The following is a 72,089-nucleotide window of genomic DNA, read 5'->3' as shown; positions in this document are numbered from 1 at the left end:
TCCCATCACATACCAGCCCAGCGGAACAGATTCTGGAGGCAGAGGCAGAGGTGGAAGACAAGGTCGTCGTGGTCCAAGGCATGATCCACAAGCTCCACTCACCACATTGGCCTTAACCAACGATCCACAACCTCATCCAGAGTACGACAGATAGCTTTTGTGGACTTTGGACATTAGTGCAGCATTGCATGTTACCTACAGAAAGGAAATTTTCACAGATATGCACGAAGCTGAACCTGAACTACTTGAACTTTATTCTTTCTCCAATCATCCTTGTAAGGTCATGGGAAAAGGAACTGTTTATGTTGAAGAGCTTGATGCATTCATCCCTGATGTTTATTACATACCTACAGCAACTAGTAATTTGCTTAGTCAGAGTCACTTGTCTAAAGTGTTAAAGTTCCAGGTTCACCACCTCAAAAAAGCAAGTTACATGGTTAAAAATGGAGATATTGTTGCTGAAACCATGTTAATTGGTGGTTTTTATTACATAAAACCAAAGCTTAAACTGCAAACACAGGCAAGTATACAAACTCCAAAAGAGGAGAGCACAGGCCCAGAGAGAGATGTTCCAGTGAGAGATCCTGTAGCTACTCCAAAGGCTCCTAAAGCCAATGAAAAGAAAATAAGGAAACAGGTTGCTCAGAGCAAGCCTGAGGTTCCTCACCAAAACTGTTAATGTTGAAAATTCACTAACTGGTAAACCTTTGCATTCCAGGTGTATCCACAAGTGGCATAGAAGATTGGGGCATGCCAGTTTCCACGTTCTTAGGAAAATGCCAGAGTTCGCAAAAGGTTTGGATCTAAAGGGGTATAAGGTGTTTTTGGATTGTGCTGTCTGCAAGAAGTCCAAATCCAAAGCAGCAGCCATTCCCAAATGTGCTACACACCTGTCAACATGCATTTTTAATTTGTTACACACTGACATAGGGGTCCTCTTCCACCAACAATTGGTGATAGAAAGTATTTTCTAACAATTGTAGATTGTTAGAAAATACAATTGTAGATAATCATTCTAGATATGGATTTGTATATCCTATGAGAGAGAAATCTGAGACCTTTCAGATCTTTAAAGACTTTGTAGTTTTTGTTTCTACACAATACCAAGTTCGCATCGCCAGAATCCAGAGTGATCGTGGTGCAGAATTCATGTCTCAGCGTTTCCAGGACTGGATGCATAAGAATGGAATTCTTCATCAGACATCTGCTCCATATACACCGGCTCATAACGGAGTCATAGAAAGAAGACACGGAGTTCTACAAACCATGATGCGTTGTCCCCTAGAAGATGCCACTCTCGGTAGCATATACTGGGGTGAAGCAATCAAATATGCAAATTACATTGTCAACCGTACTTGGAGCAGTGTAATAAATCAAACTCCTTTCTACATGATGTATGGCTACAAGCCTGATCTCAAGAACCTCCATATTTTTGGTTCATACGCTATGGTGAACATTCCCTTAGCTCAGTGCTTCTCAATTATTTTCTGTCATGCCCCCCCCCCTAGGAAGAAGAAAACATTTTGCGCCCCCCGCGCGACTGTAAATAGTATCATTTGTCTATAAAATTGTTATAAGTACACCTCTGCATAACACTGTATCCTTATTAACGTATAAGAGAATAAAAAAAGAAAGAAATGTGGATCAATTTACAACAAAGAATAGCTTTATTAACTATAGCAGAAAAGATTTAAAGGAGCACAGGATTTAAAGGAACACAATATTAAAAAAAACTTTAACCTGCAAAACAAAAATATATAAAATAATTTGAGCTGAGCCCCCCTTTACGGAGCCTTGCGCCCCCCCTGGGGGGCCCGCCCCACTATTTGAGAAGCACTGTCTTAGCTCAAAGAAGAAAGAGAGGTCCAGTAGCAAAGAGACTGAGATTTATGGGTATTGATGATAACTCAAAATGGAGCAAATTTATTGACTCTAAACATGTAATTGTCATTTCACAATCTGCTAATTTTGAGGAAGATATTGACTGGTCCAGGATTCATTCCAATGATCCTGGAGTTTATTTTCCTAGAGATGATGTTGCAGATGCCACGCAGTCTGATGACAATTCACAGGCAGATATTCCTTCTACCAGTTCTTCACAACCTGATGTTCCGTCTTCGCAAGCCGCAGATGCTGATGCTAGCGACGAACGTGAGGACGAGGATGACGAAGAAGAAGAAGAATGGACTGTTGTTCCGAGACGTTCCAAGAGGGTCACAAAAGGAATCCCTCCACAACGATATTCGTGGCAACTGACAAAAACACCATTGCCTTTGATTTGCAACGTTACTCTTCCTCCTGAGACATTCACACAAATCAAACAGCTTCCTGATTCAGAGCAAGACAAATGGTATGATGCAATGCAGGATGAAATGGACAGTTTAAAGAAACTTAATGTATTTACACCTGCAAAACCTCCAGCAAACAAGAAAGTCATTGGCACTCGATGGGTCTACAGAACCAAGAAGAAACCAAATGGTGAGTCTTTGTACAAAGCCAGATTTGTAGCTCAGGGCTTCACTCAACGTTATCCTGAGGACTACACAAACATTTACTCACCAACAGTCAGAACTGAGAGTGTAAAAATTGCTTTAACCATTGCAACTATTCTTGGTTTAGAAGTTTTCCAATTTGATGTGGACACAGCTTATCTACATGCAGACCTAGATGAAGAGATCTACGTGAGAAGCCCTCCAGGATTCTGAAAGCAAGAAGGGGAGACCTGGTTCCTGAACAAAAGTCTTTATGATCTGAAACAGTCAGGTTTAATGTGGTACTTATGTCTTACTGACAAACTTAATTCAATGGGCTTTATTAAGTCTGAAACTGATGAATGTGTGTTCACAAAAAAATCTAACAATGCATATGAGATAATTCTTGTTTATGTTGATGATATTGTTTACATTGGTCCAAATAAGAAAATGAGTGAGATTTTTGCTAAAAGTTTGCAGAGATACTTCACATTGAAATCTTTAGGACACATTAGCACTTATTTAGGTGTTCAGATTGAAAAAACATAGAAGGGGTTTAGTCTTTCACAAGAAGAGAAAGTTGACCACATTCTGCATCATTGCAACATGAAAGATGCTAACACAACAAAGACACCCATGCAAACAGATTTTCACAACTTAACACATGAACCAAGTCCTGAGTTCGAGGACCAAACACTTTATCGTTCAGTCATTGGGTCACTGTTATACATTAGTAGTTGGACCAGACCCGACATTGCACTTAGTGTTAATCTTTTATCACGACACGTAGGTAAGGCAACACAATTTCATTGGATATGCGTTAAGAAGTTATTAAAATATCTGAAACACACAAAACACATGAAGTTGTTGCTAGAACCAACACATACTGATTATGCAGAATGATGTTGTTATGTTATGCAGATTCTGATTGGGCGAGTGATAAGAAATCACGCAAAAGTACTTCAGGTTACATGATGTTCCTGAATGGATGTCATGTTTACTGGCAAGTGAGAAAACAGAATTTTGTTTCATGTCCATCTACTGAAGCTGAATATGCTTGTGTTTTAGATGCTTGTAATTCTCTAACGTGGTTTGATGCTTTGATCACAGATATCTGGACACGTCCGATTCGACCAATCACAGTGATGGAAGATAATGAATCAGTGGTTTATATTTCTGAGTCACTTTTTACAGGTTCTAGGTCCAGACACATTGACATTCATTATCAAAACACAAAGCAATTAGTTAAGCAAGGTTTTGTTAAATTGCAATATGTTTCTACACATGATCAGATTGCTGACATGCTCAACAAACCACTTCCAGCAGCTCAACACAAGCATCTGCGTAAGAAGATGTGCCTTATTTGATGATGTACCTGATGTTCGCTCAACTGGCAAAAGAAGGGTGTCACTGCGTTTTTTTGTTTGCCAGCTGTGCTCAAATTCTAAGACATACGGTAGACTGATCTAACTCTTATCTCTAAACTCACTGTGCATGTACACATTCCTTCATCATTATTATTTCACTTCTTTGCTTCTTTTATTCGCCTGCCAAGGTGGTAGGCAGGAACTCTGCCAAAATGTACCCGTTAGCTAGTAAGTTTGCATTTTTACTTTCTTTACAATAAAAATGTGTTTCTTAGAATATGTCTCGGGTTTATTTTGCTTAATTATCAAGTATACTTCAAGGAGAAGCCATGGTTCATCCCCTTGTTAAATACAGGGCTTAATTCACACCCTGGCATATACATTATATATTATAATGTTTATATACAAGTTTAAATTTTGAAACTCTGAAGAACCAAACAACAACTAGCTATCCCAAATAAATGAGAATTATTCAGATCTCTATAGGAAGATAAAAAGAATAAAACCTGAATGCTAACCCAGGAAAGAAAATAGCATACCTAGCATGGTACTCAAGCTCTATGGAAAATTAATTGATTTGCTCAATCTATCACTAGACACTATCATTATCATCACTATTACTAGGCCCCATCTTTCACTATACTCATTTTCTGTTTTTCAGTTGTAGGCCCTCCAGAATCATAATAAATGGCCTTATAGATTTCTTTTCAAACTTTTTGTTGTATGATTCATCCCCACGTGAAAGAGTAGAAAGAGATAATCATATGTGGACTTGATTATTTTGGTAAGCCTCTTTGTTACAACTTGACTTTGCTCCTGGGAGACAACATATTTAACAACATATTAGAAACAACAATGGAACAAAGGATGTTCCTAGGTTAGAAGATGCCCAACCCAAATTTTCCAACATGATCATATGGGTTCTGTATTCTGTACTTAACACTCATATCCACCTAGAATGGGGCTCTATCTCCCTAGGAGCCCTTCTGAGGTTCTGTTGTTCAGATACCGATTGATGGAACTCTTTTTGTCATGAAGACAAGAAGAGTTAGACTGGTTTACAAACAGAAGGAATTTGTAGTATTCTCTACTAATAATAAATACAATATTGATCAAATTTGAGACATTTTGACCTATATTGTTATTTACTATTATTATTCATGGGATTTCTATTCTGCCCATTTCACTAATAAAGTGGCTCTGGGCAGCATATTATGTAATAAATCTTAAAAAGTGCAAAAAAAATGTTAAAATTAAAGTTAAAAACCCCTGATGATGGGAAGTCTGGGGGACAGAATCTTCTCTAGCCCATTAGCCACTCCCAATGTAGCAGCATGTATCAGGGTGGCAAGCCAATGGGAGAGCCAAGTTGTTAAGCTTTTTCAGAAGGTCAGGGGTGTGGGAATAAACCTCTGATGGGACAATATTCTGGAGGACAGGGGCCACAGCAGAAAAGGTTCTTCTTTTGGACCCTCCCTTTCTGATGGAATATACCAGTGGTCCTCAAACATTTTAAACAAGGGGCCAATTCATGGTCCTCAGGCTGCTGGGGAGCGAAACTGGCTGGGTAGCCATGACTAGGTGGTCATGTAACTGGGTGGGTGTGCACAATTTAGCAGTCCATTAAACAATAAACACAAATTAAACTTTAATTTGTTATACTCCTAGGGGTGGAAAGCAGGTTATTGAAGGAATGCAGCTGCCTTTAGGGTGTGTGTGCATCTCTTTACCTCTCTGTCTGTCTGTCTGTCTGTCTGTCTCTCTCTCTCTCTCTCCTTCTCTCCCTCCCTCCCTTCCTCCTCTCTGGAGGCTGGAAAGGCCAAAAAGGGTCCATTTTTTGCCTCTTCAGCTTCCAGAACCACTCTGTCACCCCAAAAGAGGCCCAGATTTGGCTTCCTGAGGCATCCATGCATCCCATTTTTTGGCCTTCTCAGCTTTCAGAAGGTGGGTGGGCAATGTGGATAGGGCAGCATTGTGGTCCATTGCAGGCCAGATTAATGGCTTTGGCAGGCCATATCTGGTCCCCAGGCCATAGTTTGAGGACTCCTGGACTACACCCTTGAACTACACTCTTTTTGAAGAATTATTTAATTCCAATGGGGAAAAGCAATTCTTTAGCTACCTGACCCATGCCATAGAGCACTATATTACTGAACAGATTTAACCCAAATGTACAGATGCTATTTAATGCAAGATACATTATCTTATCCAGAGAATACACTAAGGGCCAATATACTATAGTTCTTAGTTACTCAAATAAAATGTATATACAATAATACAATACAATACAATAGCAGAGTTAGAAGGGACCTTGGAGGTCTTCTAGTCCAACCCCCTGCCTAGGCAGGAAACCCTGTACCATTTCAGACAAATGGCTATCCAACATCTTCTTAAAGACTTCCAGTGTTGGGGCATTCACAACTTCTGGAGGCAAACTGTTCCACTGATTAATTGTTCTAACTGTCAGGAAGTTTCTCCTCTATTCTAAGTTGCTTCTCTCCTTGATTAGTTTCCATCCATTGCTTCTTGTTCTACCCTCAGGTGCCTTGGAAAATAGTTTGACTCCCTCTTCTTTGTGGCAACCCCTAAGATATTGGAACAATGCTATCCTGTCTCCCTTAGTCCTTCTTGCTATTAAACTAGACATACCCAGTTCCTGCAACCGTTCTTCATATGTTTTAGTCTCCAGTCCCCTAATCATCTTTGTTGCTCTTCTCTGCACTCTTTCTAGAGTCTCCACATCTTTTCTACATCATGGTGACCAAAACTGAATGCAGTATTCCAAGTGTGGCTTTACCAAAGCATTATAAAGTGGTATTAACACTTCACGTGATCTTGATTCTATCCCTCTGTTGATGCAGCCTAGAACTGTGTTGGCTTTTTTGGCAGCTGCTGCACACAGCTGGCTCATATTTAAATGGGTGTCCACTAGGACTCCAAGATCCTTTTCACAATTACTACTATTGAGCAAGGTACCACCTAGACTGTACCTGTGCATTTCGTGTTTGTTGCCTAAATGTAGAACCTTACTCTTTTCACCATTGAATTTCATTTTGTTAGATAGTGCCCAATGTTCAAGTTTGTCAAGATCCTTCTCTAACTTTAGCCTATCTTCTGGAGTGTTGGCTATTCCTGCCAGCTTGGTGTCATCTGCAAATTTGATGAGTTCCCCATTTATTCCCTCATCCAAATCATTGATGAAGATGTTGAAGAGTACTGGGCCCAAAACAGAGCCTTGGGGTACTCCACTGCATACCTCCCTCCATGTAGATGCAGTTCCATTGAGGACTACACCTTGAGTGCGGTTGGTCAGCCAGTTACGAATCCATCTGGTGGTGATGCTGTCCAACCTACATTCTTCTACTTTATCTAGTAGTGGGTTATGGTCTACCTTATATGTTCTGTACACGTAGAGAAGATAAATTAAAACATTTTTTTCATAATTTATTAGGATATATTTCTTTCATTCCATTTGTCAAGTAATATATAAATGATATATTAATAAAACAAATGTCAAATATTATGAAACACAACTTGTGTGCCAATTAAATTTAGCAGGAATTTTTATAATCTATAATTATATATTTATAATAATATATTAACTTTATGATTATGCATGATGGTTAGGTACATAATATGTATGAGAAACACATCACATCATTTGTTTTCTTTTTCACACAGAAATGAATGTTCTAGATGCAAAGACAAATACTACCCCCCCAAAAAAATAATCAATTTTTGTATTCCTAAAAGTATTAGTTTCTTGAGATACAAAGAACCCTTAGGGATCAGTCTGGCTTCTCTTTCACTTTCTTTTTCTATGATTAATGTTTTTTTGTGCTTGGAGCATTTATAAGGCACCATAACACTCCCATTGTGGTAGCCAACAACTGGGACCTGAATTACACTCTCCTCGTTGCCCTCCTGCTCTGCTTCCTTTCAGGACTGCTATTCATTGGTCAACTAGGAAAGTTTACCTGTCTCCTAAGACAAACAACTTTTGGAATGGTCTTCTCAGTGGCTGTTACTTCTATCTTGGCAAAGACCATGACAGTGGTTCTGGCTTTTATGTCCACCAAACCAGGATTCAGAATGGGGAAATGGGTTGGGAAAAAATTAACTACTTCCATTGTTATTTCCTGCTCCCTGATTCAAGTAGACATTTGTACTCTGTGGTTGACATTCACTCCCCCCACAACATATGAGATCACACACACACACGTCCCTGCGACCTATCCGCTCACACAGGGAGGGCCTTCTCCTGGTGCCGTCCGCTAGGCAATGCCAGCGGGCGACACCTAGGAGTAGATCCTTCTCTGTGATGGGCCCAACCCTCTGGAATGACCTCCCCCCCGACATTAGAACCACTACTGACCTCCGCTCCTTCCGACAGAAACTGAAGACACACCTGTTCCGACTGGCTGGTTTGGCATAATTTACAACGTCTACCCCCCCTGGCATATACTTTTTACTGGCTTTTAGAGGGATAGTGTATAAATTGTATGATATTTTAAATTTATATGTTTATTTATTAGCTGTACAGTTTTGGTCTATTTTATCCTCCTCCTATGCATACATGTATTTTATTTGGTGTTTTTTAATACGGACTGTACACCGCCCCGAGTCCCTTTCGGGAGAGGGGGCGGTATATAAGTGCTAATAATAAATAAATAAATAAATAAATATGTTGATATGACCTCAGTGACTGAAGAAATTATCCTGCAATGTAATGAAGGCTCTGTGACCGTGTTTTATTGTGTCCTTGGCTATATGAGTTTCATGGCTCTTACCAGCTTCATCACAGCTTTTCTTGCCAAGAAATTGCCTGACAGTTTCAATAAAACCATGTTCATCCCCTTTAGCATGTTGATCTTTTGTAGTGTTTGGTTGTCCTTTGTTCCAGCATACCTGAACTCCAAAGGGACACACATGGTAGCTGTGGAGATCTTTTCCATCCCAGCCTCCAGTGCTGGGCTTCTGGTTTGTATTTCCCCCCAAAAAAGTTATATCATTGTGTTTAGGCCAGACCTGAACAAAAAGTAACAACTAATGAGAAGAAAATAATAATTAATCTCTTTCTTCCTAGATCAAACATTTTTAATCTATATTTTTGCATTTCTAGTAGAATATTCATGAATGGAGAAAGGTCTCCATAGTGCCTTGATCACCACTTCTGCCATGGTAGAAGTCATGAGGACTACTTCTAGCCATTTTGAGTAGGCATCCACAACTACCATAAAGGTCTGGCCATGAACTGGACCAGCAAAATCTATGTGCACCCTAGACCATGGTGCTTGAGGTTACTCCCACTCCTTAGCGTGCGCCTTTGGGGGAGCTGGTCTGGACTCCTGGCACAGTGTGCAGGTAGCCACCCATTTTTCTATCTCCCTGTCCATGTTAGGCCACCACACGTAACTCCTGGCCAAATATTTTATCCTGACAATTCCAGGATGCCCTACGTGCAATGCCTATAATACTGCAATGCGCAGTTTGGGTGGAGCCATGACCTGGTCCCCCAACAGTAAGCAACCATTTATTACAGACAGTTCATCACGTTTGCAGTAAAACCTTTTAAATTCAGACCCCACAGGTCCCTTTGGCCACCCCCTCCACACCCAGTTTAAAACCTGTCGGAATGTAGAGCCTTTTGCTGAGTGACGGACAGCGTCACAAGATGAGACAGGATCAGCCTCAAGACAGTCAATGAGGAGAACTGGTGTCTTGGGGGTAGGGTCTGCAAGCAGTTCAGGCAGTGGGCATCGACTCAAGGCATCGGCATGCCCCAGGGTAGAGCCAGGTCGATGGACAAGGCGATAACTGTAGGCCGCAAGGAAGATAGTCCATCTGGTCATTTGTGGTGTCAAAGAAGCAGGAGTAGGCCAGTCCCCAGCCAGCAAGCCCAGCAATGGTTTGTGGTCTGTAATGAGTTCAAAGTCACGGCCATAGATGGACTCATGGAACCGTTTCATGCTGGCGACTGCAGTCAGAGCCTCAAGGTCCAGTTGGCTGTAGTTCCACTTGGCAGCAGACAATGTTCGTGAGTAGTAGGCGATGGGTGGCTGAGGACGGCTCCGATGCCAAACGGGGAAGCGTCGCATGTTAGGGCAAGTGGCAGGGTCTGGCTGTATTGGACCAAAAACGTGTCCGCTGACAGCAGTTTTTTCATCGCGGCAAATGCTGCTGCTTCAGCTCTGCCCCAGGACCACTTGGTGTGTTTGCTGAGAAGCCAATGCAAAGGCTCAGCAACTATGGCTTTCTGTTTGAGAAAGATGCTGTAAAAGTTAAGGAGCCCGAGGAACGCCTGCAATTCGATCTGATTGCGAGGTGTAGGGGCATACTGGGTTGCCTTAATTTTTTTGTTGGTCGGGTGAATCCCATTCTCATTGCCAGTGTTAAATTGGGTGAATGAAGGCACACTCAGGCTTCAGAGTAACAAACAGTTCTTTATTAGCGCAAGTCAACTATGTACAATCCAGCGAAGGTTCAGTGAAGCCTCCAAAGAACAAAAAATAGCCTCAAAAGAAGGCCAAAATCAGCTGGCCAGAGCATGCATGCATTGCAACCGAAGTGACTTCCGGTTTGTCCATATGGCTGTTTTTCGCCCTCCGGAGCCTTCAGGGAAGCTTCCTGAAGACTCCAGAGGGCAAAAAACAGTCCTATGAGCAAACTGAAAGTCCATTCCCTAACTTCTGATTTGCCCGTAGGACCAGTTTTTCACATTTTGGAGGCTTCAGGGTAGCCTCCGGAGAGGGGAAAATGGCCTCAAAAGAAGGCCAAAATCAGATGGCCAGAGCACGCATGCATGCTCAAGGAGAGAAGCAACTTGTAGTTAACTAGAAACCTCCATGGACAATTAACCAGTGGGACAGCTTGCCTTCAGAAGTTGTATGAGGATTCATCACTGGAGGTTTTTAAAAAAGACTGGACCTACCTTATTCATTGCTTTCAAAAAATGTTTATCAGTCTGATATATATCATACCAGTTTTGTGTGAAGTAGAAACAAAAATATCAGGAATATAATTTATTTTTAATGTAGAAGAAGGCAAATGTTCAACATAAAGAGGCCTAATGCCTATAAGGATCGGAATATTAGAAAAGTTATCTCCAAAAAAGGAATTTCTTTAGGTTTTCTCTAGGGGATGGAACTTTGGCTTAATAATTATCTTCTTGTTTGTGCATCTAAATTGCTATTATTAAATCTGCTATTCTCAAAATACTAATGAATTTCAGTGCCCATTAGAAAGAATAAAAACAATGATGCAGCATGTTCCTTCTCTATTTCTCTTAAAATGTCAGGATCATTTTGAGCTGAAGAGAAACATAGCAAGCTTATGAGTGAAAAAGGATTCCCCACGTCTGTTCTTGGTTAAATCAAGATTCAGACATAAAGAATCCAGATGTGTTGATGGAAAAACTGCTAATGGTTTTATCCTAAGGAATGAGAGAAGTTCTTTGAGATTTGCCCTTGTAATGGGGATGGAAAATTTATTGATCTTAACGCTAGTGTTGAGTCTCCATGTGGTGTGCATAACTCACAGGTGCAGCATCTTTCATCCATATCCTCCACATCACAAGTACCTTCATCCAGGAGACCTTACGGTTGGTGGAATTTCATCTCAACTTGGTCCAGTCTCTGAAAAAATCACCTTTGAAGGTTATCCCCCAGCAGCATTGCCTGGACAGTTTGTGTAAGGAATGTAATTATTTATTTATATTTTTTCCTGCATTTATGACTGACAAAATAAATTATAGAATTTCCATCAGAAAATAATAGCTGAGGTGAAATTAAAGAGATGCTAATAATAGCATTTTTTAATCCCCCAAACAACACACACTGTAGAAAAGAATGAAGTTTTAAAAGCAAACTTCCTAAGACTGCACACCTACCAGTTTGATTCTCAGCCATTGCCACATTGCCTAGGTGATACTGTGGGGAGAAAGCTTGAGAAGGTTGATTATGCCTTTTCTTCGTTCTTCTACAAAGTCCTCCTAAATAAAATATATTAAGTTGCCTTGTATCTAATAAAATAATGGCCTCCTTCAAACACATAGCAAATTCTTCTACTCCAACTAACAATACAGGAGTGTCTACAAGCCTGGCTCTGTGCCAGAAACCTTTTTGAAAGTCACATTATATATGTAGATTCCATACATTTCCTGTTTTTATATCTGAAATTGTTTGCACAGATTTCTTGCAGAAATAAATATTGAATTATTTATGCCCATACAATTGCACTTCTCTACAGATTTATTCTACATTCTCGTAGCTGAGTTTTACCATGTCAGAAGGATAGGATTACTTGTTATAGATATAGAAGGTGCTGGCATGTTAGACTATGTTAGAATGTACAAACCTCTAGAATCCCCTTCTGATGTGTAATGCAATTCTCATTGTAGTGGAATTCCTAAGAATTACCAGCAAATCCTGACTTTGGCATTTGCAATAAAGGAGATCAATGAAAACCCACAAATCTTACCCAATCTCACCCTGGGCTTCCATATTTATGACAGCTATTGCAATGCTCAAAGGACTTATCAGGCCATCATGCTGCTTCTATCAGCAACTGAGACACTGGTCCCCAACTATTTATGTAACGTCCAGAATAAAGCCATAGCTATTATTGGAGGACTCGATGCTGAAACCTCCCTTCAAGTGGCAACTCTTTTGGATATCTATAAGATTTCACAGGTAACCAGAACATTCTTGCATGCAAAGATCATTCTACTTTTAGTGTCCCACTTTTACAATTGAGCTTTGTTTTTCAGTGTTACGTACAGTCTGTACAAGTAAACAATGTAGATGTTCATTGACTGTTAATGACTGTTAAGTAATAAACTCCCATAGGTAAAATGGGCATCCTTGCATGGAATGTGATGCTACTTATAACATGGTACTTTCACAATGCAATTTTGTTGTTCAGAGTTAAATATATTCAAATAGTAAATAGTATTCAGAGTCAAATAGTGAATAGTTCTGAACTAGAAATATAACTCGTCTCTGAAATTTGGCATCTCTGTGTTTCAGACAAGTCTAGCCATTTTTCTTCTGTATCTTGGGCGCATATTGCCCAATTATTCAATGGTTTGAAAATTATTGTATAAAGCTTGGTTTGCTGCCTCTGGATCTTAATTTGGTTTTTGTTTTAATATTTATAAATTGCAATCTGATTAAGAATAACTTCATGAAGTGAATCCCAACTGGGTAACTAAACCGTTAAACAAAAGTGGTATGCATTTTTTTTGGTTCAATTATTTTTTCAAAACCTAATCATCATCTTAGAAAGTTACATTAATAATGCCATAAATAGGTGATTCATTTAACTGGATGCTTCATAAACTATACAATTTATTTCTACATGGCTATTGACAGCTAATTTGGCATGCAGATCATCTGGAAATTACTAAATTCTTCTAGAAGCTTTCTTACTTTCTTAAACCTGGTTTAATATAAAATGTGTATCACTTCCCAGTTGAAACCATCTCTGTTCTGAAACTGAAGAAATTTCATGATGTCTTTTGTCTTCCAATTGACCTTCATTGATATGTTTCTATAAATCTTGCACACCTTTGTCCTGCATAATCACATCAAGAGTTTATTCCAGTCTTAGCCTTTAAATTATATATTCCATATGAATGATTTATCTTTTGTAACTAAAAGTCTTTGGTTATGTTTACGATGTGCAGAATATATTTTGCTGCCTTGTGCCTTATAGGGATGTCAAAGGTTTGTAATGAGTTCTTAGTGTCTGAAATGTTTTTGGGATATGGCAGAGATGCTTTTTTCCCATGGGCTGTGAAGACTGCACTGTGATTTTATATGTGGCTAGACATTTCTTTATATAGTTACATTTTCTATTCTTATATAGTGAAAGATTTTGCAACAAAATGAATTTTCATGAAGTTAGCTAATATAAAAGATCTGTAACTGAAGCTTTGTTTTGCCTTCAACAGTAGAAACTTAACGTTTTAAAATGTTACGTCAACATACAAATTACTTGTTCTTCTTGCATGTAGTCAAAACTATTGGATTTTGCATGTAGACAAGCAAGGATTATATATCCTATTTCGATATTTGAAAATATGAAGCAGCAATTACCAAGAATCTACTCCTTGGTTTTAGATAAATTCATATCAGTAATTCCTCCAGATCTGGAACATGACTGAATGCCATTCAGCAGACTTACAACACCTTCCATACTGTTAGCCTTTCCAGATCCACTATCTCAATGGAATTCTCATTTCAAGAAGGCAATGAATTTCTTTCCAGAATTCCCATCTCAGTCTGGCACTCAAGACTGTTTTCAAGGGTTGGTATAATGATTATTAATTCAATATATGTTGATCGTTTTGAACACTTGAAAATCATATCTGGATACTTCTCTTATCTTCTTTTCCTGTTCCTCTCAGCTCATTTATGGCTCTGCTCCAATAATGAATGATAAAACTCCAGGCCTTTCATTTTATCAGATGGTTCCTCCAGAAGAACTTCAGCATAAAGGGATTCTTTCACTACTGCTGCATTTTAATTGGACATGGATTGCAATCCTCATCATGGACAATGACCAGGGAGAAAAATTTCTAGAAACAATGATTCCTCTGTTGTCCAGAAATGGGATTTGTGTTTCTTTCATTCAACAACTCCCCAAAGTTACTGATTTCAATAGCATTGATGGCATGTTTCAGCAGGCAGCAAAAATCTATGATCAGGTCATGGGTGGTAATACCAATGTACTGGTTTACGATGGAGAATCCTTTGCTATGAGCTATTTGTTATGGATACAGTATGTTCCTAATATAGAAGAGGTGAGAAGTAAACCAAAAGGTATTGTGTGGATAATAACAGCACAGGTGGAGTTCAGTTTAAACCCTTTCCAGCGTGCTTGGGATATCAAAATAGTTGATGGTGTCCTTTCCTTGAGAGTGCATTCCACTCCTCTACCAGAGTTCAGATCATTTGCTGGGAAGCAAAACCCCTTCACTGCAAAGGGAGATGGATTTATCAGACAGTTCTGGCAAGAAGCCTTTGACTGTGTATTCCCAAATGTTGTTATGAGTGATGATGTGCCTGAGAATATTTGCAGTGGTACAGAGGATTTGGAAAGCCTTCCTGGGACTCTTTTTGAAATGGACATGACTGGCCACAGTTACAGTGTCTACAATGCGGTTCATGCCATAGCTCATGCTTTACATGCTCTTACATCCTCTAGAAATACTGAGAGATCAATGGTGGGTAGAGTAGAAAGAAACATTCATCATCAAGACTTCTGGCAGGTAATAGCCTCATCAGGAAAAGTGCTGTGAGTAAGCATGATAGCAGCCTTGAATCTGTATTTAGACTTTTTCCCATGTTGTAGAATTGAAAAAAAAACATACTTCAATGCAAATGTTGTGTTTCTTTAATAATTGATTTTCTCTGCCTTAATTATTCTTTACTACACGCCTACCATCCATTGATTTTTATTGTATCTCCTCCTACATTAGACAACTTTTAACATTAGAAAGTTTATTTTGCATCCCCCATGAATCTCACATGGAAATATATCTGTTTTTCTATATCTTTATAATCATAAAAGTTGGAACCAATCTAATTTGTTTTTTCTATTCTTTCATTAAACAAGAGATTGTGGGAAAGGTGCAAAACAATTCTCTTAACTTTATGATCACGATGATCTATGTGCTCCTATTTAGAATTTCCATGCATTAACAGATAAATGATACTGTGGTAATGCTGACCAGGTACCTAGGGCTCTAAGAATCTGGATGGAGAGTACTGAGAGACTTTAGGTTTGACCCTTTAAGACTAGCTTCTAGTTTCCTTCCAGATGCAATTCAAAGTGTTGGTCATCAGTTTAAAGCCCTGTGTGGAACAGGGCCAGGTTATCTGAAGGGCCACCCTTTCCCTGAGTATATCTATTCATCCTACCAGGTCACATAGGGTAGGAACATTCCAGTGGTGGGATTCAAATTCTTTTACTACTGGTTCTGTGGGCGTGGCTTGGTGGGCATGGCATGGCATGGCTAAGTAAGCGTGGTGGGGGAAAGTTACTGCAAAATCCCTATTCAATCTCCCTGGGACTCAGGAGGCAGAGAATAGATGGGGGTGGGGCCAGTCAGAGGTGATATTTACTGGTTCTCTGAACTACTCAAAATTTCCATTACCGGTTCTCCAGAACTGGTCAGAACCTGCTGAATACCACCTCTGGAACATTCCTACTGTAGTTCCTGCCCCTAAATATTACCATCTTATGGAAGCTAGGAAGCATGCCTTTTCCATGGAGTCCCTGTCTTTTGGAACATTTTCTGCCCTGACATTTGAAAGGTCTCTGTCCTACTTGCCTTGTTTTAAATAAACAAATTATTTTAATTTATATCCTTGACGGCATCTTCTTTTTAATTGCAATACAGTGAGAAGGAAGTAAAGCATGACTAAATATCTACATTTAGTTCTCTATTGGCATGGAATCTGTAATCCCAAATTCTTGCATTTTTATTTTCAATTTAGTTCCAATATTTTTTGAGAAGTGTGGCTTTTAACAATAATGCTGGGGAACAGATCTCCTTTGATCAGAATGGAATTGTAGCAGCTGGCTTTGATATTATCAATATGATAGCTTTCCCGAACAAGTCATTTCTTCAAGTGAAAGTTGGAAATGTGGACCATTCAGCCACTCCAGATAAAATATTAACCATCAATGATGAGATGATAACATGGCACAGCTGGTTTAACCAGGTAGGGTTTAATTAATGTCCGTATTTCTGAATCAACTGGCTTTCTCTAATTTGATATGTAATTTTATCATATTGGACAAAATGAATTTTTTATATAAAGTTAATTCCACATAAGCAACTTCTAGACCTATATTGAATTATGTATAAAATTGACCATTAACTTTTCTAGGTGAAAGTAAGTGAGGCATCATGTTTCCATATATAATAGTATTGTAATTTAATGTAATGTAATGATAACATATTATTAAATAATAATATTATAAGAATTTATGAGTGCATTTGTTTAATTGCATTATGTGTAAAATTGACCATTAACTTTTTTAGGTGAAAGTTAGTGAGGCATCATGTTTTCATGATATAATAATATTGTAATTTAATGTAATGTAATGATAACAGTACTATTATATAATAATATTGTAAGAATTTGTGACTGCATTTATTTAATCTAAACACAATTATATTTAACTGAGCTTTATATTGCTGTTTTTGCAATATAAGTATTTTCTGAACCATTATTTCTACCCCTAAACTGGAAAAATGTCCATGCCATATTTGGATCATTTCAAATATGGACACACTTGACCAAAAGCTTCCAGATATATAAGTTTTGTCTTTAATCGCCAGGTGATACCTGTTTCTGTCTGCAGTGAGAGCTGCTATCCTGGGTTCAGCAAAAAAGTGAAAGAGGGGGAGCCATTTTGCTGTTATGACTGCATCCCATGCCCAGAAGGGAGGGTTTCAACCAAGAATGGTAAGAGATATTCATCTATTCCTCATTTTTTTCTATCCATAAAACAATTAATTACATGTTGATTAAATTCAAGATGCTCTAAAATGTGGGGAAGTTTTCTGAACGTGAAAATTAATCACTTATTCTCTCTGGAAGAGTCAAGTATAAATTGACTATTAGATGATGATGATGATGATGATGATGATGATGATGATGATGATGATGATGATGATGATGATGATGATTGATGATGATGATGATGATGATGATGATGATGATGGATGATGATGATGATGATGATGATGATGATGATGATGATAGATAGATGATAGATAGATAGATAGATAGATAGATAGATAGATAGATGATAGATAGATGATAGATAGATTGGACAACCATTTGTCTGAAATGATATAAAGTTTCCTGCCTGAGCAGTGGGTTGGATAGAAGACCTACAAGGTCCCTTAAATTCTGTTATTCTATTCTAAATTACATTAACAAATCTCCATTCACATCCTGTATTAGGGAAGAAGCTTTTTGGCTGAAATTATATTAATGTTTCATAGGTTAACACCACCTTTTTCTTGACCGATTTTCTGTTTTTCAGTTGTATGCCCTCCGAATCATAAAAAATGGCCTTTTAGATTTCATAGACAAAGAATTGTTTTTTCCTGACATACATATCTTCTATTTCTATAAAACAGCATGGGCAAAAGTGTGTGTGTACATGCTTATATAGACTTACTTTCTTTCAATATTCTATCAATTATCTATCTGCTCTGGTCTTTTGCCATTTATTGATAATTGCAAAAGTTTATATTAATTTTCAAATCTACATTCCTTGTTGCATGATAGCAAAAATTCAGCAGAACCTAAGTTTTTTAGCCCAAAACATGGCATCATCTGCAAACAAACATTTTCACACATTCATGTCTTAATATTCTCCAGAAAGCATTTCACGTGTCTAAGGAAGATTAGCGGCATTAAATATAAAAATCAACCCAATAGCAGTTACGCACCAGAACCCATTACATTACTGAAGGGTAAAGTACCTGGCTCAGCACTATAGTGCACCCACATCTGTACTTACCGTATCTTTCATAGGATAAGACGCACCTTTTACCTCAAAAAAGATCCTGAAAATCTGGGTGAGTCTTACACACTGAATACAGCATTTTTTTGCTTCCCGAACCCCACCCTCTTCACCAAAATGGCCGTGCGTAGCTTGTAGGAAACTTTTAGAGAGCTCGTGAGGGCTGGGGAGGGCAGAAATTAGCAAAAAACAGCCCATTTCTTGCTCAATTTTAACCCCCCCCCCCCGACTCCAAGAGCACTCTGTAAGATTCCTAAAGGCTATTCATGCCTGGGGTGGGGGCATTTTTGGGAGGATTGGAGAGTGCAAAAAAAAAATTTTTTAATTTTCCTCTTCAAAACCTTGCTGCGTCTTATAGTCCAGTCCGTCTTACACTCCGAAAAATACGGTATAAGGATGTTCCTAGGTTAGAAGCTATCCAATCCAAATGTTCAAAGTTCCTTATGTTGCCCTCAATTCTCTTATCCACCTGGAATTAGTCTCTATCTCTTTAGAAACCTATCTGAACATTTGTCACTTCAGTTATTAGTTGAGGGAATTTCTTTAGGGAACATATTTGTTCACATTACCTTGAGTAAAAATTATCTGTATGATAATAATATATACTGTAACAATAATGCAAATGCAGAACATAAATGAGGATAACATATCAATCCTTTTTTTAGATGCAAGTGAATGTTCTAGTTGCAAAGACAAATTCTATCCAAACAAGAAACATGATTTGTGTATTCCAAAAACTATTAGTTTCTTGACTTATGAAGAACCATTGGGAATCAGTTTAGCCTGTCTTGCTTTTTCTTTTTCTTTTTCTACTGTTCTTGTGCTTGGAGTATTTATGAGACACCACAACACTCCCATCGTCATAGCCAACAACCGGGATCTCTCCTATACACTCCTCATTGCCCTCCTACTCTGCTTCCTTTCGGCACTGCTCTTCATTGGCCAGCCAGGAAGATTTACCTGTCTACTCCGACAAGCTGTTTTTGGTATTGTCTTTTCAGTGGCTGTTTCTTCTGTCTTGGCAAAAACCATCACAGTGGTTCTGGCTTTTATGGCCACCAAACCAGGATCCAGGATGAGTAAGTGGGTGGGGAAAAAAATATCTAATTCTATCATTGTTTCCTGCTCCCTGATTCAAACAAGCATCTGTATTTTGTGGCTGGCAAGAGCTCCCCCCTTCCCAGATGTTGATATGATCACGGTTATTGAAGAAATTATCCTGCAATGTAATGAAGGCTCTGTGACCATGTTTTATTGTGTTCTTGGCTACATGGCTTTCCTGGCTCTTATCAGTTTCATCACAGCTTTTCTTGCCAGGAAATTACCTGACAGTTTTAATGAAGCCAAATTTATCACCTTCAGCATGTTGGTCTTTTGTAGTGTTTGGCTGACCTTTGTCCCAGCGTACCTGAGTTCCAAAGGGAAATACATGGTAGCTGTGGAGATCTTTTCCATCTTTGCTTCAGGTGCTGGGCTACTGGGCTGCATCTTTTTCCCCAAATGTTATATCATTGTGTTTAGGCCAGACTTGAACAACAAGGAGCAACTGATGAGAAAAAAGGGTGATTAATAATCACTCTCTGTCATCGGCAATCAAAAAAAATTAATCTAGATTTTTGCATTTCTAAACAATTTAGAATATTCATGGAAATATCCATCTGAGATCCTGATTTATATAATTTTTCTAAGATTTAACTAGGGGAAAGTATGTATCTTAATTCTTTATTTCCGTTGTTGAGACATTAACCTGGCTTTTAAAGACATTTGGGTTAGCAGATCTCCAGGGGAAATATGGTGAGTTAAAGATGAACAATGACCACAGCAAAAACCAAGGGACTTGTGGTTATTCAGTTCCTTGGAATCTTTTCAGATGAAGAGAGGAAGGGTGAATGCCTACATGTGCTACAGATAACTGTTCCTCACAAGTAGACCACAGGACCTGGCTGCTTAAGGATCCCAACACCCACAAAGACAACCATGTACAGCCACAGGTGCTGCCAGCACTGAGCCCTCCCCTCATTAAATTTGACCAATTGCAGTTTAATTAAGGGTAGCTTTCAGTGATGAATTCAAATTAGAAGTATGTTATGCAACCCGCTGAGCTAAATTAAAATAGATGGGTACTATACGCATCCTTTCTACATATTTTCTTTTGTACACATCAACTGACTCTAAACTGGTCTAAGAAACTCCTTAAGAATGAGTCACTGACAATAGCTGCCATGGCATTCAACCCTGTGTATGAGCTATTATGTCTTCTAGTTGGGTAAATTCCATACTACTGAGTCTTCCCTCTTTACCTTTCCAGGAAATCTGTGCTCTTCCTGGGTATAAGTGTTCCTGGTTATATAGATTTGTGTACATACTGCTTGAAATTACAGCAGGGTAAAAATAGAGTTCTGTAAACAATCCTCACAGTTAAGCATTCCTACAGCCACATGAATGCCAGTTAAGCACATGAATGCCAGTCACAACTAGCTTACAACAAGCAGAATTTGTTGTAAGCCAGCAGCAAAATTCTAAGTCACAAGCATATTATTTTTCCCACTTAGCATCTGTGTCACTCCGCTTAACAATAGAAGGAAAAGTAAGATCATATGTCTGTTGCAGTCTCATGATTTTCCAGTTGGTGACAAAGTTTCCTATCCCAATTGAATGGCTAATTGGAAATTACATGTATATTCAAAGGATTTAGGGCAGGGGTGTCAAACTCGATTTCATTGAGGACCATATCAGGGTTGTGTTTGATCTCAAGGGGGGTGGGGCAAAGGTGGACGTGGCCAGTGTGGGCATGAACAGCTCAACCTCACTCAAGTTTGCCATGCCTGTGGTAGCCCCATGCTCATCTAGCAAAAAAGACTCCCAAGCTCCATTTTTGGCTGCAACGGCTTCCTGCAACCTTGTGGCAGTGAAAACAGAGCTCTGGAAGGGCCCTTACATAAAGGTTTTCCTTTATATGAAAACTTTTATATGAAAATATTTGTTTTATTATATAAAATCAAAGTTCCATGACTTTTGCCAGTTGTTTGTCTATTCGTTCCCACCCACCCACCCCAAGGGCTTTTGTTTTAGCTGTAGTTTAATCTCTAAACTTCTCTGAATTAATATGTTTTTCTTTCCAAAATTGTCTGGGCTTTTTACACATCCATCAAATATAACATTTCCTTATATGTTGTTCACACATTCAACAAAGACTCAAAGCATCTTTATAAATTTCTTTAGTGTCAAATAAAATGGATCTTTAAATAAAATTTCTCTTTAAAGATAGAACAAAATATACATTTGAGCCACAAAAGCCGTCTGGAGAATGAAGCAATTGAAGGAAGCAGCTGCGGTGCGGTGAGGTTGCTTCTCTCTTCATGCCCTATTTTGCACGAAGAATTAGTTATAAAATAACTTTAAAATAACTTTCGGAGTATTCTGGAGGCGCGGCTGGAGGGAGGGGGGTCCCCCCCCCTTGGACAAGCGGCTAGGAATAATTTTGCTCTCAGCCCCCGGGGAAGGAGGAGGGGGGAGAGCCAACGAATGAAGCCTCACCCAGGCTGAGATGATTTTCTTTTCAACTTAATTTTACTTTCTACTGTGATTTGTGGACTTTTGGAACTTTTTTAAAACTTTGTTATGCCTCTGTGCCCAAAACTGGCAGGGCAAGATGGCACACTTCCGTTGTCTTTATGAATTGTGAAACCTGACTCCACCTTTAAAATTCAGGCTTCCGGTCTTTGTCTCCGTGTCTCCCAGAGGAATCTCTTGTGGATTGGTATTTTTTGAACTTTCTAGGGGAAACCTTTCATCTATTGCCAGACTTATTAGAGAGATTCTCTTCTGCCTGGTTCTTCTGCTCCCGGACCTCACCTGGCTACCCTTCTTTTCTAACTGTTTATCTTATATATGGACTGAACTTCTAATGTTATAAAGGATGGCATCCAAAAGACCACCTCCTGGGAAACCTGGCTTTGCCATGTCTGCTCCAACATCTGTAACATCCAGTCCAGCCACACAGTCAAAGATAACAGAACTGATGCAACCTAAGACTATAGAGATGGACTTTCAACAAATGCTTCAACAAATTTTACAGGGCCAGGAGGAAATCAAGAAACAGCTAAGGGAAATGAAAGATGAAATTAAAGAAAATCAAGCCCAAATTTATAAGAACTCACAGAGACTGGATCTTGTGGAAGGGGGGGTGGAGGAGGTGAGGGGGGGGTGGAAGCTGTGCAGAAAGGGAACAAAGATCTTGACATCCAACAGATGAAATTAGAATTTGAGAGAATGTCCTATTATCTTAGATTTCAAAATGTTATAGAAGAAGATGGGGAAAATATAAGGGACATCATGACAAACATTCTGGCTGACTACACACATAAAGAAAAACAACAGATGGGGTGGGATATAGACCTGGTTTATAGAGTGAACTCAGCTTATGCTAGAACACACAATGTACCCAGGGAGGTTCACATTAAATTACTTAGAAAAAGCACAAGAGATGAAATTCTGGGTGTACAAAGGGGGCAAGCATTGACATATCATGATATGGAGATAACCATTCTGAAGCAGATCCCTAAGAAGATCAGAGAAAAAAGGAAGAATTATTCGCAATTAGCGAATAAATTATACCAGAAAGGGGTGTGGTTTAGATGGTTGATGCCTGAAGGTATGCTGATATTCTGGGAGGAGACAAGAATTAGAATCAATTCACCCATAGAGGCACAGGCCTTTATGGAAAAAAATAAAACACTCCTAGAGAAACCACCAGACACCACAACGGACACGCAGGACACGGGCGGGGCCAGAGCTCTGCCAGTGGAGGGAGATGGGGCAATAGCAAGAAGACTCAGATCACAAAAATAAACAAGAAAATCATATTATTATAAATTGACCGAAAGTGAAAATGGAATTATATTTGGATTTTATACTGTAATGTTTAATTTGATTGAATTTAATAATAGAACTAATATGCTGATTGTAATCAATTATATACTAATGCATTATATATAAATGTATACTATGGGTATGGAGGGAGGGGGACCTCACACATTTTGCAACTGCCAAAATTTGTATACCTGTCCATTTACCCTTTTCCCTATAAATCTTGAAAAACCAATAAAATTTTATTACAAGATAGAACAAAATATACATTTGAGCCACATATTTTATTATTTATTTATTTTATTTTTAAAATCTGTATGCCACCCATCTCCTCGGTAAGGCAATTCTGGACATGTTACAAATCATAAAATGGTTAATTAAAATAATTTAAAATGTAAGGTTATGCAAATTATTTTTTAAAAAAAAAACTATGCAAAAACCAGGAACCAAAACACAGATGGTACAGGGATAGATCTTATCCCCTCAACCTCCTCCAATGGTCAAAGTTTCCCTCACAGGCCCTAGCCAACTGGCAAAACCAAAATTTTGGTCTTCTGGAAGTCCAAAAGAATAATATAAACTTCCAGCCACTTTCTTGGCTCCAAAGCCTGATATCCAGAGCCAAAACCTGATTAGATATAGAAGGGGATATCTTATCTTAGAAATGTGCCCTTCTGGGTTTTGACTGTGGGAATAGCCTCAACTCCAATGCCAACATGGGGATGTATATATGCTGGACTGCATTGACTCGAGAGTGGGATGGAGAAAATGATTTACAATTGTTAACCTTTCTCTGTGGGCAGCACCAGTCTGTGTTATGGGGGGGGGGGGGGGAGTACATCCTTAGATCCATTGAGGAAATCCTTAGGTCTCTCTAGTGAGACTGGCCTCCTGTTTATCATCTATTTGAAGCTACTGGCTGATAGAATGGGCTTTCGCTTCATCAGTCTGTTGAAGGTATCAAACTGGGTCCTACTCTTTGGAACATCTTGTCCCTGGGGTGAAATCTCTCTCACCTTCTAAGGGCCTGAGGATCTGGCTTGAGACCCCAATGGGGAAGTATCATGCTGTAGGATGTTGGTGGACCATTAGCAGATCCTACCTGCCATTATGTGTGTGTGTGTGTGTGTGTGTGTGTGTGTGCAAACATGCACATGCACACACCCATACACACACCATTTTGTTTTATTTTTTAAACTTGCACCTCTATAACTGTCTGGTTTGGCTCTGCAACCAAACAAGACAGATACAGACTTCAACGGATAATTAGAACTACAGAAAAAACAATTGCTACCAACCTGCCTTCCAGTGATGTGTGGTGAGGTTTATGGCTGGTGAGGCATTGACACAGTGGTGGGTTTCAAAAAATTCTAGAGCCTCTTCTGTAGGTGTCGCCTGCTTTGTGGGAGTGGCTTGCTGGCCATGTAACCAGGTGGGAGTGGCTTTCCGGTCATGTGACTGGGTGGGGTGGAAAATGTGGTGAAACTCACTTAACAACACTCTTGCTTAGCAACCAAAATTTTGGGCTTCTTTCTTTCTCTTCCTTCCTTTCTTCCTTCCTTCCTTCTTTCTTTCTTTCTTTCTTTCCTTCTTTCCTTTTTTTCTTTCCTTCCTTCCTTCCTTCCTTCCTTCTTTCCTTCTTGTGTCTCTCTCCCCAACTTATTTTCTTTCTCTTCCTTCCTTCCTTCTTTCTTATCTCTCTCTCTCCAACTTTCTTTCTTATTCTTTCATTCTCTCTCTCTCACTCTCACACACACACACACACACACACACAGAGAGAGAGAGAGAGAGAGAGAGAGAGAGAGAGAGAGAGAGAGAGAGAGAGAGAGACCATTCCCCTCATGTCTGCCAGACTGCCACTGAGAGCTCTCAAAGAGAAGGAAGGACTCCTGCCTAGGGAAGGGGTTGGACTAGATAAATCTTATCTGTCCAGGGTCTAAATGGATGAATCCACTCATCCCACTGGCCAATCAAGCCAGTCACATGGACAATAGCTTAGAGTTACATCCAAGAGATTGCAGGGAGGAATTTATTTCTCTTCTTCTTCATTCTATCTGCAATCATCTGGGATCTCCTAATCTTGGATATGAGAACGCTTTGGAAACGCTTTGGTGGGTGCTGAGAGAAGGAAGGAATGAAGGAGGCTGCAGGGCAGACTCATTTGCTTGGCTAGGCTATCTCGTTTTGTGAGGCAGATGGAGAACGAAAGGAGATAGCCGAGGCAAATGAGCCTGCCCTGCAGCCTCCTTCATTCACACACGTTCGGTCAATGGGGGGGGGCTTTTGAAGGCATGCAAGAAAGCCCCCCCACCCAAACGTGTGAATGAAGGAGGCTGCAGGTCAGACTCATTTGCCTCAGTTAGGCAATGTCCTTTTGTAAGGCAGATGGAGAAGGCAACATTGGTAGCGGCGCATTGCTGGGCAGTGGTGAGGGAGGGGGAGGGCACAGCACTGCCGCCCTTGCCCTTGGGGCTCTTCTTATGGGACATGCTAGCGGGCACTGCTTTAGGGCGCTCTGGCCACCAGCTCTTCTGCACGCAGCCCAGCTCCCAGCATTAGCCGCTCAGGAAGGAGGGGAATGGGACCATGTGTGCAGGAGGCTCCTAAGCGCTAGCCTCAGATCAGTGCAAGCCGTGGTCCCATTCCCCTCCTTCCTGAGCCAACATGAAGGGAACCGCAGCTCGCGCTGATCTGAGGCTAGCGCTGAGGAGCCTCCTGCACACACGGTCCCATTCCCCTCCTTCCTGAGCGGCTCGCACTGATCTGAGGCTAGTGCTGATGAGTCTCCTGCACACGCTTGCACGCTTGCAAAGATCAAAATTGTCACAGTCCTCACTCTTTAGAGGCTTTTTTCAGCCTCACCTCAGCATTCGCCTTTTCCCTTTTACATTTGGTTTCTTTTCATGAGAGCGGTGAGGCTCTGCCTCCTCTGACTGCATGTCACTGCTGCCTTCCATTGAGGACCTGTATACTGCATGGGTCAAAAAGAGGGCTATGAAAATATTTACAGACTCCTCTCATCCTGGACATAAATTGTTTCAACTTCTATCCTCAAAACGACATTATAGGGCACTGCACACCAGTGTTTTCCCGAATGCCATTACCCTGCTAAACAACTAATTCCCACAACAGTCAAACTATTTATTAATATGGTATTACTATTATTCTTCTCATCCTTCCTAGTACCTATCTCTTTCCACTTACGACTATAAACATGTTGCTTGTATCTTTACAGTTTATATTGTTTTATTTGTTTTCTAGTATGATTTGATTGCTTATAAGTAACATATGACTATGACTATCTTATGATTTTTGGTGAATGTATTCTATTTTATTTATGTACACTGACAGCATATGCACCAAAGACAAATTCCTTGTGTGTCCGATCACACTTGGCCAATAAAGAATTCTGTTCTATTCTATTCTATTCTATTCTATTCTATTCTATTCTATTCTATTCTATTCTATTCTATGCTGCCCACAGTTAAATAAATGAAACACTAAGCAAATGATGCTTCTTAGATACTTGGTCAATGCCTGGAAGCTTTAAGAGTCTTAACTGGGGTGGGGGGGACAACTGCAATTCACCCCTTGCAAAATACAGTATCTGCGCTTTTATGTCACCCTTGGGGTTAGGAAATGTGACATTACTAAACATGGACAGAATAGACAAAACTAACTTGTGGCTCTTAATGCACTCATGTCCTAACAGATATCTGAACAGGCAAATGAAAAATATTCCACTGGAAAGAAGGACTAAAGGGATGGGGGGTGGGGTGAGAAGGAACTCTGTTTACATTCGGTGACAATAAATTGAGTGAAAAGCTGCAAAAATGTATCCTTGGGCCTCCCTGTATATGAAACTTTTATCAGCATTAGAAAGACTGATGATCTCTGCAGTATTCTTTCCCCATTCTCTCCACTGTGGTGCACTGCAATGAAGCATATGAATCCCCACAATACCCATAAAAGTCAGATTCTTCCTGAGGTTTACAAAGTCCATTCGGATATATTTATAGATATTTTATATGCAGTAATGTGTCCTCAACTGTACTAGCTGAAAAGGTCATTGTCAATAGACTAAAAAAGATTCGTTTTTAGTGAATGTCCTTGGCAGATCCTTGTTCGCTTGCCCTAATTGCATGTCAGTGAATGAAATTTAAAGTAATTGGGGTTTTTTTAATGGCTAAAAATCAATCTAAGTTATCAAACTGATAACCCACATTTTATGTTTAAACTAGTCACTGCATCAGGAAAATAATTTCTGATGGTAGAATTTAAGGCAAATCTTTAGCTTAAAGGGTTCTATCAGAACATTCAAAATGTCTACTTTTGGGGGGTCTGTCTGCATCTCCACAAATATTTGGAGATCACTTTTGAAAAAATTAAGCAATTATTTGGACTGAATGGTTTAGAAATCTGTGCCTTTTATTCATTTTTAAGCAGAAAATTTATACTATTATAGATAATACGTGGTCCCCTATTTATGTAAAGTTTAGGTTTAGTCATTCTAACTTTTTTGATATTCCAAGACTTACTCATATTATCAGCAAGCCAATTTCAAATACCACATCAAAAAAAACTCTTAAATGCCTTACCCACAAATCGTGGCATCATCATTTTGTTCGCAATCACCGTCAAACAATAAGTCAACTTTGAAAACATGATTTCTTCAGATCTTCCCTAGAAAACTGAACTCAGACAATAATAATAATAATAATAAATATTTATTTCTTAGCCGCACCCTCTCCCGAAGGACTCGGGGCGGCGTACAATAAAACATAGGAAATAAATATATAAACAAACATACATATAACAAAAACGTATACCAAGACATATACATATACAAGGAGGAGGTGAGCTGATGAATAAAAAACAATTAAAAACACAATGTTTAAAAACCCCTAAATAATTTAATACAATTAAAATACCCCAAATAAAAAACCCGTCAGGAGCGATATAGTTGGATCAAAGTTGAGCCAGGCCAGCTACTTGAAATAGGTGGGTCTTGAGCTTTACACGAAAGGAGCGGAGGTCAGAGGTATTCCTAATATCCGGGTGGAGGTCATTCCACAGGGCTGGGCCCGCCACAGAGAAGGCTCTACTCCTAGGCACCGCCCCCCGGCACTGCCTGGTGCTCGGCACCTGGAGGAGACCCTCTCTGTGCGAGCGGATTGGTCGCAGGGATGTATGGGGCAGAATATGATCCCGCAAGTAACTAGGTCCTGAGCCATGGAGCGCTTTGAAGATCGTTATCAAAACCTTGAAACGCACCCGATAGACCACAGGAAGCCAGTGCAGCTCGCGCAGGAACGGTGTCACATGGGAGTACCTAGTACTCCCCATAATTACCCGCGCGGCTGCGTTCTGGACCAACTGTAGCCTCCGGGTGCATTTCAAGGGAAGCCCCATGTAGAGAGTGTTACAGTAGTCCAAGCGAGACGTCACCAGCGCATGAGTGACCATGCATAAGGCGTCCCGGTCCAGTAGGGGGCGCAATTGGCGCACCAGGCAAACCTGGTGGAACGCCCCCCTTGCCACGGCTGTCACATGGCCATCCATGGACAGCCGGGCATCCAGGAGGACGCCCAAATTGCGCGCCCGCTCCACGGGGGCGAGTTGGATGCCCCCGATGGCCAATGATGGAATTAATTGGCTGAACCGGGGAGCTGGTACCCACAGCCACTCCGTCTTGGAGGGGTTGAGTTTGAGTCGGTTGCCATCCATCCAGACCCCTACGGCTTCCACACACCGGGACATCACTTCAACGGCCTCGTTGGGGTGGTTCAGGGTGGAAAAGTACAGCTGAGTATCATCAGCGTACAGATGATATCCCACCCCGAAACCACGAATGATCTCACCCAGCGGCTTCATATATGTGTTGAACAGGAGTGGCGAGAGGACCGACCCCTGTGGCACCCCACAAATAAGGGGGCGTAGGGTCGACCTCTCCTCCCCTGCCAACCCACGCTGCGTCCGGCCAGAAAGGTAGGAGCCGAACCACCGCAAAACGGTGCCCCGGACCCCCAACCCCTCCAGCCGGCGCAGCAGGATACCATGGTCGATGGTATCAAAAGCCACCGAGAGGTCTAATAGGACCAGGATAGAGGAGCAACCTCTATCTCTGGCCCTCCAGAGATCATCCACCAACGCGACCAAGGCCGTCTCCGTGCTGTGACCGGGGCAGAAGCCGGACTGGCGCGGGTCTAGATAATCATTTTCCTCCAGATGTCGTGGAAACTGGTAAGCCACCACACTCTCTACAACCTTCGCCAAAAAGGGAAGGTTGGAGACAGGACGATAATTGGCCAGCTCCAGAGGGTCCAGGGAAGGCTTCTTGAGCAAGGGTCTCACCACCGCCTCTTTCAAGGCGGCCGGGAGAGACCCCTCGCTCAATGAAGCGTTCACTAGGCCCAGGAGCCAGTCTCGTGTAACCTCCCAGGATGCCAGTACAAGCCAGGAGGGGCACGGGTCCAATAAACATGTGGTGGGTCGCAGTCGTCCACGCATTCTGTCCAAATCCTCGATGGCAACCAAGTCAAACTCCTCCCAGGTCGATTCCTCAAGACTCGCCACAGACGTCTCCATTGAACCACTGACAGGGACCCAATCCTTCCGGATTTGAGCGATTTTATCCTGCAGATATTTCCCAAATTCCTCTGCTCTGCCCTGTAAAGGGGCCTCCCGCGGCCTCTGAAACAAGAGGGAGCGGGACACCCAAAACAGGGCGGCAGGGCGGCAGGGCGGTTCTCTGCGGATGCAATGAGAGTGGCACAATATTGGCGTTTGGCCACTCTCAATGCCACAAGGTACGTCCTTAAATGGGCTCGTGCCTGTGTTCGATCAAATTCGGAATGGGAGGATCTCCAACGACTCTCTAGGCGTCTCTTGCGGCATTTCATCACCCTTAGCTCCTCGGTAAACCAAGGGGCCAGGGTGGATCGTTGCCGCCGGAGAGGCCGCAAAGGCGCCACCTGGTTCAAGGCCCCGGTAGTCACATTATTCCACGCGACCACCAGGGCCTCTACCCGGGGGCGGGTCAGGGTTACATAGATACCTTCTGGTTTATTCACCTAAATTACTATTATTAATTCTGTGGTTTCTTAAAATCCCACTGAATCTCAGTATCCATTAGAAAGAATAATAAAAAGACAAATGCAGGCTATTCCTACTCTTTCTCTTAAATTATTAATACCATTTAGAGCTGCAAAAAAAATTGGCAGGGGTGTTAAAGATTCCCAAGTCTGATCTAGTATATAACAGGAATAAGACTTAGTCAGGATGTGTTGATTTCAAAAACACCTATGGCTTTATTCTAGGAATAAGAAGGGTTCTTTGAGATTTGGAAATGTAATAAGGGGTTTCTTTGACATTTTGCCCTTGTAATGGGGAGAGAATTTTTATTGGTCTTTATGCTGGTGCTAAGTCCTCATGTGGTGTGCATGACTCATAGATGCAGCATCTTTCATCCATATCTTCCATATCACAAGTATCCTAATCCAGGAGACATAATGGTTGGTGGAATTTCATCTGAAGTTGGTCCAGTCTTTGAAAGAGTCACCTTTGAAGTTCATTCCCCACCAGTATTGCCAGGGCAGTTCGTGTAAGGAATGTAGTTATTTTTTGTTCATATTGTCCTGTCTTTTTGATTGCTAAAATAAATAATATTTCCATCCAAAAATAATAGCTGATTGTCTAGGGGAAATTAAGGAGATGCTAAGAACAGAATTCTTTTATCACCCAGGCAACATATAATGTGGGGAAAACCCAAAATAGATAAAGCAAATTTCTTACAACTGAGTATCTACAGGTGGACTTCTACTTCTAGTGATTTCTACACAGCCTGGGCAATACTGTGGAACATGGAATGCTGATTTAGAGCACTTTTGCATTTTTCTATATACATTAAGTTGCTTTATCTATATAAATAAAAATGTAATGTTTGTTTGTTCAAAATCTCAAGTCTCTGAAAGTTCTTCACCGATTTGCTTTGAAATTTTGACACAATGTTGCATTCAAATACATGCATGTTTTTATATACGTATATTATATAGATGTCACACCTGTGACAGGTAAAAACATGCTTTTTTGTAAAAACATGCTTTTTTGAAAACCAGCGCCATCTTCTGGACATAAAAGCAACACACGCTATACTAAATATTTCACAATTCCATTTCAATGTTTCCAATTGCATTGTTATATTGATTTTTCATACATTTCCATTAATTTTCATTTTGATTTAATTATTTCGTGTGACGTTGTGTTGGAATTCAGCTGTGTCATTTATCATGTTTTTCCTTTGTTTTTCAGTTCGTGTTTTTGCTTTTTTAATGTTTGCAATTTTATATTTTTTTGTTACAACTTTCTTTCTTTTTCAGTGCAATCGTTCTTTCTTTGGGAACTCTGCACAGACGCAGAGAAGGCTTCAGATAGAGCCTTTGGGGGATGTGCGTCTGCACTGAGATCCCAAGGAAAGAACGATTGCTAGGAAAAGGGGGGTTGGAGAAATCTTCTTCTTAGATGCACCAGGAGGAACTGGTAAAACGTTCCTAATTACATTGATTCTGGCAGCAATTCAATCCCAAAGTGACATAGCCTTAGCTCTTGTGTCGTCAGGAATAGCTGCAACATTGCTACCAGGTGGAAGAACTGCTCATTCTGCTTTGAAATTGCCATTGAACATGCAATTCATTGAAACTCCCACGTGCAACATTTCCAAAGCATGGGAACAGTATTGCAGAAATGCAAACGTATTGTTTGGGATGAATGCACAATGGCGCACAAAAAAAATCGCTTGAGGCTCTTGATCGATCATTGCAAGATTTGCGAGGAAACATCAGACCATTTGGGAACACATTAATATTGTTTGCGGGAGATTTCAGGCAAACATTACCTGTAATTCCTCGATTGACACCAGGAGACAAAATAAATGCTTGCCTGAAATACTCTACTTTGTGGCGACATGTAAAGATATTAAAATTAACTACAAATATGCGTGTCCAGCTGCAAAACGATCGATCAGCTGAGATATTCTCACATCAATTGCTGGAAATTGGGAACGGAAAAGTGCCGGTTGATCTGACCTCAGGACAAATTTCATTGCCTCATAACTTCTGCAATTTAGTGACATCAAAAGAAGAATTGGTTGAAAAAGTATTTCCCCATATTCAAACCAATTATAAGAATCACGATTGGCTGAGTGAACGAGCTATTCTTGTGGCCAAAAACAAAGACGTCTACGAACTTAACAATATTATTCAGTCTAACATTCAAAGTGAGGCAGTCACATACAAGTCCGTCGACACTATTGTGGGAGCAGATGAAGCAGTTAATTATCCAACAGAATTTTTGAATTCACTCGATCTACCAGGGATGCCATCGCACATACTGCAATTGAAAATTGGCGTGCCAATTATCATGCTGCGAAATATCAACCAGCCAAAACTTTGCAACGGCATGCTGCTTGCAATAAAAAAATTAATGACGAACGTCGTAGAAGCAACAATCTTGACAGGACCTTTCAAAGGTGAAGATGTCCTCATTCCTCGCATTCCTATGATTCCAACTGATATGCTATTTCAATTTAAGAGATTGCAATTTCCAATTCGATTGGCGTTTGCAATCACCATCAATAAAGCTCAGGGCCAATCTTTAGAATTGGGTGGTTTAGATCTAGACACGGATTGTTTCTCAGATGGACAATTATATGTTGCATGCTCTAGAGTTGGCAAACCAGACAATCTCTATATCTGCACACACAGTGGAACAAGAAAAAATATTCTATACCCACAAGCATTGTGAAATTAAACATATTAGAAACTTGCGCTTTCTCTTTTCTTTCTTTTCCATTTAACCAGACTGGGCCACAGCAACGCGTGGCCGGGTACAGCTAGTATCTAATAAAAAACACAACTTCTTCAAACACACTTCAGGAATTTCTAACAATACAGGGGTGTCTGCAAGCTTGGCTCTGTGCCAGATGACTGTCTTTCCTTTTGAAAGCCACATTATACATGTGGATTCCAGACATTCCCTGTGTTTTAGGTCTTAAATTATTTCCACAGTTTTACTGCCAAAATGTATATGTTTTGACAATGAATGTTGAATTCCTTATCATATATTCTTGATACTTATCTGCCTATTGATTCTACAATCCAATAGCTGTTAGTTTTCTGTATTCAAAACATGGAATTAATTGATGGGACTGGCCTGTTATACTGTAACTATTGATTAAAATGTAAATGCTGGTAGAATATCATTCTCATGTGTAATGCAATTCTCACTGTAGTGGAATTCCTAAAAATTACCAACACATCCTGGCTTTGGCATTTGCAGTAAAGGGAATCAATGAAAACACACAAATCTTACCTAATCTCACCCTGGGCTTCTACATTTATGACACCTATGACAATGCTCAAAGGACTTATCAGTCCATAATGCTACTTCTATCAGCAACTGATACACTGGTCCCCAACTATCTATGTAACATTTAGAATAAAGTCATAGCTGTTATTGGAGGACTAGATGCTGAAATTCTACTTTATTCTAAAGATCTCTCCATGTAGCAACTCTTTTGGATATCTATAAGATTCCACAGATAGGTTGGACATCCTTGCGTGCAAATGTCATTCTACTTTCAGTGTCCTGCTTTTACATCGGAGCATGGGTTTTTTAATGTTATGTATATTCCGATAAACGTATTTTCAAATAAATAATTGAGATGTTCATTTTTCATGACTGGATCCCAACTGGGTAGTTTATTAAATTAGTGATTTAATCATCATAGATTAGAGTAAAATGCTGTTCAAATTGTTATGGCTCATCAATTTCTTTTTTAAAAGCCAAGCATTTTCTTAGTAATTGCATGAACTATGCCATCATATTACATTATTAGTTGGTTCATTTATCTGGATGCATCATTGTTCAAAAACAGTATACTTGGAATTTGTTTACCTGCTTTTAATATTAAGCATGTTGTGTGAATTGGAATGTGATCCAATTTAAATCAATCTCAAAACTTAATGCTCAATAAATTAAGACTCACTGTTATTAAAGGAACCAATCTGCAAGTGATTAGTATGATTTGTAATCTGTTGGAATTAAATACCAACAGAAATTCAGCCACAGATCTTGTTTCCTTTAAACTAGATGAACCTAGCTCTGCATATAAAAAGGTTTTTGTAGGATTAATTGCTTTGGGGGGAAAATCAATGTTTTTAATATTTGTGAAATATAATTGCACAGTAATAAATAGTTATTTCCAACTAGATAGAAAATATCCAAAATACTGTCAAAATATTGGTGGACTTGACTCCCAAATCTCCCTTCATAAGAGACAATGCCACGGATGCCAAGATTACTTTCTCTTTTCCCAACTCATGATTGCACTTAATTAATCTTCAAACAATTATATTTAACTAAGCTTTACACTGCTGCCCTTACAGTGCAAAACCATTTTCTAAATTATTATTGCTATCCCTACATTGGGCAGGTGCCCTTTCACCATTTCAAATGTATTATGTTTGGTTATGTGGCTAGACATTTCTTCATAGTTACATTTTGTGTTCTTATATTGCAAAATATGTTTTTTTTAAAAAAGAATTTATTGAAATCTGCAAATATTAATAGTCTATGACTCTTCCTGAAGTAATTTTTGTTTCACTTGAACTGTTAGAACCATTTACATTTTTAGATCAATGTGCAAATTATATTGTCCATTTGTGTATAAAGGCAAAACTACTAATAATATCCATGCAAGTAGACAATAAGGATTATATTTACTCATTCAATATTTTGATAATATGAAAAAGCAATTGCGCATCACCTATGAATCTGCTGCTTGATTTTAGATGAATTCGTATGAGTAATTCCTCCAGAGATGGAGCACCATTGAAATGTAATTTAACAAACTTCCAAAACTTTCCAGACTATTATATCTTCCAGAACTAGAAATTCCTGGAATAAAAATTCAGGGAATTCTCATCTCAATGAGGCAGATGGTTTAAGAGGCTGGTAGAAAGATAGTCCTCAGCTTTTGCCTGTACATTTAATGACTCTTCAAATTACAGTGGCTTAAAAAAAAGTGACTTGAAATCTGTAACTTCATGTATGATCATAACATCACCCTTATGGTCATGTGATTTCAATTTTGGCACTTGGCAATTGACTTCCATTTACAATCATTTACAACATCCTGTGGTCAGATGCTAACAATTTGCAACCTTTTTTTGCCAATTTCTATTTTTAATAACACCCCCCCCCCCAAAAAAAAGCATTGGGAAGCTGGATTCAGTTCATAACTGTGAAGATTTGTTTAATAGCCTAATGAAAAAATATTGCAAAATCAAGATCAATAAAACCTATGATTAAAATAATTTACACCGGAAATTCCAGCCTTAATTATGGTTGCTAATTGGTGATACCTATAAGATTTTCAATATATATGTTTAAGGTAAAGGTAAAAGTTCCCCTCACAGATATGTGCTATTTGTTCCCGGCTCTAGGGGGCTCCGTTTCAAAGCCTATTCTTTTTACTTGCACTTTAACATGCTTTCAAACTGCTAGGTTGGCAGAAGCTGGAACAAGTAATGGGAGCTAATGTAACATGCTATTACACAGCTATGTGTTTATATGTTTATAAATTATATGTTTACTGCTATGAAAATGTTATCTAGATATTTCCGTTATGTCCTTTTCCTATTTTTCTCCAGCTCATTTATGGTTCTGCTCCAATAACGAATGACAAAACCCCAGGCCTTCCCTTTTATCAGATGATTCCTCCAAAAGAACTTCAGCATAACGGAATTGTCTCTCTGCTCCTGCATTTTAACTGGACATGGATAGGGATCCTTATTATGGACAACGATCAGGGAGAAAAATTTGTAGAAAGTACAATTCCACTTTTTTTAAAAAAAGTGTTTGTGTTTCTTTCATTGAAAAATTTCACAAAGTAACTTATTTCAGTACACTTGATAGCATGGGGGGGAGACATTGCATTTGGGTCAATATTAAAGGTTGTGGGGGAAATGACATTGCCCTAGGTCTATATTACAAGCCACCCAACCAAGCAGAGGAAGTAGATGAACTTTTTGCTAGTCAGCTAACTAAGGTATGTAGGAAGCACACCACAATAGTAGTGGGGGATTTTAACTACCTTGACATCAACTGGGAAACAAACTCTGCACCAAGTGGAAGATCCAACAGGTTCCTAACAAACCTAGCAGACAACTTTGTTTCCCAAAAAGTAGAGAAGGGAACAAGGTGATCAGCCATTCTGGACTTAATTCTCACTAACAGAGAGGAAATGATAGAAGTTGTTGAAGCCACAGGAACCCTGGGGGCAAGTGACCATGCAATATTGGAATTCAACATTATTTAAACACAAGTAATAGAACAAAGTGAAAGTAGAGTCTTGGACTTTAAGAGAGCTAATTTCATAAACTTAGAGGGAGCTTGGGAAAAATTCCATGGATGAGAATCCTCAAGGGGAAAACAACTCAAGAAACTTGGGAAATTTTGAAAAATGAGATTATAAAAGTCCAGTGTACCACAATACCAATGAAGAAGAAAAATAATAGCTCCCAAAAGAAACCAGCATGGCTGCATAAAGAACTCTCTGACAAATTGAAAGACAAAAAAGATAAGTACAAAAAGTGGAAAGTGGGGGACATAACTAAGGCAGAATATCAGCAAATAGTCCGAGCATGTAAAGATGAAGTGAGGAAAGCTAAGGCTCACAATGAAGAAAGGCTTGCCGCAAAAGTAAAAAAGCTTCTTTCAACATGTTAAAAAGAAGAAAAGAGTTAAGGAAACAATGAGTCCATTGCTGGGAGAAAGTGGCAAGAAGGGAGAAAGCAGAACTATTTAACTCATGTTTGGCATCTGTCTTTACACAAAGGGATAAAACAGTCCAACCTATCAAAAACAGCACCACAAATATCAGATTAGTAACACAAGTTGAAATAGGGAAGAAAATGGTAAGTGAGCACCTGTCTACCCTAGATGAGTTCAAATCACCAGGACCGGATGGATTACACCCCAGGGTTCTGAAGGAACTGGCAGACGAGATCTCAGAACCACTGAACTATATATTTCAGAGATCCTGGAGCACCGGGAAACTGCCAGAGGACTGGAAAAGAGCTGATGTGGTTCCCGTCTTCAAAAAAGGGAAAAAAATAGATCCAGGAAACTACAGACCTATCAGCCTGACTTCAATACCAGGAAAGATTCTGGAAAAGAAAATCAAGCAACGAATTAGCAAACACCTAGAAGCAAACAAAGTAATAGCCAAAAGCCAACATGGGTTTGTCAAAAACAGATCATGCCAGACTAATCTTAGTACATTCTTTGACCAAGTGACAAAATTAGTGGACCAGAGGAATGCCATCGATATAGTTTACTTGGACTTCTGTAAGGCATTTGATAAGGTAGACCATAACCTACTACTAGATAAAGTAGAAGAATGTGTGTTGGACAGTATCACTACCAGATGGATTCGTAACTGGCTGACAAACTGCACTCAATGTGTAGTCCTCAATAGAACTGCATCTACACGGAGGGAGGTATGCAGTGAAGTACCCCAAGGCTCTGTTTTAGGCCCAGTACTCTTCAACATCTTCATCAACGATTTGGATGAGGGAATAAATGGGGAACGCATCAAATTTGCAGATGACACCAAGCTGGCAGGAATAGCCAACACTCCAGAATATAGGCTAAAGATACAGAAGGATCTTGACAAACTTGAACATTGGGCACTATCTAACAAAATGAAATTCAATGGTGAAAAGAGTAAGGTTCTACATTTAGGCAAAAAAACAAAATGCGCAGGTACAGTATAGGTGGTACCTTGCTCAACGGTAGTAACTGTGAAAGGGATCTTGGAGTCCTAGTGGGCAACCATTTGGATATGAGCCAGCAGTGTGCAGCAGCTGCCAAAAATATACTTATATACTTCTCTACGGAACTGAATTCTGACTTAATAATTACCTTCTTGTTTGTTTATCTAAATTGCTATTTTTAAATTCTGCTCTGGCTTGAAATCTCACTAAGTTTCAGGCCCCTTTAGGAAAAGAAAGACTGATGTAACATGTTGACTCTCCCTCTTTCTCTTAAAATATCAGTAACATTTAAAGTAAGAGGGAGATATGGCAGGCTTATGGATGGATAAGGATACCCAAGTCTAATCTTTGAAGAGCTTCAATTCATGGTAGACAATGTTGACCACTAATGATCATGATGTACAAATAATTAAAGCATCCTTGAAATCTGTCCTTTTGATGTGGATGGCAACTCTATTGGTCTGGCAGCTAGTGCTGTTCCCTCACATGGGGTGCAAAACTCATATATGCAGCATTCTTCATCTATATCCACCATATCACAAGTCTCATCAGCCAGGACATCTTATGGTTGGAGCCATTTCTTCTCAACTTGCTCCCATCTCCGATGAAGTCACCTTCGAAGAATACCCCCCACCAGTACTGCAGCATTTGTAAGGAACATAATTACTGCTATTGTTTTATATTTTATACATTTCTAATTTCTGAAATAATCCATCATATCACTGTCATCAAAGAATAATAGATGATTGACTGGAGTTAATATCAGTAGATGCTAACAAACATGCTCTTTTCTCAACCACAGGATGTAATTTGTGGACTTATGGGGAATAAGGAGAAGCCCATCTATGTAGCTATGCTCAATGTTTAAAGCATACTTCCCCAATCAAGGCATTGCCGCATGGATGGGCTTCCAATCTTCCCCTATTCTCCACTATTGCCATCTGATTGGAGAGTACTTTGTGCTGACACTCAGCTAAGGATTACACAGTTTGAGGAATGTTGTTCTTTCATTTTTTTTCTTCATTGTCTTCCTGAATAAGCAAGTTCATTGTTGCCTTACATCTAAACAATAAGTCCATCAAATTCTAATCCATAACACAGTCATGTGCCTGACTCAAAAGGAAAATTATTCAAAGAATGTCAGACAAAGGACCTGACTTTTTGCCAAATATCTGACTATATTTTTGGGGGGAAGACAAAAAGCATACACGATATATGTGGTTTCCAGACATTCACTATGCTCTGTGTTTGAAATTCTTTGCACAAGTTTCTTTTTGACATTTCTGTGTTATGTACATATTAATTCAGATACAGAAGAGACATTATTTATACTAACAGAGATATGAGACAAGGTGAAACTACCTACTGAATTTACTCATTTGTATAACTACTGATTAGAATATAAGAATTGGTAAAATATACTTCTGACATGCAACTCTCGTTGTAGTGGTGTTCCAAAGAATTACCAGCACATCCTGGCTTTGGCATTTGCAGTAAAGGAAATCAATGAAAACACACAAATCCTATCCAATCTCACCCTGGGCTTCCATATTTATGATAGTTATAACAATGCTCAAAAAACTTACCACACCACTATGCTACTACTATCAGCAATTGAGAGACTGGTCCCCAACTATCTATGTAACATCCAGAATGATGTCATAAGTATTATTGGAGGACTGGATGCACAAATCTCCTTTTTTGTGGCTACCATTGTAGATATCTATAAGATTCCACAGGTAAGACATCCATATAAATTTCATGCTAGTTTTACTGTCCTATTTTCTCCAAGTCATCTTTGAATCTCTGTAAAAGGTCAAAAAACGTCAGTTTGACAGCATGAATTCAAGAATAGAATTCAATTACAAGAGTTAAGTGTGAAGGGATGAGTTTATGTAGAAATAAGTCATAAAAAAAATAATAGATCCTGACAATAGTTTAAAAAGCAAGTAGAAAAATCACCCCATATTTTGTTCTTATTAAATAAATAATGTTACAAGAAAATAAACTAACATCTGAAAATCTAAATGTTACATAAGTATCTGAATTAACTCTTTGTTTCACCTTCAACAGAAGTAGAAAATTAACAATTTAAAATGTATATCAATGTACAAATTACAATGTCCATTTGTACATCTCGACAAACCTATTACTGTAGGTATTCCTGTGCACGTGAACAATGATATATGTGCTTTTTCTAAATTTTGGAAATATGGAGCACGAATTACCCATCGCCTAGCATATATTGCTTCATTTTAGACGAGGTCAGATTCTATAATATTCTATTAAAAATTCCTCCTGATTAATAGCAACACTGACATGCAATTCAACAAACTTGCAACAACTTCCATGCCATTGTGATTTCTAGAATTACAAATTCCAGGAATAGAAATTTAAAGAATTTTTCAATATGGCAAGCAAAACTCTTTTAAAGCATTGGTAGAAGATGAATAATTAAATATATGTTGATTACCATGAACACTTAAACGTGTTATCTAGATGCTGCTCTTATCTTTTTTTTCTTCTGCTTCTCTCTAGCTCATTTATGGCTCTGCTCCAATAATGAATGATAAAATCCCAGGTCTTTCCTTTTATCAGATGGTTCCTCCAGAAGATCTTCAGCATAATGGGATTGTCTCTCTGCTGCTGCATTTTAACTGGACATGGATTGGAATCGTTATTGTAGACAATGAGCACAGCGAAAAATTTCTAAAAACAGCTATTCCTCTTTTTTCCAAAAATGGTATTTGCATCTCTTTCATTGGACATTTTCTCAGAGTAACAGAGATCATTAAGATTGATGGGGTGCTTCAACAGGGGGCAAAAATGTATGATCAAATCATGGGTGGTAAAGCTAATGCATTGATATACAATGGAGAATCTATTGCCATGGCAAATTTATTATGGCTGCAGTATATTCCAAAGCTAGAAGAAGTGAAAAATAAACCAAAAGGTATTGTTTGGATTATGACTGCACAGATGGAGTTCAGTTTAATCCCCGTTCAACGTGCTTTTGATCTCAAAATAATAGATGGTGCCCTTTCCTTCACCATGCATTTCACTCCTCTACCAGAGTTCAAATCATTTGCTGAGAAACAAAATCCCTTTGGCACAAAGAAAGATGGATTTCTCAGGCAGTTCTGGCAAGAAGCCTTTGACTGTGCATTCCCAGATCCAACTCTGACTAATGAGCATGAAAATCTTTGCAATGGAAAAGAGAATTTGGGGAGCCTTCCTGGGACCTTTTTTGAAATGGAGATGACTGGCCACAGCTACAGTGTCTACAATGCCATTTATGCCATAGCTCACGCTTTACATGCTCTGTTCTCCTCTAGAAATACTGAGAGATCAATGATGGATAGAATAGGAAGGAAGATTTCTCATCAAGACTTCTGGCAGGTAATAGCCTCATTAGGCAGAATAATATGACTCTAAGGTTGATGGGAAACCTGAATCATTATTTGGGTTGACTTCCCACACAGAGTTTCTGGTGCTTTTTGAGATTGGTTGTTTTCTGGCAGGAGTTTCATTATCCAGTTAGGTAACATCATCAATGCTAAAAGGAGTGGGATCTAACAGAAAGCTATTCCCCATGAATATCTGTCTTTTCCCCCCAAAATTTTATGCTTTATTAAATATAGTTGCTCAAAACAAACTATTCATTTTCTTCACTGTGCAGTCTGGCATTTGTACTGGTAATGTTGATAGCAAGTTGAGCTGCTCTCTCCCCAATTATCATCCAGTTCTTTGATAAAACGTTATGAGCAATTTCTGTGCAAAATGACTTGTTGCTCATCTTTAGCAACTCCAGTTTATTAACATCATGAACAAGAAACTTCTGGAATCCTGAGGGCAGCATGTGTTCTGTTTTCTTATTGCTCCCGTAGCTAATGTTGGGCATCAACATCTGGCCCTTAAATCTTCTGCAAACTCTGTTGTCAATACCTCTTGGTTGGTGCCAGTTATGCTTGATTTTGACATAGCGATCAGATTGATGACTGATGATCTTCTTGGTCCTCTTTTTGAGGATCTATGTCTTTTTAATTAGCTTACTTGCGAACATCTTTAGTTTGGTAAAGATTTTTTTCCATTAAGTAATATATTGAGGGGGAGGTATCAATTCCTTTCATTCATTTCATTTTCACCAAAAATAATCTCCTCTTACTGATTATTTTAATTCATATCAGTTCCAATTTTCTCTTTAATTGAAATATTGTTAGTAAAAAAATGCATAGAATGCAAAAATCTGATTTTCTGATCTGAACATTATCACCAGGAAGACTAGCAATTTAGTCTTCCTAAACTATTACCTTTTCCTTTCAATTTAGCTCCACTACTTTCTGAGAAATGTTGCTTTTAACAATAATGCTGGGGAACAGATCTCCTTTGATCAGAATGGGATTGTAGCAGCTGGCTTTGATATTATCAACTTGATGACTTTCCCAAATAATTCATTTCTTCATGTGAAAGTTGGAAATGTGGACCATTCAGCTCCTTCAGATAAAATATTAACCATCAATGATAAGATGATTACATGGCATAGCTGGTTTAACCAGGTAGGGTTTAATTATTGTCTTTGATTCTGGATCAACAGGCTTTCTCTAATTTGATATGTAAGTTCATCATATTGGTCAAAAGGACATTATTACATAAAATTACCTCCCTGTAACTAACCAGCAGCATATTATCATATCTGAATATTTGTAAACATGACCCATTAACAGTTTTTTAGTAAAAGTGGGGCATCATTACTTCATCATATAATATAGTTATATAATAAAATATTTAAGCAATAATTTGTCTCAGCTCACGATAGACCTATGCTAAACTTATTGTGCAGTCCAGATTTTTCTTTCTTTTCTGATCTCATGATTTCACTTGTTTCTTTTAAAAACATTTATTTTTAATATATTTAGTTGAGATTTATATTATTGCTTTTACAATGTAAACCTCTTTCCCAAATTATTGTTTCTATTCCTAAACTGGAAAGATGCCCATGCTATATTTGTATCATTTCAAATGTGGACACTTGACCAAAAGCATCCATGTGCATAAGTTTCATCTTTAATTACCAGGTGATACCTGTTTCTGTCTGCAGTGAGAGCTGTTATCCTGGTTTTAACAAAAAAGTGAAGGTGGGAGAGCCGTTTTGCTGTTATGACTGCATCCCATGCCCAGAAGGGTGGGTTTCAACTGAGAATGGTAAGAGATATTCATCTACTAATTAACATATTTTCATTAAATTCAACATGGTGTGGGATGAATCATTTCTGCTTTCTGAAATATTCCGGCATCAATTTATCCTTACTTTTGATAGTAACGATGAAGAAATTAAGTTATCAGATCTTTGTTGACACCTGTAAGAGATTTCATGTTGCAAAGAAGGACGAAGAAGAATGAAACAAGGCAGAGGTTGTGGAGCCACATCCCTTCGTTAACCTTCTTTCCAACTCTATTCTCCACTGCGTATGTAGGACAATAAAAACAGTCTGCGGGACTTTAGTAAAAAAAAAATACTTCAGATGTTCCAACTTCTCACAAAACAAAAAGATCTCACAAAGTTGGAAGGTCCAAACTATTTTTTTTACTGTGATCCCACAGACTACTGGTACTTTTCTTGCCCTGCATGTGGCAGTGGAGAACGGAGCTAGAAAGTGAAGAGATTGGCGTGTGTGTGTAGAGAGAGAAAGAGCACACATCACCACCAGTCATGGATAACCTGGGTAACGAGATTAGATCAGATATCTCTCTCTCACACACACACACACACACACACATACAGAGAGAGAGAGAGAGAGAGAGAGAGAGACAGAAAACTACCATTGGTCTGTGGGACTACAGTAAAAAAAATAGTTCAGACCTTCCAACTTCTCATGAAAAAAAAAAGATCTTGCGAACCTAGAAAGTCTGGTTTTTTTAAATCATAGTCCCACAGATTACTAGTACTTTTCTTGCCCTACATGTGGCAACAGAAAACAGAGTGGTTAAGCAGGTTAGTGAAGTGATGTGGCTGCCCTTGTGGGGTGAGGATATGAGGTAGCAGTGCGCTCACTGCCTCTTGCGTTGGTCACGCCCATCCTGAATATAAATTCAGGGTAGGGCTTATTTTCAGGATTGGTCTTATTTTTGGGGAAACACAATACTGGTTTTGTTTTCTAAAGAAAACTATACAATAATGAATACATTTTGATTCAATTCAACATGATTTGAATATGGAGAACATGCTTTCCAAATCTGAAGATTAATCATTTCTGCTCTCTGGAATTGTCAATACAAACTGAGCATTAATTTTCAGTGGTGATAATGACTTAATTAAGTTATCAGATCTTCATTTATACCAGGGGTGGGTTGCTGCCAGTTTTACTACTGGTTCATAACCTGCAAGCGCACCAGATGCGAGCTGCATGCGCTATTCAATGTAAATTGTTCTTTGTACATATACAGAACAATTTACAGTGAACTGCGCACGCGCAGTCACTAAAAACCAAAATGCAGGCAGCCTAGCAGCAGCAAGGAAACCAGTTTGGGGGTGTGGCAGGCCTGGGGTCACTGCCAGTTCTGAGATCCAGGTCTGAATTCTACTTACCAGTTCAGCCAAACTGGGCCAAAGCATGAGAAACCCACCTCTGATTTACACTCTAAAAACGATCATCAAGTCACCTATGAAGCATTATTGCAATTGCATATCTATTATATTATGAACACTATTAAGCCTTTTCCCCCCTTCTTTTACTGTCCAGTTCTGCTAGGGTACAATTCCTGTCATATCCATTTAATATTTTAAAAAAGCAACTGAAGTCCAATTGCTCTGGAGAAAGTTCAAAAAGAGCTATCACAGAACTTTAGTCATTTTGCTCCTACAACTTTCAGTCAACTAATTTAGAAAACAAGCTAGAAGAAGTATACAGTGCATGACTTCTACGCTTTTTTCCATTTTTTTCTGAAAATAGTTCCAAGTCAGAAGACATGGGAAAGGAATTTTCCATATTCTGGCTTGCTTCCCCACTGCATCTTCCTTAGTGGTGAATTGAATGAGTTTATAGCCTAATCCCCAGCCCTTTTTTAAACTGGATCTTCCTTTTCACATCTTCTATCTTCACACCAAAATGAGACTCGTTTTTTGGAGTTTTCAGATATATCTTGCTCAGGACAGGAGCAAACAATCCTGAATTCTTTTATTTGGTTTTTTCTTCTCCTAATCACTTTCCATTGGATTGGAAGAATTAAAAGAAAAAATATTTTTAAAGTTTCCTTTTGTTTTGACTTACATATTGAATTTTTCAGAAGTACCTTGTACCATGAAGTGTTTTATAATCAAACAACAGCTATTTATCACAAATAAATGAAAATTATTCATACCTATATAAGAAGAGTGAAAGAATAAGACCTACCATTTTTAAACTGTTGAGAGCTCAGGAGAGAAAACACAAACTATTTCATATGGTTCCCAAGCTCTATGTAACTTAAATTTATTTAAGGAAAAACAATGTTATTTTAAAATGTATTAAAATAAATATACAATATATATCAAGTCTATTAAAGCCCCTATTTTAGGTGATATAGTCTACCTTAGCCACATTTATCATTTATTGTTTACTTGGTATCAGTAATATGTTTTCTTTTGGCATTTGTTGGCTTTGACATTTCTTCTTTCTTGTATGTCATAGCTTCAGAAGAGTAGCCATCATTAAATAAAGAAATATAAATATTAGCAAATGGGTCAGAGCACATGCACATCTATCATTGCTTCCCACTATAAACATTTTTTATCCACAGACTACTTGGAGAAAGGGGAGAGGGAGGGAGGGGGGAGGGAAAGATAGACAGACAGACAGACAGACAGACAAGTAGATAAATAGATGATAGGTAGGTAAGTAGGTAGGTAGGTAGGTAGGTAGGTAGGTAGCTAGGTAGGTGGATAATATTGTTAATTTAAACAAAGTAATTACTGTTAAATAAAATAAGACTTGCATGCCAATTAAATTTAGCAGAAATAATGGCAATTATATAAAGATTATAAAAAATCTAATCTTTCTAACTTCATAATCATAAATTAGATTTATTATTACAATATAATGAAAAGGCCATACTCAACAGATTTACACAACCTATATGAGAATAACTTCATCTTTTTTTCTTTTTCAGATAGAAATGAATGTTCCAGATGTGAAGACAAATTCTATCCAAACAAGAAACATGATTTTTGTATTCCCAAAACTATTACATTCTTGACTTATGAAGAACCATTGGGAATCAGTTTAGCCTGTCTTGCTCTTTCTTTCTTTTTGTCTACTCTTCTTGTGTTTGGAGCATTTATGAGACACCACAACACTCCCATCGTCATAGCCAACAACCGGGACCTCTCCTATACACTCCTCATTGCCCTCCTGCTCTGCTTCCTTTCGGCACTGCTCTTCATTGGCCAGCCAGGAAGATTTACCTGCCTCCTCCGACAAACAACTTTTGGTATGGTCTTCTCAGTGGCTGTTTCTTCAATCTTGGCAAAGACCATCACAGTGGTTCTGGCTTTTATGGCCACCAAACCAGGATCCAGAATGATAAAATGGGTGGGGAAAAAATTAACTAATTCCATTGTTGTTAGCTGCTCCCTGATCCAAGCAGGCATTTGTACTCTCTGGCTGTCAATTAACCCTCCATTCGCAGATGTTGATATGTTCTCAATTATTGAAGAAATTATCCTGCAATGTAATGAAGGCTCTGTGACCATGTTTTATTCTGTCCTTGGCTACATGGGTTTCCTGGCTCTTATCAGCTTCATGACAGCTTTTCTTGCCAGGAAGTTACCTGACAGTTTCAATGAAGCAAAGTTCATCACCTTCAGCATGTTGGTCTTTTGCAGTGTTTGGTTGTCCTTTCTCCCAGCATACTTGAGCTGCAAGGGGAAGTACATGGTGGCTGTGGAGATCTTTTCTATCTTAGCTTCAGGTGCTGGACTTTTGGTTTGCATCTTTTTTCCCAAATATTATATCATTGTCTTTCGGCCAGACCTGAACAACAAGGAGCAACTAATGAGAAGAAAGGAGTGATCAATATAATCTCTTTTATTCTCTTTCAAAATTTAATATAGATGCTTCATTGTTATACAATATAGAATATTCATTTAAATAGGTTTCAAAAGGTTTAATTTTAAATTCTACTCTATCATTTCTACTAATTCTGTAAGAATCAACTATAAAGTACAGCTAGCGTGCCTAAAATATAATCAAGATAGGCAATCTCATGGTGTTTTTCCTTGTCTCGGTGATAGCTAGACAGCTGTGCAATGCTTCAACAGCAACACTGTATCTCCATTCCATAAGCAGTAGTTAAAAGGAACTGGCATCTTATTCTCAATTCAAAGGGGCTGCCAATCATTATCATTCTGATAGCTATAGCTCCACCATTGCTACAACCTCAAACAGCTATGCAAATGGGCCTCTTGTCTACAATTCAGTATCATCTGGCTGTACAAATGGATCAAAATTATCCACTTGTATAAAGCAAGCTGCACTTGCAACTAAGGCAGCTGCAATATGGGACATTAACTACTGTTCTTAAGAGTTCAATATTACCCTTTATTTTTATTTTAATAAATTGTATTGATTGGTTGCTAATCATGTTTTTATTTCTGGGCTCCCTGATTGTATATCTCCTTAAAAATCCCTATCATTTGATGCTATTTGTACTGTCACTGTAGAAGACCTTAATTCATTCCTGAGATGAGGAATGGTGAATAATACATTTTTTGAAATACGTTTCCATTCTCACATGAAGATGGAAATTGACAGACATAAGTGGAATGTCAACTTTGATTACAATCATGGAAATCACTAAAAGAATAAGTAAAGCCGGGAAACAAAAATTACCACAACAAGGCATTTGTCTAGCATTGATTACCAAGCAGTGTTCCCCCTTCCATCCATGAGACATTTCACATGTCTGATGGACTTAGCAATATATTGGATAGCAGTCAAAATCAGAAAGCAACAGGACCACCAAGGGTTAACAGATAAAGAAATTGATTTTTTTTATTAGCTATGTCCTAAGAGGAGATAGGATGGCTAAGTTGGATAGAATGGCTAAAATACAAAGAACAAAAACTATGTCTCTATGGAACTCATAAAATTGAGGACATTGTCCAAGTGACACAAAAGTAGCCGCAAGTGCCCCCTCCAGCTCTAAATGATATATTACCACACTGCCCAGTCCAATTGCTGGTTGCTGGTAGAGTTCTCCCATTTTGTTATGTTGAAGGGGTTCATCACACCTTCCCCTGTTTAATTATTCTGATTTGTCCAAGATTCTATGATTACAGACAACCACAGACATACCAAACTAATCAAGGGCCCTACGGTGATGCTTCCCCAGGTGCTTGGAGAACAAGGAAGGGCCAGCTCCAGGAACTTCAGAGGGAGGAAAGGAGGAGCATCAGGAAGATAACAAGTCTTCCAAGACAGGAGTGGAAGGGATAGAGGAAGAAGTGAGGCTGGAAGCCTTGAAAAAGGCCTCAGAAGAACAAGCATCTGGCTGGAGAGGAAAGGGGTGAAATGCAGATGGTTTGGTTAGAACAGGCATGCCAAACTCATGTCATCACAGTGGTGTCACAGGACATATCACGACTTTTTCCCTTTGCTAAACTGGTCATGGGTGTGGCCAGCGTGTGACGCTGGGAATTTGATACCCCTGGGTTAGAAGTTCAAGAACAATCATAGCTGCAACCGGTCAACAGGTCTGAGGAAGAATTGCCTCCTTCAATGGATCTCAGAACATAGAGCTGAAGGGAGGGAGGTGCAATGGAAGTTAATGTAACCTCCAGAATAATCTCATAGCTCTTTTAGGAGGACTAGATGCCCAAATCTCCCTTCCTGTAGCAACTATCTTGGATATCTATAATATTCCACAGGTAAGACATCTTTCCAATGTAAATTCCATTCTACTTCCAGTTTCACAAGGCAATTTCATATTACAATGTTAAGTATATTCAGGGAGAGTGGATGAAAAATTATTCCTCTGATATTTTTAGAGTCAAATTATCAGAAATAATCCATTTAGCTTGCAAAATCTTGCAGCAATTCTTTAAAAAGTAAGCTCTTAATTCAAGAATCTTAATTTTTAACCCACTTATTCAAAAGCTATTTGGAAGAATTGACAATTCTGGAAATAAAATCTAGATATTTTGATTTTAGAATGTTTATTCCAAATACATAGTAAGGTATGCTACTAAGTAATGGGCATTTGGTTTAACAGCAAATTAATTACAAGGGAAGAGACAAATTGTCAGAAGATGAACAGCATTGTTGTTTGAGCACAGAGATACAAGAGGAATGAAAAGACGTTAACCAAACCAGTAAACCTATGCTACAAGTCAACAGAGATGGGGAAAAAAGAATATAGCCTGAAAAACAAACCATTACACTAGGAAACACTAATTAGATTTTAGGAAAAAAAGAGGAAAACTGCTCAAAAGTATTGAAGGAAAGCTGCAATACTTCAGAGATACTGAAACGCTAAAAGGCATACTAGTTCTCCGAGTCAGCTTTGAATCTCTGTGAGCATTAAAAAGGTTTCATTTGACACAGTGAATTCCAGAATATAATCCAAATACCCAGTGGCTTCCCATGCTAGTGCAGTCTCTAAAAGCTTATCTAGAAATAAAAGTCATACAAAACTTGAGTACAACCTGATACAAGAGTTTAAAAAAACATCTCTGGGAATTAGAAAAATCATATCTATACTTTGTTCTTATGAAACAAAATATATTGCAAGAAAACCTCATTAATCACTGCAAATCTAAATGGTTCATAAAATCTCTGAATTAAATTTTGTTTCACCTTCAACGGAAGCATAAACTGAATAATTAAAATGTTTTAAAAACCAATGTAAAATTCCAAATGTTTTTTTTTTCAATCTAATTTTTATTTTTTATATTCTTTATACATATGAATGGTGTGGTATCTGGGTATCATACATTTCAGTGCACATAAACATAATCTTATTACTCCTAAACATTACATTTCAAATTCCAAATGTTCCTCTATGCATTCAGACATGACTACTGTTGTATGTATACCTATATGTGAGGACAATATGCTTTTGTTTGGAACAATTTGGAAAATATGAAGCACCAATTAACCATCCCTATGAATCTACTACTTAGTTTTAGATTACGTCAGGCTCCATAATATTCTATTAGAAATTTCTCCTTGTCTGTAGCAACACTGAAATACAATTCAACAGACTTCCAACACTTTTCATGATGTTATGCTTTCTAGAACTACAAAATCCAGGAATAGAAATTCATGAATTCTCATGTCAGTGAGACAGGCAAGGCTATCTTAAAGATTGGAATAAAATGATTAATTAGTATATATTGATCACCACGAAGACTTGAAAGTGTTATGTAGTCGCTGCTCTTATCTTCTTTTTCTGTTCCTCTCTAGCTCATTTGTGGCTCTGCTCCAATTATGAATGACAAGACTCCAGGTCTTTCCTTTTATCAGAGATTCCCCCAGAAGATCTTCAGCATAATGGGATTGTCTCTCTGCTGCTGCATTTTAACTGGACATGGATTGGGATCCTTATTATGGATAATGAATGGGGAGAAAAATTTATGGAAACAATGATTCCTCTTTTTTCCAAACATAGGGTTTGTGTTTCTTTCATTCAACGATTTCACAAATTTACTGATTTCAGTAGAATTGATGGCATGCTTCAACAGGGGGCAAAAATCTATGATTATTTCATGGATGATAAAGCTAATGTATTGGTGTTCAATGGAGAATCCTTTACTATGGGCTATTTTCTATGGCTACAACATAGTCCAAGTATAGAAGAGGTGAGAAGTAAACCAAAGGGTATTGTGTGCATAATGACTGCACAGATGGAGTTCAGTTTAATCCCTCTTCAACGTGCTTGGGATATCAGAATAATTGATGGTGCACTTTCCTTCACCGTGCATTCCACTGCTCTACCAAAGTTCAGATCATTTGCTGTGGAACAAAATCCCTTAAGTGCAAAAGAAGATGGATTTATCAGACAGTTCTGGCAAGAAGCTTTTGACTGCTTATTCTCAGATACAACTCTGAGTTATGAGCATGAGAATATTTGCAATGGAAAAGAAAATTTGGCGAGCCTTCCAGGGACCTTTTTTGAAATGGAGATGACTGGCCACAGCTACAGTGTCTACAATGCTATATATGCCATAGCTCATGCTTTACATGCTCTGTTTTACATGCACTGACAGGTCAGTGATGGATAGAATAGAAAGGAAAATTCATAATCAAGATTTCTGGCAGGTAATAGATCAAGAAGATCTTCATTCTACTGGTTTTAATATATTGTTATATATATATATTATATATTATAATGTAGATCGTATATTTTGTGTATGTATATGCATTGTATATAATGAAAGGAAGGACTAGGAGTAAGATCATAGCAATATTCCAATATCTAAGGGGCTGCCACAAAAAAGACAGGGTTTCCTGCCTGATCAGGGGGTTGGACTAGGAGACCTCCAAGGACCTTTCCAACTCTGTTATTCTGTATATTCTATCTATATCTCTACTTCCTTCTCTCCTGAATCCCCTGTGGAAATATATCTGTCTATGTATGATTGTATGATTATCTGACACCAAAAGTCGAAAATGGTCCAATCATTTTTTTTTATAAGAACTATGATTAAAAGTTACAGGGGAAAATGCACAGTAGTGGAATTCATTCTGTCCATCTCTTTTGAACCAACAATATTTTGGTTTCTTCTACTAATCCTTTAACTCATGTCCCACTTCCTCTTTAATTTCATATGGATGACTTAATGACCCATTGGGTCATTCTTTTTTCCACATATTATATAGCCTTGTGCCAGCTCCTCTACCTTCACAACTCTCAATAAATCCCCAGTGAAGAGTTCTCATCCTCCCCCTCCTCAGCTGATCTGTTGAACTGCTTTCCATTTTGCTAGGGGAAAAGAGAGCTATGGGAACCAAAAATCATGAGGAAACTATATCTCCATTCCCCAATTGAGCATATCCCCAAAGGCCCCTTCCCCTTGAGAAAAAGAGGACTCACACAGCAACAACAGGAAGTCTGTAGTCAGCTGTATCTCACCAGCATTCCCAGGAGTCATGGGTCTAAGCATTCTCTACATTAACCTATCTGAGTTACCTTGGTTCAATAATAGTTGTTGTACACTTTCAATTTTTTCCCAATTGAATGTTACAAACAAACAAACACAGGGTTTTAGTAATATGTAGATATAAGAAAAATAAAATAGCCTAGAAGACATTTCAAAAGTGTGCTTTTTTTGTTTTGAAAATTACCAGCATGGAGATTGGCAATTTAGTCTTTCCAATGTCTTGTATTTTTTTTTTCAATTTAGCTCCACTATTTTCTGAGAAGTGTTACTTTTAACAATAGTGCTGGGGAACAGATTTTCTTTGACCAGAATGGGACTCTGGCGATTGGGTATGTTATCAATTTGATTGCTTTCCCAAACAAATCCTTTCTTCATGTGAAAGTTGGAAGTGTAGATCACTCAGCAACCCTAGATAAAATATTAACCATCAATGATGAGGTTATTACATGGCACAGCTGGTTTAACCAGGTAAAATTTAATTACTATTCCTGAATCTGAACTAGTACTGGTTTCTCTAATCTGATATCATTGTTTTATATTAGACATTAGTACATTTTTACTAATGTCCAACATAAAGTTATTTATATAAAGTTGTTTCTCCATAAGCAATTTTAGAGCTCATCATTTGGGCCAATTAACTATGGCATAAAAATGACTCTTTAAGAGTATTTGAGTAGAAATAGTGAGCCATCATGTCCTCTTAATGTAATCTGCCTCAGTTCCAGGCCACCATGGACTCCTTGTCAGGAAAAAAAAAATTCACCCTGAGCTAACGAGGTCTAGAATCGATGGCTTTCCAAACAGCATATCTTCAGAAGAAGCTAAAATAAAAATCCGAGAACATGTTCTAATTAAAAACAAACTTTAATACAAAAATAAGAAAATAAAACAAATCTATCTAATTGTTACATTGTGGCAAAGCAATTATCGTCCACCTTCTTGGCAGATGAACAGAAGATCAAAAGGGAAGAAGTCTCTGGAATGTGTGATGTATATGAAACGTGTTAAGAAGCCTGCACAGTAAATCATTGCTGATAAGGCCTATGACCTGCGCAGTAACTTTTCAGTTCAGCTAGCAAACGCAGTGACACTCCTGCTGCATTCATTCTTAGTCAATCTGATTTTTAAGCAATGCTTTAAGTTTTTTTCCCTATACTAATAGGGGGTCATAATTAATTGATAAAGCTACTCATTGAAAGTGCTATTAGATTTAAGATGTTTAATTTAAAAACAATGAAATGTGACTTATATCATTATGATTATATTTGAAAAATGATTTCCAAGTTATTATTTCTATTACTAAATTCAGAAGATTCCTACAACAAATTCTCATCATTTCATACATATCTGCTCATTGGCTCAAAAAGCTTTATTATACCTACTCCAGAATATAATTCTCTTCAAGCAATAAACAAAAATTGCTGTAAATATTTTTCTCTTGAATTTAATCATCTGGGAAATTATGAGAAAACTGAAAAACTGCACATATTTTTAATATTGTTTCATTCAGCAGTAATGATATCTTCAGGGTCTGAGGAAGATTAGTATCCTGCACTTTCACTTTTCTTAGCTATCATAGAACAGTAATTAATAAACAAATGCTAATAAACTAGTAAAGAAAATTCCACTAGTTAAACTAAGACCTGAATCGGGTTCTGGGTTAAACTAAGAGCTGAATCGGGTTCTGAGGTGAAACTCAGTTGCTGAGAGTTCTATAACTTCACTTCAGGAAATGTTGATAAATATTTATTATGTGTTGAATGAAATGTTTATTTGCTCAGAAATACCTTTTTCTGAGTATCTCAATGTTGGGCTGATCATGTGATATTTGTGAGATTTTGCCTCAGTGCCTGAAGGCTGCTGAGTTTGAGTGGAGTAGGACCTGGCCAAAATTCAGCCATGGCCAAACTGAGCCACTGAATTGCTGGCTCTTTCAGTGCCATGGGTTTTCCAGGTGCGTCCCCCCCCCACACCCATTATTAATGCTCAATTTGGGGGTCATCTCAGACTCATAACCTTGTCTGCTTAGAGCAAGGAGACTTAACATGGTTGTTAAATGAGTTGAGTCAGTAGTTTATGATCCTTTTAATGAAGGTTACTAAGCAAATCATTATAATTCTTAAAGGAACCCTGCTTTTGCTTTGCTTGTTGGAAGCCAATTGGGAAGATCACAAATAGGAAGGTCACGAATGATGATCATGTGATGCCAGGATACTGCAACTGTGTAAATGCATGCTGGTTGCTATGCACATAAATTTTGATCACATGATTGTACAGATGCTGCAACTTTTGTATATTTGAGGACTGGTCATAAGCCACTATTTTTAGAGCTGTTGCAACTTTGAACATTTCCTAAATAAATGGTTGTAAGTCAAGGACAACCCATAGGATGCATTTACTTTGCACTGTGTACTAATATACTCAGAAGTTAAACAGAACAGATATTTATTTTAATGCTTTTACTATAACTATTATTTGTCTTTTCAATCTCTCATAATGTCATGCTGGACAATTATAAAGAATATTAATGAAAATTCAATCAAATTTCTTCTTTTTTCAGACAGAAATGAATGTTCCAGATACAAAGACAAATACTATCCAAACAAGAAGCACAATTTTTGTATTCCCAAAACTATTCGTTTCTTGACTTATGAAGAACCATTGGGAATCAGTTTAGCCTATCTTGCTCTTTTTCTTTGTCCACTGTTGTTGTGTTTGGAGCATTTATGAGATACCACAACAGTCCCATCATCATAGCCAACAACCTGGACCTAACCTATATACTCCTCATCGCTCTGCTGCTTTGTTTCCTTTCGGCATTGCTCTTCATTGGCCAACCAAGAAAATTAAATTGTCTTCTCAGACAAAAAATGTTTGGAATTGTTTTTTCAATGGATGTTTCTTCTGTCTTGGCAAAAACCATCACAGTGGTTCTTGTTTTATGGCCACCAAACCAGGATCCAGAATGAGGAAGTGGGTGGGGAAAAATTAACTGATTCCATTGTTATTTCCTGTTCCCTGATCCAAGCAGCCATCTGTACTCTCTGGCTGGTAATAGCTCCCCCGTTCCCAGATGTTGATATGACCTCAGTAATTAAAGAAATTATCCTGCAATGTAATGAAGGCTCTGTGGCCATGTTTTACTTTGTCCTTGGCTACATGGGTTTCTTGGCTCTTATCAGCTTCACCACAGCTTTTCTTGCCTGGAAGTTACCTGACAGTTTCAATGAAGCCAAATTCATCACCTTCAGCATGTTGGTCTTTTGCAGTGTTTGGATATCCTTTATCCCAGCGTAATTCAGCTCCAAAGGGAAATACATAATGGCTGTGGAGATCTTCTCTATCTTAGCCTTAGGTGCTGGGCTTCTGGGTTGTATCTTTTTCCCCAAATGTTACATCATTGTGTTTCGGCCAGATTTGAACAACAAGGATCAACTAATCAAAAGAAAAAAGTGATTTATAACAATATGTACTTTCTTTATTAAAGGTTCATTAGATTTCTATGCTTCTATGACTGTTGATTATTAACTAAACTGTCTCTCTTAGATCCCAATGTATATAAATTAATGATACTTTCATTTGGGATTTCCTGATTATATAAATCTGCTTTAAAATCTATATTGGTAAATCAATAAAAGAAACTTCCAGACGAGAAAGAAAAAACAGTTTGGTCAACAACTAGAATATAATACAATGCAATAAAACAGTCAAGATAATACAATAAAATATGACTAAAATCTATAAAATTAAGGTGAATCACTAAGTGTATAGTCCTATAGAATTCTAATAATATATAAAATGAACAAAACCTAATATTTATTTACACTAAGCTATAAGATTATGCCTATAAACTTGCTTGCTTGCTTGTTTATTAGTTTGCTTGTTTGTTTGTTTGTTGCATTTTAATTCATCCTGACTCCTGGCAAATGCCTGGAGTTGTCCCTGCAATTCTTTTGGTGAGATTTCTGAAGTGGTTTTCCATTACCTGCTAATAAGGGCTAAGAAAGAATGCCTGGCATCACTTAGGCTGGTAGTATGCTTAAAGTGAGATTAGAACTCACTTGATGTCTTAACCACCAGACAAAACTCTCTATAAAAGGGTCTAAATTTGTAAAATCTATTGAAAGTTTGATTGTTTTAGGAATGTGAGACTCACAGTTATGCTATAACACAATAAAAATAATGCACAATTTGCAAAATTACTCAAATTATATATAAATATGCAAAGCACAGATATTGTACTCATACAATTAGTCATACAGCCATCCCCTTTCAAAATGAGCAATCAGCAATATTTCACAATAGTCCATTTCTATCAGAAAAAGAGACCACTGGAGCTATATATAGTTCTCAATGGCCTGTGTAATTTATTCTTAACTGTATTAAAACAATTTGCATGAACATTCTGGTAACAGGGTCAGTACAGAAAAAAACATCATTATAAGAACCCATCATTGTAAGATATTTCATATTTTCCTTATGAAACAGCAGTAGACAGAATATTGAGTCTACCAAGCACCTGGGGGGAAATTGGGGAGAAGATAGGCGAGGGAGCCCACTACAGTATCCCTGTGGTTGGTCATAAGAATGAATGACTGGGAGTGCTGCAATGACTGCAACTTTACATCCAGGTAATAAGTAACTTTTGTGTGGTCCATCGCAACTTCTAAAAATTGCTAAGCAACTGGTCATAAATTGAGAATTACCTGTACAAACCTGTGAAGGTCATAAATGTGAGGATTTATCACAGAGTTATTTTTTCATTCCCATTATCTGTAATGCATATAGTTTGTCAGATAATGTGACAATCCACTCTGGAAATTTGAACATCTGCCCAAAAGCAGCTATTCTAAAGTTGAGAGATAAAAGGATTGTTCCCCAACTTGTCCTTAATTCTATGCCCCTGCTCATCATCTCAGCCAGAGTTTGGACCTTACTTTCATATTGAATAGCCCAAAACCAATTTATTCTGGGTTAGGGTTGAAGCTCCATTAGTGCATCAAGTTGATACATCTTATTTTTAAAAAAATCACTGTTAGAAGAGAGAGAACTAGTAAATGAAATGAGATTCTTTCAATTCTCATCTCTTTGGACAATGTTTTTTTTCCAAGTCTTGAGAACAAAGCCTACTACATTTGAAGATGCATCAGTATCCACTGCCAAAATCCAGAAATGAACCTGCAGTACATGTTTAACTATGCAGTTGCATGTAAATATTTAGGCACTGTTAGCCAGATAGAATGCTTCAATAAGTTAAACTGAACAGAAACTGATCAAATACTTTTGCTTGATGATTAGAGGCAATTTCACTTGTGACAAACCCCTGTTATTTTCAATTGTCCTGTAGAGAAATTGAAATTATTATTATTTTTATTATTATTTATTGGATTTGTCAACCGCTCCCTCTCCCCAAGGGGACTCGGGGCGGTGTACAGACAGAATAAAAACATTATATACAACAATTACAAAACCCCATAAAACAAATTAAACACAAGTCTGTACAATAGTGCAAGAATTAATTAGTGATTTAAACCAGATTAAAATACCCCAATTTAAAATAACCGGCCAGGAAAGTCAAGGGATTAGATCATGATTGTGATTGGGCCAGGCCAGCTAATTGGATTGCCGATTATCTTGGTCTGTAATTATGTAAAGGCAAGTAATTTTCTTGCTTCTCCAAACCTCTACTGAATTTCAGTGAACAATATCAAAATTACAAAGAAAAATAAGGATGTTATTAATATAACCCACACAGTTTACAGTTAGAATGATTATGAAGGTGTATTTGTATGTTGCTCTTACTATGATTAATTGCGTTTTTCAATCCTCTGAGAAATACAGATTTGACTGATATAAGCTTGCAGACAAAACTAAGAGTATTGCAGATGAAAATAAATGGATATGAGTATTGAAAGAGGATTTGTATTTGTATTAAGGATGTTAATTTTAGTGATTTTGCTAGTGGGTTGTTTCCCAAATATGGTAGGCAGAGCTCACAATTTAAAATGCAATATCCATGATCTTCACCCTCCACTTCATAAATATCATAAGCAAGGGGATCTTATCATTGGTGGTGTACCTACTCTTTCTGGCTTGCTCCCAGTGTCAATAGACTTCAGAAAACTACCTCCTGTGGCATTGTCTGAAGAAATTCTGTAAGGATTTAAAATTTTGGATATGTTTATTTGACTTTTTTATGTCCTTGGAGGAATCAATTTTAGAGCTCCAATTAAAGACTAGAGCTGAAAACCATCCCATGCAAGATATGTCCCTAAAAGTTATATTCATCAGATTTGGCTATTTTGACTCAGGCTGCAAATCGTGTTTTTAATATTAAAGTAATATTAAAAAGGAGGGTGGAATGAAACACTCAAGGAAACATATTTCAGTGCATTTGTGTAACTTGTAACTGAATAGTCTTCAGTTTGTTCCTTTCAGTACTTCATTCTTTGACATCACAGTCTCCCATTTTGTCTGCTCCACTCATCTTGTAACTCATTTTTTGATTGCATTGAACAATTCGTATTATCAGCTGTTTCCATTATAAATAATGTCACACAAGCATTATTTTCTCTTCAGAGTCATAGGAGTGTTTCCTATGAACATAGCTACTAAGTACTGTCATACTGAAATATAATCTATTGATGTCCTCTGTGAAATCTATGAAATTAAGTCTACTTAATTTTCTGGCCATTTTAGAATTTTTTAAAAGAATAAGATAGTTGGAAGGGACCTTGGGGTCTTCTAGTCCACCCCCTGCTCAGGCAGGAAACCCTATGCCATTTCAGACAAATGGATGTCCAGCCTCTTCTTTAAAATGCCCAGTGTTATAGCATTCACAACTTCTGGAAGCAAGACTTCTGGTGGATTACTGATGCCAGATAGCAAAGTTGTCAAGAGTCTTTTTTTAAAAACTGCCTATTTCTCCATTTATAGCTTCCTGGCTACTCATATTTTCTTACCTAAATACACCTTGAAGTGAAGAGTTTCTTCATATCTTCCCTTGAGATTGAATGAAATTATAGGAAATCAAGAATGCTCAATAGATAAGATGCTCTGTTCATTCATCCTGTTAGCCCCACTATATTTAAAGCAGAAATAAGAGCTTCCCACAACCATAAGAAAATCTTACTAATTTTCTTCTCCTTTGAAGAACAAAACATTGTCTAGCAACTACATTGGCATTTTTTTAAAAACCCACATAATTTTGTGAGAAAGAAATTGCATTTGATGAAAATATGTTATGGTTTTATATGGAATCACTATAAGCTGCAATTATTCATGGGAACTATTCTCCAGATCCTGAGACTAAGGCTCTATCTAAAGATCACTTATCTTGACCATGCATATGCATTACATGCCCTCTTTTGATTTTGAGGAGATGGTAGCTATAATTCTAATATTGTTTCTTTACTCATTGCCTCAGAAAAGATAACAACATTGTAATAATATCCAAATCTCACTGACAATCATAGAAACAAGTAATACAAACAACTTAATATATATGGTATGCATAGGACTTTCCTGTAAATGCTAGTCATCTTTCTGATATCAAATACAACTCCTGTTATAGCCTGATACCTAAGAATTACCAGCACATCCTGGCCTTGGTATTTGCAGTAAAGGAGATCAATGAAAACCCACAGATTTTATCCAATTTCACCTTGGGGTTCCATATCTATGACAGCTATGACAATGCCCAGAGGACTTATCAGGCCACCATGCTATTTCTATCATCAGAAGGGAGGTTGATTCCCAACTATACATGTGACAACCAACACAACCTGGTAGCAGTTATTGGGGGTCTTGATTCCACTGTGTCTCGTTATATAGCAACTATTTTGGATATCTACAAAATTCCACAGGTAGGATAATTATTCATTTTTTCATACCACTGTTTTATAACATAACCATGTATATTTTCAAATTGTCTCATTTTATTTGTATTATATCAGAAGTAACAATGCACAATTAATTCTTAACTGATGTCAGAGTTCATGGCATCAATAGAATCACAAGGAATATCTTTGAGGTATTTTTTTAAGCCTTCTGCTATTTAATATACACAGACTAACATCCCATTCTAACCTATCAGAGGTATAACACAAATCATTTAAATGTTTTAAAATCTTTATCCAATGGAATTTATAACCATTGGATTTTTTGGGTTGGCAAGAATTCAACATATCATCCTATATTCTCTAGAACTTGCTTTAAGAAATTCAACATTGTGGTCTTAATCATTCTTATCCAGTACTACCTACATACTTTCTTTTGTGACTTACGGCATTTCAGCCTCTGTACATAAACTTCATGTGCTCTATTTAATATCTACCTCAAACCCCTGACAGTGAAAGGAATTCATTTTCCCACACTAGATATTCAAAATAATTAAAGCATTTAATTTTAAAATTGTGTCTGTATTCTAGATGAAAATTATATCAGCAACTTTTTCTTCTCTACCAAATAATTTGGTGAAGCCCATTTATATTCTATTTTTTCAGAAACAGGAAACTGTAATTCAGGTTTTCCCAAAGGTACTTTTTCAAGAGGCAGGTGGATGTTACTGTTTTTCTTTGAAAACATTTTGCTTTTTATTCAAGAACTTCAGCCACCTAAATTCCACTGAAAGTTAAAAGACAATATCCTGGTGTTTACTAGGAAAAAATTATTAATAACATCTCTTGTTATGTACATTAATTTTAGGAAGAGTAGTGCAGAATTTCTGACATGATTGATTAGGGTATATAGATTTATTGTTTTCTTTACACTTGTTATTTCTCCTTAGCTCACCTATGGCTCTGCTCCAGTCATGAATGACAAAACTCCAGGCCTTTTCTTTTACCAGACCACTCCTCAAGAATCTCTCCAGTACCCAGGAATTCTCTCTTTGCTGCTGCATTTCAAGTGGTTTTGGGTTGGAGTCATTGCTATTGATAATGATAATGGAGAAAGATTTTTGCAAGCAATATCACTGATTTTTTCTCAGAGTGATATCTGCTTGGCCTTCATAGAAAGGGTATTTATTTATTTCCTTCACATCAGTTACATGCTGCAACAGGGAACAAAAATATATGATAAACTGATGGGCAGCAGAGCCAATGTAGTAATACTTCATGGAGAATCCTATTCTATGGCACTTTATGGTTGGCTTCCATATTTTTATGAATCACAGACGGAAAGGGTTAAAGGTAAAGTATGGATAGCAACAACTCAATTAGAGTTTCTATCACTTGCTTTCCAAAGAAATTGGGAAGCAGAAGTGTTCCACGGGGCATTATCATTCAAAATTCACTCTAATGATATATCAGGATTCAGGTGGTTTCTTGAAAGGGTAAGTCCTCACAACTCAAAAGATGGCTTCATTGGTGACTTTTGGCAACAAGTTTTCTCTTGTGTACTCCCAAACTCCATGAAAGAAGATGTGAGTATTTGCACTGGGAAAGAGAAGTTGGAAACCCTTCCTGGAGCATTTTTTGAAATGGCCATGACTACCCCCAGCTACAGCATCTACAATGCTGTTCAAGCAATGGCCCATGCAATCCATGACATGACTTTATCTAACATCAAATTCAGAGCAAAGAGGGATGCTCAAGGACAGAAGTTGCAAAGTCAAGAACACTGGCAGGTAATGTTCCAAAAGTCTTCATAGAACAGTGAACTAGGTTTTTTTTTTTAGTTTACTTTATTGTCATTGCACCTCGCACAATGAAATTAAACGCCATCTTCAGTGAACATCATACATAAGAAAATTATAAAAATAAAACACAAACACATATCCTTCACATTCTATACTGTTGAATTGAAAACCCCTGATACTGCATTAATATTGCACTATACAGTAGAATTCAATATAGTTACTGCTCTGGGATAAAAGCTGTTTTTCAGCCTGTTTGTCCTTGTTTTTATTATCCTGTACCATCTGCCAGACGGTAATAGTTCAAATAAAGGGTGCCCAGGATCAGATGGACCTTTAAGAATGTTCTGAACTTTCTTAAATCAGTGGGAGCTATAAAGCTCTTCCAAAATGGGGGCAACCAATGATCTTCTGGGCAATGACATTAACCTTCCGAAGCTGTTCTGTCTGCCAATGTGCAATTAGCAAACCATACACAGGTACAGTAAATTAAAATACTCTCTATAGTGCAACGCTAGAGGGTCATCAGCAATTTTCCATTCAGTTGTTGCTTCCTGAGAAGTTTCAGGTAGTATAATATCTGCTAGGCCCTTTTGACTAGTGCTGCAATGTGAGCACCCCAGGTCAGGTCCTCTTTTATGATAACACCCCAAAATCTAAAACTGGCCACTTGCTCCTCTTGGTCTTCACTGATAACCAAGGACTGGATATCTGATCTACTCCTTCTATAGTCCACTATACGCTCTTTGGTCTTGTTGGTGTTAAGGACCAAGTTATTGTCTCCGCACCACAAAAACAACCAGTTCACGTCTTGATAGGCAGACTCATTTCCCTCAGAGACAAGTCCCACCACTGTTGTATTATCTGCAAATTTAATAATAGTGTTACTGGCATGAATGGGAATGCAGTCATGTACATAAAGAGTATAAAGTAAGGGACTCAACATGCAATCCTGTGGTGTACCTGTGTTAAGAATAAGGGCCAATGAGGTATGATTACCTAATCTGACCCTCTGAGAGCAGCCAGACAGAAAATCGATAATCCAAAGGCAGATTGAATAAGAAAACCCAAGGACCATAGGTTTGGACACTAATCTATGTGGAAGAATTGTGATAAATGCAGAACTAAAATCTACAAAAAGCATCCTCACATAGCCCCCCTCACCTGCTGTTCCAGGTGAGTCAGAGCAGCGTGAAGAGTGATGGCGACAGCATCATCTGTAGATCTATTTGTTCTGTATGCAAACTGGTGTTTATCAACTATATATCAAATAAAACTATACTGTAGCTTGTATCCTATAAAACATATGCACATAACTATCACAACTTTTTCATTATCTCATATTTGTTCACCATCTTCTCTCTATCAGCTAAATGAAACATCCTGTATTTCATTTGTTTCCTGCTCTCCTCTGGTTATCTGTGGCCTTCATTTAGACAAAAAGTGAGGTTATTATCATTTATACCTCTATTAATTTTTACAGAGCACTAGAAGCTCTGATGATTAAAATAAACAAAACCAAACAATAATAAAGAAAAAAAGGAGAAAAGAATAAAGCAAAATAGCATGGAATTTAAAATATCAGATGATATTAAGGATTTCTGTAGTTGTGCCATACTTTGTAAGGTGATTTTGGCTCCAAATACTATGTTATAATATGAAAAAGGTTGGACTATTGGTTACAGTATGTAGAGCTTCTATTGCTCTATCATTATATTCTTGGTGACCATGAATATTCCTATCTCATTGCACTCATGTCAGAAGCACCAAGGTGCTTCCTGTTTGAAGGATTAGCCAATGGCATCACTGTTTCCCAGGGAATACTCAGTTGGGGATCCTTTAATGTCCATGGCAGTAGTGGAATCAGTGGCGAGATTCAAAAAATGTTACTACCAGTTCTGTGGGTTGGGTGGGGCTTGGTGGGCAGGGCTTGGTGGGCATTGTAGGGGAAGAATACTACAAAATTCCCATTCCTTCCCCACTCCTGGGGGAAGGATACAGTAAAATCTCCCTTCCCTTCCCACCCCACTCCAGGGGAAGGATATTGCAAAATCTCGATTTCCACCCCATTCCAGCGGAAGGATAATGCAAAATCCCCATTCTCTCCCCACCCCACTAACCTGCTTTCCAGCTCCATTCTCCTGTGAAGGGCAACAGAAGACCAAGCCAATCAGCTGGCACTCAGGAAGCAGTGAATAGAGGGAGACGGACCCAGCCAGAGGTGGTATTTGCCAGTTCTCCGAACTACTCAATATTTCTGCTACCGGTTGGCCAGAACTGGTCAGAACTGCCTGAATACCAGCTCTGAGTGGAACTTAGGACAAGAGCTTACCCTGCCCCATGGCAGCACTCAGGTCTCAAACAAGGACTTCTGAACCTCCAACCCAGTGTCCTAACCACATGAGTCACCATACTTCTATTATTCCTATGATTCACTTATATGGACCATGAGATCATTTCCAAAGCAAAGGACTCTACAATGAGTGAATGGGCAGTCAATCTCAATTTGGAAGCAAAAAGGGGTTCAGACATATGCGCAGTACTTATGGCAAACATAAAAAATACTGCTGTCTTTTGTTGTACGGTAGACAACAGCTTTTTATTCAGTCAGTCAGTCAATCGATTTCTATGGTCACCATATCAGTCAATGATTCTGAGCAGCTTACAGTTAAAAAATATGTAATCAAATTTAAAAATAGTAAAAACCATTTTAATATCTTATTTTAAAACCAATAAAAACAGTAAAATCAATTTTAAAACATCAACATTAAATATACTTAGAAGAAATATACTTGGCCAGTCAGCAATATAGCCAGGAAATGCGGTCCTTGACACATTCAATGCCCCAGGCTCAGGGACGGGGTGGCTTCCAACAGTCACTACTGCTGGTTCACTCGTGGGTATGCTGCGCATGAATGCACAGTGCAAAAAAATGTTCTGCACATATGCAGAAACAAAAAACAAGATGCAGCACCTATGGCACTGCCTGGAGAATCAGTTCAGGGCATGGCAGGCCAGGTTTGTTGCCGGTTCCAGCGGCCCAAGCCGCCAAACCACTACCAGTTCAACTGAACCAGTCCGAACTGGTAGGAAACCACCAGCCAAGGTTCATATGCTTCTCCCTCCCTAACAGCATCAAATGTCATTATTTTGCTCCAACCATCAGAATGCAAAATTTCACTTTTCTCTTAAATGTCATATTTCTGTTTCTAATGTAGCTCCACCACTTTCTGAGATGTGTCTCATTTAACAATACTGCCCAAGATAGGATCACTTTCAACCAGAGAGGAGAGCTGGTGACTGGATTTGATATCTTCAACTGGATTATTTTTTCCAATCTCTCTTTACGGAGAGTGAAAGTTGGGAGTGTAGATCCCCTGGCACCTCCAGATCAAAGGTTCACCATTAATGATGATGCCATTACCTGGCATAGCTGGTTTAACCAGGTAGGAAACAACAGCAGATGGGTATAGTGCAGTGGTGGGATTCATTTTTTTTTACTACCAGTTCTGTGGATGTGGCTTGGTGGAGGTGGCTTAGTGGGTGTGGCTTGGTGGGCGTGGCACGGGAAGGATACTGTAAAATCTCCATTCCCTCCCCACTCCAGGGAAAAGTTCCTGCAAAATTCCCATTTCCTCCCAATCAGCTGGGACTTGGGAGGCAGAGAATAGATGTGGGAGGGGTCAGTCAGAAGTGGTATTTACCAGTTCTCCAAACTATTTAAAATTTCCATTACCGGTTCTCCAGAACTGGTGAGAATCTGCTGAATACCAGCTCTAGTGTACAGTGATTAATACTGAATTCTAGAATGAATTCCACTGGAGAATTTCATATTTTTTTAAAAAAAATTCTAAAAGTACATAGGAAGGTGAGCATGCATATATATATAGGTGGATACAGATAGTCATCGACTTACGACCACAATTGAACCCAACATTTATATTGCTAAGTTAGTTTCGTCCTGTTTTACAACCTTTCTTGCCACAATTTAATTGAGTCACTGCAGTTTTTAAGTTAACATGGTTCCCCATTGACTTTGCTTGTCAGAAGGTAGTAAAAGGTGATCACGTGATATTTTAACCATTTGCCAAGCATCTGAATTTTGATCACGTGACTATGGGGATGCTGCAACAGTCATTGTGAAAAATGGTCATAAGTCACTTTTTTCAGTGCCATTGTAACTTTGAATTGTCACCAAATGAACTATTGTAAATAGAGGGCTACAGGTATGAGTACAGGTAAAGATATGGGACACCACAGAGTTTTCTACCCTGATAATGCTGCTAGCAAATTTATTTAGTAAGAATATATAATTAGGAATTTAAAACAGGAAGATAGGAAGGAAGGAAGGAAGGAAGGAAGGAAGGAAGGAAGGAAGGAAGGAAGGAAGGAAGGAAGGAAGGAAGGAAGGAGGGAGGGAGGGAGTGAGGGAGGGAGGGAGATAAATAGATAGATACTGACAGGAGGGGGGGAATCAAAATAAGCAGGAACTAATGCCATTTAAAGATCCTTTGGGCCAGAAATGTTCATAACAAGCCAAAATGATATCAAAGGGACATCATCACACAAATGGCACAATTATGTAATCATGAGTTTTCTTAGCAATGATAATATCCTAAGAGCCAAGCTACTTCAAATTACTTTCCATTATGTCCAACATTCTGCTGTCAAGCACCTCCCAAATGCAGTGATGTGCAGTCAGGGGAGGCAGGGGAGGCACAGCCTCACCATTGTCATCATGGAAAAAAATGTAAAAGGAAAAAGGCGAAAGCTGAGGTCAGGCTGAGCTAGTTGCTGCCTCACCATGGATGACTCTCTTAACTGTTTAAAAAAAAACCTCTAAAAAACCGCCCTCTACTATGAGGCAGGAGAACTGCATGCCTCATCTAGTCTGACTTTAGGCGTTTTATGATCACTCGAGCAGAGTTAAGCAAGGGTTAAAAGCCTAAAAATTCCTGACGTAGGTGAGGCACGCAGTTCTCCTGCCTCATAGTAGAGGGCACAAAGGAGAAAAACAAATGCTGTTGCTTTAAATCGGAACTGAACATGCCTAGCTGTGGAATTCTGGGAGTTGAAGTCCACAAGTCCAAAAAAATTTGAAACCCACCACTGTGTCAGTGCCTCACCAGCCATAAACCTCACCGCACATCACTGCCCAAATGGAGATATCTTAATTCAACCTACCTAACCCATATATTATTGAAACATGTTTTACCAGTTTAATAACATACAGAAAAGCCCAGGAACTAATCTTTTCTGTCTTATTTTCAGTATGAATGTCCTTCTCTTTTATTTTAGACTCGGCCTTTATCACTATGTAGTGATCCCTGCCATCCTGGCTCTAGCAAAAAAGTGAGGGAATGGAAGCCATTTTGTTGTTATGACTGTGTCCTGTGTCCCAAAGGGAAAATTTCAGACAAAGAGGGTAAGAAATATTAGTTTGCAGAGAGGAGATAGATGACTTCATTTTGAGAGTCAAGTTAGGTTGCATGAAATGGTCAGATGTGCTCCAAGCTTATCTTGGACTTTATTTAGTTAGTTAGTCAGTTTCTCAAAAATGTATATAAACATGGACATGAACACAGGAAATTGGTATGAATAAATGGGAACAATAGGACAGGGATGGTAGGCATGTTGGTGCGCTTATGCACGTCCCCTACGGACTTCTTAGGAAAGGGGGGAGGTCCTGGGGTGGGTTTCAATGTTTTTTACTACTGGTTTAGTGGACGTGGCTAGGTTGGGGAGCATGTGACTGAGTGGACATGGTCAACTTGACATCACGCATGCACACCACTCAGTCACATGCCCCCCCCTTAGCCACACCCACCGAACCGGTGAAAAGTTCTGTTTTGCCAGCTGTGCGGCTGGCAATGAAACCTCGCTTTCCCTGCCACAATGGCTGCTTCTACCTCAGCGCCCAATGGTCCGTGCCCTCCCTCAAGACTTAGTGGGGTGAATCAACTCAGCTGTCTGAGAGAAACAGCTTACAACAGCTCATTTAGTGACCTTTCAAAGTTACAAGGACACTGAAAAAAGTGGCTTATGATTTTTCATAATTTTCCACAGTTACAACCTTTGTAGCATCCCCATGGTCCTGTGATCAAAATTCAGATGCTTGGCAACTGGTTTATATTTATGACGGTTGCAAGTGTCCTGGGGTCATGGGATCCCCTTTTGAAACCTTCTTACAAGCAAAGTCAATGGGAAGCAAGATTCACTTAACAACAGTATTACTAACTTAACGATTACAATGATTCTCTTAACAACTACGGCAAGAAAGGTTGTAAAATAAGGCAAAACTTACCAAATGTTTAATTTAGCAACATAAATTTTAGGCTCTGTTGTGATTGTAAATGGAGGACTACCTTTAATTAGGGCAGAGAATTATGACAACTACAGAAGTTAAACACTGCCTTGTCTTGTCTTTTTCAGATATGAATGAATGTAAGGCATGTTCAGACAAAGAATATGCAAATAAGAATCAAGATTTATGTTACCCTAAGATTATAACTTTTCTGACTTATAAAGAACCCTTGGGAATCATTTTTACCTTCCTGGCTTTTTTCTTTTTTTCATTGACAGTTCTGGTGCTCAGCATATTTATAACATATCATCACACTCCCATTGTCAGAGCCAACAACCAGAGTCTTACTTACACTCTTCTTATCTCCCTCATGCTCTGCTTCCTTTGCACATTGCTATTCATTGGCAAGCCAGGAAAAGTGGTCTGTCTTCTCCAACAAACAGCATTGGGCATCATCTTTTCAGTGGCTGTTTCTTGTGTGCTGGCCAAAACCATCACAGTCGTTCTGGCTTTCATGGCCACCAAACCAGGATCCAGAATGAGGAAGTGGGTGGGGAAAAGACTGGCCAGCTCCATTGTTCTTTCCTGCTTCCTTGTTCAAGCAGGCATCTGTGTTGGGTGGTTGACAATTTCTCCCCCATTTCCAGGCATGGATATGTATTCAGTGACTGGAGAAATTGTACTACAATGCAGTGCAGGTTCTATGATTATGTTTTACTCTGTATTGGGCTATCTGGGCTTCCTGGCCATTATCAGTTTTGTTGTGGCTTTCCTTGCCAGGAAATTACCAGACACTTTTAATGAAGCCAAGTTTATCACTTTCAGCATGTTGGTCTTTTGTAGTGTTTGGATCTCTTTTGTTCCAACCTACCTGAGTTCCAAGGGAAAATATACAGTTGCTGTGGAGATGTTTTCTATCTTAGCCTCTGGTGCTGGACTCCTAGGATGTATCTTTTTCCCAAAATGTTATATCATTGTGTTAAGGCCTAAATTGAACAAGGTGCAAATAATGAGAAAAAAATGTTGAAGCATTCAATCCTATCCCTTTTCAGAAGCCACCCTTCTTTTTAGTCTTGAAATGTCTCAATGGTTTCTTAAAATATTCTCAAGTGGACACTTCTAGGACTTCCAGTATCTTCTCTAGTTGAAAAACTGCATAAAGGCTTGCCAAAAGAAAACAAAGACAGGAATTTTCTCCCTGATTATTTTCAGAAACTCTTAATAAATCTCATATGCTATTTTTCTTTTAATTTTTGGCATTGAATTCTTCTAGCTGGATTATTGTGGACAAAGAAAGACCAATTGTTGAGAACATGTATGTGATAGCACAATCTTATTTAAGGACAAGCAGCAAATATACTTTCTTTGACAAGAACAAACTTGGGTGTAACAAGTTCCTTTTATGCTATTCACTGTCCACAGTATAAAGAGAATGATCTATTGAACTATTAATTTAAAGTCCTGGCATTTCTTTTAAACAGGCTCTGCCTGAAATCACTGTATCAGAAAACTTCTGTAAGATAAATTGAACTGAATAATTGTTCTAAAGTAACCTGGAGACATTCTGTAGTTGGTAATAGATATAAATCTACATCTCCATGATTCTGACAAGTTTTAATGAGTGATTCAGTTAGAGAGAGAGAGAGAGAGAGAGAGAGAGAGATCGAGAGAGAGAGAGAGAGAGAGAGAGAGAGAGAGATCGAGAGATCTACCTATACGGAGAAAAATGGAGGTACTAAGTGACAGCCACTCTAACACTGACATGAGAACTCCACCAATGAGAGTTATCATCTCACCTCATGTAACAGACCTCTTTAAGTGAAGCAAGACTAATGTAATTTTGGGTTTTATTTATTGTTAATTTTATATTGAGCCTTATCTTTCTCTTGTGTTACCATTCTACACTGGAGTAGCCCACACAACTGGAAGAAAAACTCAGCTCTCAACATTCTATATATCTGGTGAAAGTCAACCATTTTCAAGAATATCATAACTTTAAGATATTCAAAGCCATATGATTTAACACAGTGTTACTTTGGTTGCATATACAATGATTAACATATTCCTTTTCTTTATAAACCCTTTTCCTATGTCAGTGACCTTCCCAGCATGACCAACTTCCTATCCATTCTCCACAGCTATCCCTCTCTTCCTATTACAGCATATCAAATACTAAATAAATGCTGAGTACTGGGACAACAGTTTCACATCAAAATGTATTGAGTACAAATTTGACAAGTTTTGAAGAAGTTATGTACTGAGGTACCACTGTACAGGAATAATCTTGGGGGACAGGTGAAACAGCCACAGCCAGTGGAATGGTTAGATAAGAACCAACTTAGCCAAAGCAGAAATGAGGGCAGGGCAAATGTCTCCGAAGGGATTTTCCTTATCTTCTTGGGCTGTAAAAGCAACAGGAGAGAAATGTACTTTCAGATTTGCAAGATTCTGTTAATGTAATCTTACAATAAAGTAGAATTAATTTATCTGGTCATGCTTCCTCTGGATTGCTTCGTAAGGCTGACAACATGGGATTAAGTAGTATTAATTTTCTTCAGTTTATCAGAGGAATAATCCTGAATAGAGAACTAAAACAGAGAAAGATGGATCCTAGAAAAAAATTGTGCTGTTCTATGCATAGCATATATTTCTGCAGTTTTCTTTGCCACTGATTAATTTGATTTTTGCATTAAGAATGTCACTGAAAAAATATTGATAGTCATATTCCTCCATGGCCTTTACTAATTACACCATTGTTTGTGCCACAATTCATGCAGAAAGAAGTCATTCAATGTTTCTTCACAATTTGTGTCACTTTTTTTTATTCGTATGCCTTGCCTAACTGTAAGCAATTCAACTGCTAGAAGGCAATGTTTATTTAAAAGTCTGAAGAGAATGCTATGTTTAATCTAGATAAATACTCAAGATTAAATAAAGAACGCATTTCCAATCACAATTGCCTAATTCAACTAAGAAAAGCGTGCAGTTCCAAATATAAAGGAAAAATGTAAGATTTCTTCAAAATGTTTACAGTTCTAAAAGCTGGGAAGAAAACCAGATTTTTGAGTTCACATTCTTTACCTTAAATAACCTCCAACTGACATCACTGGCAATAAAAGTGTAGCAATTGCAATATGCAGCTATTGGCACATAAACATACCCAGTTTCTTTTTTAAGGCAGAGTTGTAAAATACAAATTATTGTTTATTTTAAAAAAGAATAGGTATAGAAGTCTATTTGCATAGCAGAAGAAATTGTTGGCATATACCAGGGGTGTCCAAACTTTTTGCAAGGAGGGCCAGATTTGGTGAGGTGAAAATGTGTGGGACCGATCATTCAGCCTGACATTCTTTGAACCCTTAACATTAAATGCGAATTGACTACCGTATTTTTCGGAGTATAAGATGCACCAAGATTTTGAAGAGGCCAATTTAAAAAAAAGTTTTTGCACTCTCCCAAAAATGGCCCATTTTTCACGAAAATGGCCCTTTTTTTAAAGGGCATGAATAGCCTTTAAGAGGCTTCTAGAGTGCTCCTGGGGGCTGGGGGGGGGGGCAAAGTTATTTATGCCCTCCACAGCCCCCAGGAGCACTCTGAAAACCTCCTAAAGACTATGCACAGCCATTTTGGTGAAGGGGGCAGAGTTTTGGGAGGCAAAAAATGCTGCATTCAGTGTATAAGATGCACCCAGATTTTTAGCCTCTTTTTTGAGGGGAAAAAGATGCATCTTTATACTTCGAAAAATACGGTATTTTATGAAAGATTAAACAAATAATTCCAGTGGGGAGAAGAGGCTGTGGGCCGCTTGAAATTTGAAAAAGGGCCACATTTGGCCCCTGGGCCGCACTTTGAACATGCCTGGCATATACCTATCAAATAACAAAATACAATCATGGGGCCATCATACTAGGGAG

The 72,089-nt window shown here is 38.4% G+C and overlaps 1 protein-coding gene across 1 annotated transcript; it reads left to right on the top strand.

The window, feature by feature from the left end:
- Positions 1–14,270: 14,270 nt before the first annotated feature.
- Positions 14,271–19,961, top strand: LOC309401357 (vomeronasal type-2 receptor 26-like; the record flags this gene model as incomplete). Its single annotated transcript, XM_081970427.1, has 4 exons — positions 14,271–15,110; positions 16,342–16,569; positions 17,193–17,319; positions 19,057–19,961. The coding sequence occupies 4 exons, from the start codon at positions 14,271–14,273 to the stop codon at positions 19,959–19,961; spliced, it is 2,100 nt and encodes a 699-aa protein (XP_081826553.1).
- Positions 19,962–72,089: the final 52,128 nt, after the last annotated feature.

The sequence above is a fragment of the Natrix helvetica genome (genome assembly GCF_964273705.1).
Source record: "Natrix helvetica genome assembly, chromosome: Z".
NCBI classification, from domain to species: Eukaryota; Metazoa; Chordata; class Lepidosauria; order Squamata; family Natricidae; genus Natrix; species Natrix helvetica.
Note: the sequence above shows the minus strand (reverse complement) of the source record. Positions and strands in the feature narration are given on the sequence as shown.